This window comes from Pistacia vera, unplaced genomic scaffold, assembly GCF_008641045.1.
Source record: "Pistacia vera cultivar Batoury unplaced genomic scaffold, PisVer_v2 Contig391, whole genome shotgun sequence".
Taxonomy (NCBI): Eukaryota; Viridiplantae; Streptophyta; class Magnoliopsida; order Sapindales; family Anacardiaceae; genus Pistacia; species Pistacia vera.
Window position 1 is genome coordinate 52459 of NW_022196214.1, and position 72089 is coordinate 124547.

Genomic DNA, 72089 nt, shown 5'->3' on the forward strand with positions numbered 1-72089 from the left:
ATTTTTCAACCGAGGCTATTAGGGACAGTGGCACACAACCCCTGAACACCCTGATGGGTGTTGACCAAGGCTGCATGTTTCAACACGTGGCCATCTCCTTCTCCACGCTTGGCAGCAGGTGGATATCATGTGCAAAGCACACAACAACATCGTGCGTGCGTGCTACTTTGCACCAAGGGCAACAACAACTCGGGTGCGCGTTGCTACTACTTTGGGTCACGGCGTACCACCACACACGGTGGTGCATCTAGGGTTTCAAATCCACACCAATTTCAACAAAAATCCGTCCAATTACAACATATTTCAATAATCCTATCAACGCAAAAATATCCATTTTAATCCAATTAATCCAAATCCAAATCAATCAAATTAAAACTGAAAACAGTAATCATGAAATCACATATTTTCTAGCAATATAAGAGACTCTGATACCAGTGTTAGGATTTAATTAAAGAAATAGGCAGTGGAAAACAAAAATTTATTGATTAAAACGTAAAGCCCCAAAATCCATATATGAGAAATACATTGTTTACATGTTATGGAACATCAAAAACCCATTCAAGATTTTATATTCTTACCCACGTTGATGGCTCCACTGATTGATCGTTGAAAAATGCTCACATTTCAAGGATAGAAGTGAACCCACCATATCCACACAAAGGCAAGAATCAACACACAATCATTTTGCTAGTTTGATTTGTGATGTTTAAAGATGAAGGGAGTAAGAAAAATGAAGAGAGAAAAAAAATCCCTCAGCTTTTTCTCTTGGGTGACAATGAATGAGTTATTAGGGAAATTTGGGGAAAAGTGCCTTTTTATAGGCAGATCTTAACTTTCCTAGTTAGAGTATATTAGCAGTATATCCTTTCACTAATTAGATAATTAGTTTCTATGATTTCCGAACAAAATCACTAACCAGGTATTAGGCCATTATTATTTTATTCATCTAATAATGGTTTTTCAGTATTTAAAACATATATACACCAATATATATGTTTAAATAATGACGTTTTATTTAATTACAACATATATATGACAATATATATATTTAAATAAATCACCAATCTTACATATTAAATCCAATAGGGGATTGGATCCAGGCAAAAACCTTTCTAAAAAATTTAACTGCTCTGTAATATTTACCAAAATACCCCTTCATCAATAAATGACGAAAATGCCCTTTACTTGTTATCTTCTTTAAATTGTCTTTTATAAGTGTGTTACTCGTAGGCTCCTCATCATGTCGGTTGTGAATAATATTGTGATAACACCCTATTGATTGTCTCATTACACATAGATCAAGATTGGCCTTTAGCAAGACATCATGACCACCCAATAGTTTCGAATTTAGCATATTTGCTACCTGTCAATAATATGGTTACCTTGCAATCAAATCCTTTCATTATCTATAATTTCATCAAGGTTTGAAGCATAGAAATAATGTCAGCTTCAAGTATAAACCACCTTGACATATTCAGATTAAGTTACCTGACCAATCGACCAACTGAGCACCAACTCGATTCCACTGTGGCCACAGATTCAAGGTCGTTGTCTTTTATCGAATATCTCACCAAGATAATTTCTCCTGCACCCAGGAGTGATGAATCCTTTGTCGATCCACCATAGCCATGATGAACTTCTCAATGCAACCAATCACTACCATATTGATAACCCTATATAGGATTACGTTTGGCTAGTGTCAACTACACTAATAGTTACACATGACGCTTCGGTGATCTGAAGTCTAAGGATCATATGCACTACCATCTGTTAGAGGATGTATTCCATGGACATTAGGGTTTCCATCTATATGGAATCTTCTAATGGGCCAGTTCGATGAACTCATGAATAACAGGCATCTATGCGTTGCATTAAGTTGTCACTAAACAACCTTGACATACGAGATCTGTCACTACCTTTTGGTAGGATTGTTCAATGCTATGATAGCCTTACTATATTATTTGTGCCATAAGTCAGGCTAATACTAGGGCTACAGACGTTTTTAGAATTGTCACCATAAGTGATCATAGGGATCTCACAATCAAGACTTATCACTGCTTGATTCCTTTATCACGGTTCAACCACTTTAAGGGCATATATCAATACATACATATGAAATATGCTTTACATAATATAAACAATGCCTTTTATAGATTGAATAATCATGATCCATAGAGTCAATATACAACAATATGATTAACTCTAGGGCACCTACTGTAACATGTACTTAATGGTTTATTGAGATTATTTATGGGAAATTAGGTTTAATTTGTGCAATTTAACTTAATTATTTCATAAATATCTTTTATGAGGTCATGTGTGTGTTTTGAATATTTTCAGGTTATCAATGTAAACATGATATTCAGATAAAAAATTCTGTCGATGATGGAATGTGTGATGACAAGAAACAAACGGTTCATGATTCAGAGCTGAAATGAGGAAGTTATGGTGATTTGAAGTTAAAGTGAGAATCTTGGAAAACGCTCCAATTTTGAACATGCTTAAGTGATTTGACAATAAATTGAGTTGTAGATATTGGACCATGATGATTCATAGACCGTTAGAAAGCTGATTCAAAGGGCTACAATCCATATATTTACCACTTGGCCATATTCAAACGTTATCATGCTTAAACATCACCGTCTTTTTAAGATCACAAGTTTTGGGGCAGAATCAACTATGCCTAGGCACAGTGCCACGGAACAACTACGATTATGGAATTTTCTGCCTTAAATTTATGACATGTTTTTCCTATTTTAAGAGTTCTAAACTGAATAGGATAGGGGGAAACACAACCCTAACACATTAGTAATATAAATATAAGTTAGGGGGAAACACAACCCTAGCACCTTGTGAGGCTTTGGTAAATTCCATAGAGCGTAATGATCTTTTAAGACTTAAATCCAATTTAGAGATATCTTGGGTTAGTAATAAAGGGTTAATCTAGTAATTATTCAAGAGAAGGTTATTGGAATTCTAGGGTGTTTAGCCTATAGAAAAAACTTCATAATATTAGCAATAATTGTCAATACATAGAGTAGAAATGGTATGAAATCTATGCCTTAGGTTCAGTCAAATTTGAATTACAACCAACGTGTTTTTGTTTAATTATATTTTCTTCCATATATATATATTTTTTTAATTTGTTAATTTAGTTTATCCATTCTTTAAAGTTTCGGTTAATCAAATAGTAATAAGATAGTTTATTTTGGTAATTGGTAGCTAGTAATTCTCTAGGGTTAGACATCTGTATACTTACACTTTATTACTTGCACCATTTTGTACGTTTGCAAATATCCACATTAGCGTCCATTCGGAATTTGGAAACTCAAGTGGGGCAATTATTCGAGTAGTTGTCAGAGAGATCTCAATGTTCATTGCCAAGTAAATTTGTTGCCAATCCGAGAGAGCATGTAAAGGCAATTACTTTAAGGAGTGGTACAGTGTTGGAGCAACTCAACAAAAAGAAGAGTTGGAAGACAAATGAAGAGACAGTCACTAAACCAACCAAAGAAGAACCGAAGAAAGAGAAGGCAGTGAGAAGGAAAGTAGAGAAGTATCCTAAAATTCCAACTGAGCTTGCACGTCGCACTCTTTGGTTCCATTTCCTCAGAGATTAAGGAAGAAAAATCAGGATAAACAATTTTTTTTTTTTTTTTTTTTTTTTTTTTAATTTCTTGATGTTTTAAGAAGTTGCATAAATATTTCTTTTGTTAGATGCATTGTAGCATAGATGCCTTGAGCTTACATGCAGAGGATGCCATATGCCTACTATTGGATTTGGTGGGACACCCATAATGGCTGTATGCTTCTTTCTAGCTAGATACTCGTAAAATAATCACTAAAACTCCATTAAAAATATATATAAGAAAAAACACAATATATAGAGTAAAAAAGTATGGGCCATATTTAATTTTCTTATATACAAATATTTACAAAATGTTCTCAAAAATAGCAACTTGACAGTGTAGCCCGACCCTTCCATTGCGTGACGTTCCGAGCGACTGCAACTCACCTATTACCGCAAAACATTAAAAACAACGGAGTGGTGCACTCTGTGCTCAGAAGTAAACCACTATGCTACCCTTCTCTCTCTGTTGCTTAAAATTCCAAATTTTCTTTCCTTACATACATTCCTGATTATTCTCTATTCTTCCTGTTCTTCTCTCTGTTCTTTCTCTAATCTTTCTCTGTTTTGCTCTCTGTTTCTAAATTTTTCACTACCCATGATAATGAGCTGGTATTAGCATATTCATGATGCAAATGCACAAATGCATAAATTATGCATTTTATTTTCTATTTTCTTATTCTGTTTTCTTTTCTTTATTTATTTATTCTTTCTTTTCTATTTTTTTTTTCTTTTCTATTTTTTCTTTCTTCTTTCTTTCTTTCTTTCTTTTCTATTCTTTCTTTCTATTCTGGCCGATCGGACTCGATGAGGCATGGAGGAGCATTGGTCGTGTGAGTGAATTCTTAATTCTGGGTACAGTCCTCATCCACACACTTCTAACGGACTGTACATTTATTCTTCTGAATTCTGAGGCCGCTCACTAAAGGCGGCGTGCATGGGACTATGTCACTCACGGCTTTCCATCGTACAACCTTCTCTTCTTTTTATCTTGTTTTACCCTTCTTTAAGAAAAATTCAGATTTGAATATCTTTAATATTCTCATTCTTTCTATTTTTTTCTTTAACATATTTTAGGGCATTTTCATGCTCTTATGAATATGTATGATGTAGATGGTTTCATGCTTATAATTCTTTCTAATTTCACATATTTAAATGCAATTATGCATTATGGAATGCAAACATGTCCTTCTCTACCACTACAAACAATCCAAGGTAACACATATCATACTCATACATGCACTTCTCTTTGGCATTTCATCAAACAATTCATGTGCACAAATCAACACTATTTGGCCACTTTTATCTCTATTTTAGGCCACCAAAAATTTGGAATAAACTCCCATAATTAACACCAAATCTGCCCAAAATACACACTTCAAAATTTTCACTTCAATTCTTCCAAACTCATCTAAACATTCACAAATAACAACTAAACCAACACAACTTCTCATGGATAGGTTTAATCATATTCAACACCAAATCCATCAACAATTCTACATAACACATATATGCTAAAGAAAGTTCTCTCACAAAATAACTTAAATCATACTTAGGGTAGGATTACTTACCTTCGATATGAGCAAATTCAACCCTTTAAGATCTCTTTGATCAAACTCTTCCTCTTAATCCTATGAGCATAAACCATCAAATCAACACTTTAAACTAAAATTCACTTCTAGTGTAAGGATTTCCTATAGAAGCTTAAGATTGAAAATCCACTCAAAACACCAAAAACCTTTGAATTTCCTTTGAAGAAGAATTGAAGAATTTGAGAGAATATGGAGGTGAAAGTGGCGTGCAAATGGGTAAGGTGGCTAGGATTTCACTCTTCAATTTGATATAACATAAAAATTATCTATAGTTTCCCATTTTGCCCTTCCACTTTCTTAAAATTCCATCTAGTCCTTAGTCAATTACCATAATGCCTTCATTTTTATTGCATTCTCCATGAAATTCTATCTCTTTTCACTTCCACAATTTAACTATTTTAAGTGAAGACTATTTTACCTAATGCAAGTTTTAGACATTTTCTTCACATTTTCCTTAAAATAACCTTAGCAACAATCAACAAGGCATAAGAACATAATTAAATTACGTACCTTCATGTGGGTGTTACAGGGACCCACCAATTTGAATATTGATACGGATTACGTGTGGTAACTACCAATACCACTATCTCCGCCTTTGTATAAGAGTTTGATGAGTAGTCTTCACTTAAGACAATTATAAACAAAACACTATTCTCTCTTCCTTTTTCACGAATCAGTGAACAATCTCTCCAATCACTTCTAACAATCTGTGTGATTTGAAGAACTACTTGGGTATCTACAAGAGGATTTATGTTGTGATGTTACTTATTGCAATCGTTAATTATGTTAATGTGATTGTAATGATGATTATGTTAATATGATCTTGGGATTGAATTAGAATATTTGTTATTCTGTTTTACTAACAATTGTATCAGAGTGTGGTTTGCATTTTTTTATATTTCATGCTATTGTTAAGTATTCTGAATGTTATTTAAGTTTAGTTATGAAATTTCATTTTTCAAATCTGTAGAATTGTTTTTCCATAATATAATTAGATTATTAGATTCCTTATGAAATTATGAGAGAATGGCCTTTGAATCACAAAAAAGGAGTTAAATGGCTACGATATGGGTCTTTAAAGTTTCGGGTTCGTAACAGGTTATTTTTGGGTTGGGTACCAAGTTGCAGACAAATAGAGGTTGAAGATGACCATAATGAACCGACATGCGTTTTCTTTTCAACCCTCCATATGACATGTCATTTGCTTTATATTGTTAAACAAAAATGTGGTTGCTAAGACTTGAACCCAAGTCTCACGACTAAAGCCCAACTCCTTAACCACTGGGCTACAATTTTTTTTTTTTTTTTTTTTTTTTTTTTTTTTGTGTTAGTCATTCTTGAATAATCCATAATATTTTATCCCAGGCCCAACCCAAACAAAATCAAACGGGTCAAGTTGACCTGAGTATTCGACCTGGAATGTCAAACGGGTTAGTTAAACCCGGTCAAAGGTCAATCGGGTCATCGACTTGATCAACACCCAACCCGTATGGTTAAACAAGTTCAACAAGTTAAACCAGGTCAAGTTGACCCGATCAAAGAAGAAATGGGTCAAACCAACCCGAAGTTGAGGTGAGGTGTGGATCCGACGCGTGGCGGCGCATGATAGGTCACTACCGACACATGTCGGCGTGTGGCAGCTCCTGTCGACACGTGTCGGTGTGTGGCAACACCTTCCGGCGTGTGACACCTTTTACCGGTGTGTGGTAGCTCCTGCTAGCACGTGGAGGCGCCTAAAGGGTTCTAAAAGTGTCATTTCCTTTTCTTTAAAGAATAAAATGCATACTTGGTATGATATTGCGGGTCTAGTTTATTTATTGAGCCATAAACACATGTAAATATATTATTTGTCAAATATAGTTAACATTTATTTGATAAATGAATAGATTTTTTTTTTTTTGTTACAAAAAAATATTAAGTTATAGCCGTGCAGGGGTTGCTAGAACACCCGCTCAAAAGGAAAGGATAATGAACATGATTAGTACTCTACAAACTCACACCTTAATATTAAAAGACACAGAGGATGAGTTGGTATAACTAGTAAATCATTTCATTCATGTGAATGAAAAGATTGAGGAAATTGTCTAGTAAAGGGGATTAATTAGAGACGAGATGAAATACAATGTCCTTAGAGAGACTCTTAATTACCCTAGTCTCGTTGGTCTCCTTGATTTGGTTTGGAACAAGTTGAAAGATCAAAATCCTAAAGATGTCAATAAAGATTATAGACGTTTAATCAACAATTACATCAAGGAGTACATAGATTGGGGTGCCAGAAAGACAAGAAATTAGGAGTTCCCTTGCCTAGGATAACTTACAAGTTAGATAACGACCTTAGGATAAGGCTTATTAGATCCTTCCCAGTTTATGGAATGTGGCATTACATTTAGTTTTTTTTTTTTTTTAAACATTTGTTTGTTTTAATGTCACTACATGTTGAATTATATTTATGTAATGGAATTAATTTTATTTTTTTAATGAAAATTTGAAATTTTTTTATTCTATGTGAATTTATGTTGAATTATACTTATATGATTATGTCTTAATATTATTTTAGAATTTCAATCAATTATATCTATGATAATTGGAGATTAGAATTTTGGATGTTGATTGTTGACATAATTAACTTTTAATTCCAAATCTAATATATAGTTATTATTGATATAATTTATTAAATATATGTATGTTTTGAGAATTGAATAACATGCATTAACCAATGTGTATATTTTTTTTTAGAAATGGCATCTGCATCTAAGAATATTGTCCTTGAATTTAATAAAGGAGAAAAATTTAATAGCGAAAATTATGAGATATAGAGCATGAAAATCCAATATTTCTTGAAAGAACAGGCGACCATGAAAGAGCCTGAAGAAAGAGTCACGACTCAACATAGAAGAGACCGTGCGACTTATGACATGTGGAAGAAAAAGAATTCCACTATTCACATCACTTAGTTAAGCAACATAGACAATGATCTCATAAAAAAGTATCGGGAATATGAATTAGCAAAGGACATGTGGTCCACCCTCGCTACAAAGTTTAGAGGTACGTCAATTACCAAACTCCAGTCACTTACAATCAAGTTTGACACATATAAGAAAAGCCTGAACATACTATGAAAGTACACTTAAGGCACTTGTCAAACATGATTAGTGAGTTGAGAGGTGCAGGTCATGTCCTAATTGATGAACAACAGGTTCAAGTTGTCATAAGATCATTGCCTCAAAATTTGGAACACATGAAGATATACCTTACCCACAATGAGGGCATAAAAAATTTAGAAGATGCCACACGACATTTTGTATTGGAAGAAGATCACCTTAATGCTAGTAAGGCAAATACTGATGTGTATATGACTGGTTCCAGTTCACATGATGAGAAAGGATTTAAGCATAAATTCCAAGGTGGATCCGAAAAAAAAGGCAATGATGATAAGTCTCAAGGAAAGAAAAGAAAGTTTTATAAACACAAAAAAGGAAAGCATCTGCTAAGAAGAAAAACATGGCAAAGGTGAAATGCTATAATTGTGGAAACAAGGGACATTTTGCTTGCAATTGTAGCAAGCTGAAGAAGGTAAATTACTTGTTTGCACAAGTTCTATAAATGTTTCCAGTTCTGTTTTTCTAACTGAATATCATCCTTTGTGGACTGTAGATTCAGCAGCAACAAACCACATAGTGAAAGACAGAAGTGCTTTCGTGGAGTTTCGACGAATACCACGGGAAACAAAGTGAATATATGTAGGTAACAATTCAAAAGTGGAAGATAAAGGGATCGACACATGCAAATTGATCATGCGTGCAGGTCGAATCATATACCTACATGACGTGTTAGATGCACTCAATATTCGTTGAAATTTGATTTCCGTGTTAGAACTTATTAAATTAGGTTTTAATTTAAACTTTTCCAATACTAGTGTCCATTAATTTTTGACACAAAATACTATGGTTGTGGTTATATTTCTGATGGTGTCATTGTACTTGATATTGATTATAATTATAGTAATGCTTGTTTTTCCTTCATTACATCTTCTAATAATGATGATGTGAATGTATGACATGCAAGGCTTGGTCATATTGGCCAACAACGAATGAATATACTAGCAAGAGAAGACTTGTTAGGAACCTTAGCAAAAGTAGACTTGTCTACTTGTGAACATTGCCTGGCTGGAAAAACAACAAGAAAACCATTTGGAAAAGCGATAGGAGCTAAAGTTCCATTGTAATTAATTTATTCTGACATATCTAGTCCAATGAATGTGAGGGCTAGATATGTGGCTGTTTATTTTATCACATTTATAGATGATTTCATCCAATATGGTTATGTTTTCTTGATTTCTCAAAAATCAGAAGCTTTAGAATGCTTTAAGAAGTTTAAAAACTTAGTTGAGAATCAATTAGATAAAAAGATAAAAGTTATATGAACCGATCGAGGTCGTGAATATCTATCTAATCAGTTCAAATTTTTTTGTGATGAAATAAGAATAGAACATCAATTAACTATTCCAAGAACTCTGCAACAGAATAGTGTTGCAAAAAGAAGAAACATAACCCTACTTGAAATTGTGAGGTCTATGATGACACAAGCAAATTTGCCAATCACATTTTGAGGTGATGCCTTATTGACTGCCACATACATACTCAACCATATACCCTTCAAATCTATTTCTACGACACCATATGAGTTATGGACAAATCGGAAACCCGATTTGAGTCTCCTAAAATCATGGGGATGTGCTGTCTATGTTCATGACCCTTCCCATAAGTATGGAAAATTAGGTCCAAGGGGGAAGAAATGTATCTTCATAAGATACTCAAAACATGCAAAGGGATACGTCTTCATAAGAGAACAAGAAAGTATTAGCATCACTGAGTTTGAATAATAAGATGTCACGTTCTTAGAAACCGATTTTCCTAAGAAGAGGGAGATATATCAAGACTTGTTTCTATATGAAACACAGGACTAAGGCAATTTCGCTGTCGAAAACCAGTTGGTTATACTACATCCCAGTGGGAGTGATATAGAAGTTGATGAATCAGTTTCAGATCCTTCGTCCCACTGATGATCGACTATGATAGCTAGTTCAAGTGGGAGTAACACTAATCAATCTCCAATACGTCGATCAAATAGGAAAAAAGTTCTATGTCGACGATTTGAGATTGAAGGGGGAATTTTTCTAGTTACTCCACGAGATGAATAAGACCCAAGGAATGTAAATGAGGTTCTCAAATGCCCTTCTAAGGAAATATGGATGAAAGCAATGGAAGAGGGAATTGAGTCTATGAAATCAAACCAAGTATGGGAATTGGTTGATTTACCGAAAGGATGCAAAGCCATTGGGAACAAATGGGTTCTTAAAATCAAGCGTAGAGTTGATGATAGTATTGAAAGATACAAAACTCGCTTAGTCGTGAAGGGGTATATATAACAAGAAGGAATAGATTATAAAAAAACTTTTTTGCCTGTTATGCAGTTCACCTTAATCTGACTTATTCTAGCTATAGTTGCTAACATGGATCTTGAATTGCATCAAATGGATGTAAAGATTGCTTTTCTCAATGGAGAATTACAAGAAAAAATCTATATGGAAGAACCAATAGGTCTTATTATAGAAGGTCAAGAACATAAAGTGCGTAGACTTTTAAAGTCAATTTATGGCCTCAAGCAGTCCTCAAGATAGTGGTATATTCGATTTCATAATGCGATAATATCGTATGATTTCAAAATAATTGATAAAGATCACTGTGTATATACAAAGAGATCCAACAACAAATTTGTTATATTATCATTATATGTTGATGATATACTTATAGCTGGAAATGATAAGGGATTTGTTAATGAAATCAAAGGATGGTTATCATATCATTTTGAGATGAAAGATATGGGTGAAGTTGCATGTATCCTTAGAGTCAAGATTTAAAGAGATCGCTTAAGGAAATTAGTATCTTTTTCACAAGAAACATACATTAAGAAAATTTGTGAACGATTTCATATGCAAGATTGTAAACCCATAGACAACTCTATCGCGAAAGGCAAGACTTTGAGTCGTAAATTATGTCTGAAGGCTGCACAAGAAAAGGAATAAATGAAGAATGTTCCGTACACAAGTGTTGTTGGAAGTCTCATGTACGTCATGATGTGCACAAGACCCAACATCTGTTATGCTGTTGGGTTGGTAAGCAGATATCAGTTCGACCAAGGACAAGCACATTGGAAAGCAGTGAAGAAAATCTTAAGATATCTAACAAGAACAACTGATTACTCATTATGTTATCAAGGAAATGATTTACACTTGAAAGGCTACATCGATACTGATTGAGGAGGAGATTTAGATGAAAGGAAATCTACTTCTGAATATTTTTTTTTACTAAATGGCAGGGCCATATCTTGGAGTAATAAGAAATAATCATCTATAGCCTTATCTACAATGGAGGCTGAGTTTGTAGCATTTTCAGTTGTAGTGCAAGAAGCCATTTGGTTGAGATGGTTCATGAATCATCTGGGAATAATTAATGTTGCTATTAAACCAGTGAGAGTAAATTGTGACAGTCAAGCAGTAATAGCATACACTAACGATCCCAAGTATCATGGTAAAACGAAACACATAGATATCAAAATACAATTTTGCGCGAGATTTGGTGGCACAAAAGAAGGTGACATGAAGTACATATCTACGCATGACATGGTTGCGGATCCATTTACAAAGCCTATACCAAGAGATACATTTAATAGACATGTTAGATCTCTAGGCTTACATAGATGTTGAATGTACTCATACTTTGAGATTTCCCAAAAATGTTCACGTTTATCTTATCAATATTAATAACAATATTGTCAATGCTCAATTTTGTTTATTATGGAACACACACACACACACACACACACACACATATATATATATGTTCTGTAAATATTATATATATTTATTTGGAAAAGCACGTCGGACAGGTAGAAGATTGACATTCTCACATAGACAATTGCCTCCATCACTTTGTGGGGATGGAGATGAGACGATTTTAAGTTTATTATTTATGTGATAATAGAGAGTCAAGCTTAAAATATTTAATGTTGCCTAAAATAGAATAAAAATAATGTCATAATGAAATATAACCATAAGTGATAAATTATCAATATTTATCGCTTTATCTGTCTAATTGCCAAATTAAAGTTTTGATGAATTAAAAGTATGTAAAGTGAACTCAAGTTAGACATTAGGTATGTCTAAACTAAAATCTGTATGACATTTACAAGAAAAAAAGAGACATGCATTCCATGGGAAAGGAGGAAATGATGTAGCATGTGATTGATACCACATGTGCAAAAATATTGACCAAGAGGGTAATGAAAGTCAAAATCTCAACTTTAACATTGTGTGAGACCTTGAGATTTTAAGAACAAAATCTCATAAAGTACCCTTATTACTCTATTCCGTTTCTTAAAAACCTTATTTAATGATTGCTATCTTAGAGTCTTGCCAAAAAATTAAGATAAATTCAATCTGCTGGGACAATTCTGGAAAAGCAAATTAAATGAAAGTTGCAAGAATCGAGAAAAGAGGAAGATTACAATTTCGGATTATCACACTATAGTCATGTGTATTCATTGATCGACCAATTATGTTTTGATTTTTATGTAAGGACAAAACATAATTATGAATACAATTGATGTTTATTATAAATGCGATAGTTAGAGAAAGATGTGATAAGTAATCCATACTATATACAACTCAAGTTTCACAATTCGAGAAGTTATATATTCCTAACAGATATATGACTAATGTGCTCTTAATGTATGCATGGTCACCAACATATTTACTAAAGTATGAATCTTGTAGAAACATAGAGAGAAATAGTCCCATAATGTGTGAGTGAGAGATATTGGATATGGGTGGAACACCCATGATGTGACCCACCCAATTTGAATATTGAATATGGATTGCGTTGTGAGTTACCACTATCTCCGCCTTTGTATAAGAGTTTGATGAAAAACTCTTCACTTAAGACAACCGTACACAAAACACTATTCTCTCTTCTTTTTTCACAAATGAGTGAACAATACTCTCTAATTACATTCTAACAATCTGTGTGATTTGAAGAACTACTTGGGTATCTACAAGAGGTATGTATGCTGTGATGTTACTTATTGTAATTCGTTAATTATGTTAATGTGATTATAATTAGGGGTGTTCGGTTCCGGGTACCCTGCATTTTTTGAAGGAATCGGAACCAACGATTCCTTGAAATTTGGAATCGGAACTAGAATTGGAACTGGAACTGACGGTTTCGGTTCCTAGGTACCTAGAATCGGAACCTATAACAACGGTTTTGGTTCCAATTCTGGGTACCCTATAAAATTCATAACCCCCCAAAAGTTTTTAAAATGGCAAAAAAACCCTTAAAAACTTACAAATACCCCCCCACTTGGCACTTGTTAACAAAAATAAAATTACAAATTCAAAATTACAAACTACATTATTTTGTAAAGATGGATTCTCAAAAATCAAACCAACTTATTTTAAATGTTATGAAATATAAATATAAATGTATTCACATTACTTTTTCTGCAAAAGTTTTTATTAACCCCCCCTACTCTTTAATTTTATTTTATATTAGTCTCGGTCCCCGATTCCGATTCCAGTTCCTAACTATAGGAACTGGAACCGGAACCGCACAGTAACGGTTCCAAGAATTTGGAACCAGAACCTACCTGTTGATGGCCGGTTTTGGGTAAGAACCGGAACCAAACCCCGGGTACCCGTCGGTTTCGGTTCCAATCGGTTCTTTTGAACACCCCTAATTATAATGATGATTATGTTAATATGATTTTGGGATTGAATTAGAATATTTGTTATTCTTAGTTTACTAACACTTACCATTTAGGGGGGGTTTGGTTCAGGAATGTTAGATTACTAGGAATGTTGGATCACTGAAAAGATAGATTACCTTGGAAGATTACTGGGAATCTTTAGAAAAATGTGTTTGGTTAGTTGGTGGGTATGTTATATTAATATGTTTGGTTATGGGGAATAACTTGTGGGTATGTTATTTAAATTACCAAATTGTCCCCTTTTCAAATATTAATATAATATTATTTTTATTATTAATTTTTGAATAATTTCTTTTAACCCCTAATATTTCAGATTTAGTTAAAACACCCCCGCTTATATAAAACTTTAATTTATTATGAAATCACCCCCACCACTTGCCGCCACCGCAGACCACCGCCGAAAGTCTTTGAAAGTCCCCATCAGCAGCCGACCGTGACCAAGAGGCTTCGATATGGCCGTTTCTGGCCATATTGATGGCCGAAAACAGCCATATCAGGCCAGATTTGGACGAGATCTATCTATTCCGGCCAGAAGAATAGATCTGGCTGCTAACGGCCAGGTCCATGGTCGTTAACAGCCAGGCCAGATTTGGCCGTTTTCAGCCATCAATATGGCTGAAAACGGCCATATCGAAGCCTCCCGGAGTCTCCCACCGAGTCTCATTCTTTTTTAGGGACTCCGGTGATTTTTCGACAGCGGCCCATGGTGGTTGGCCGCTGTCGACGGTGGTGGCTGGGTGGCAGTGGTGGTGGTGGCTGGGTGACAGTGGTGGTCTGTTAATTATTTTAAATATAAGGGCATTCTTGTCCAAAATTTTTATTAAACAGGGTTAAAATTGAAATAGGATAGTAATGTAAATTTGTTTTAAAGTAGGGGTATTATTGTCCAAAATTTTTATTAATAAGGGATAAAACTGTAACAAAAAAAGATAACCCTGGTAATCTCAGAATACCTAAGAAAATGGAAGTAATCAGATTACCTCCAATATTACCAATAGTAACCACTATTGGTATTTGAAGATTACCGGTATCTTATATTACTTGACAACCAAACATGATAATTAAGTAATATAAGATGACATTACCCTAGTAATCCTATATAACCCCCAACCAAATACCCCCTTAGAGTGCTTCATACTTGCATAGAGTCTCTAGGGCTTACATATGGAGAATGCCTTGGGCTTAGCATTTAGAGTGCCTTCGGTTACATGCGGAGGATTTCATAGGCTTACCATATAGAGTGCTTTAATTGGTTTTGGTATTTCATAAAGAACTAAAAAGTGATTTTATATTAAAAAAAAAAAAAAAAAAAATCATAACTGAGGGTAATTTTGGAATTACGGTGAATGGGGAACATATAGCAGCACTCTTTAGTTAAATTTCATTATGAGAATTCTTTGTTGTTCTGAGTGTTTTTTTTTTTTTTTTTTTTTTTTTTTTTTTTTTTTTTTTTTTTTNAAAAAAAAAAAAAAAAAAAAAAAAAAAAACCAACTTTCCATAAGTAACTGTTTTGAGTGATGTTATTGGTCTCCCACCGGTGGCAGATCCAAAAAATTTTTTTAGGGTGAGCCAAAATCAAAACTAATTACGTATTAATATTTTTGTTAGGGTGGGCCAAAATCCAAAAATTATATATATTAATATTTAAAAAAAAAAATTGAGGGTGGGCAAAAGTGGGCTGGATCCGCCCCTGCCTCCCACCTTCTATCTTATTAAGAGTAATGCTACAGTCATCGATGTAGTGCACCGAATTCATGCACCGAATGACGTGACAAAATCCTGATTGTTGATTAATTTTAACTTAAAATTAATCAACGGTAAGGATTTTACCACGTTATTCAGTGCATAAATTCGGTGTATAACCTTCGGTAGCTGTATCTTTTCCGATCTTATTAAACCCCTTTTAAAACTTTTTTCTTAATTCTGGTTTTATCCTCTTATAAAATGACCAACTTAGACCAATTAAAGTTAATGACTAGAATCAACTATCAAGACATGTATTATTAGTCCCTAACTTTCATTCTAAGTCCGAAAAACTCATTTTAGATCAATATTTTGTTAATTCTTCCTTGGCCATTTATTTATTTATTTATTTTTGGTGATTGGTAAAACACTATATTTATGTTAAGATAATTAAACTGTTTTGCAACTTCAATATTTATGTTAAACTTTTCCAAAATTACATGTAGGGTTGAATGAAAAACAATATTTTAGTAGTAGTAAAAAAAAAAAAAAAAATTTAACAATATTCCAAATCAAATTAGTTACAATTATTTTCCATGATTGATAGTTGTATTATGATTGATTTAATATCAAAACAAGATCTCATGAAAAAAAAAAAGTATATGTGATTGTTATGAAATTCTATATAAAAGAAAAGGTTGATAAAATATGAGATAAATAGTTAAAATATCAATAAGAAGGGTAACTTCAGACATACACACACACATACATACAGGGACGTAGTCAGGATTCTGAGTTAGTGGGTTCAAAACATCAAAGTTGATAAATTTACAATAAAATATATACTGAAATAATAAGCATAAAAAATATATTTTTAAAAGTTATATATACCAAATTATTAATTCTACAATTGTCCTCAATGATTTTTCATATTCTGAAAACGTTGCATAATTGCTTCATTGACAATTCCATCAAATCTCTCTCTCTCTCAATATATGTAATAAGACAATCATTTAACAATTGATCTCTCATTCGATTCCGTAGTTGATTTTCACAATCTTTATAACAGAAAATGCTCTTTCAACACTTGCAGTTGCAACAGGTAATATCCATGCTAATTTCATGTCTAAAAATAACAACACAAACAAAAACACTCTCCTTTTCTACACTATACTCTAACCAATTTGCATATTCTCTAAACCAAATGAGATTAAAACGACGCATTAAATTCTCAATTACTCGCTTTTTAAAATTATGATTGTGTGGTTGGCAAGATCCTTTTTGCAAAGTATGTCTTTCTCACTTTGTCTCTATCATTAGAATGATATTCTAACATTTTAATCCTCAATCCAGGATCGGCAGAAAGACTACTCAAGTTAAGCTTAACATATGTTTGTCTTAAACTAGATTCCATAGGCTCATTGTGAACACTATCATGACGCCTTATGTTTTGTTCAATTGATGGTTCCTCATTAGAAAACTTTCTTTTGATAAAAAACTTGTCCATAACTAAAAATAAAAGAATTTTTATTATTAGAAATATAATTTATTGGCAATTACAATTAAAAAGCAACACAAATTTATCAAAATTCAACTCATAACTTAGTTTTTCAAAAAATTTCTACTGACCCAATAAAATTCAACTCATAAACCCATGAAAATTTATCAAATCTAACCCTAAATATCAAGCAACTAACCAATATATCGAAATTAAACCAAATCCCTAAAACTCTACAACTTAGGGTTTCATCAATTCTTTAAACTATATTCAAAATTAACTCAATAACTAACCACAATTTATCAAACCCAACTTAAAACAACAATTAATTAACCCATACCTCAACATAAACAAGATTAAATTAAAACTCACATCAAAATCTAGAAATTATTTCAAATTCATTTATTAAACTCAATAAAAACTCGTAACTCATGATCTTTCATCAATTAAGAAAGCTAAAAGAAAAAAATAATTTTAATTAAAAAAATAAAAATAAAATTAGTATCATTTTACCTTGTAATCCAAAAAAGTAGCATTTCTTGAGTATCAAACCAAAGGAAAAATATAATATGAGAGCAAAAGAGAGAAAATAAAGAAAAGAGAAAAGTTTAAAAAGTATTAATTAAGTAAAACCTCTCTATAGTCATAATTTTGGGACTAACTAATTTTATTGTTATAAAGAGGTTATAACTTAATGGAGGTGTAGTTACAAAAATTATTGTTTTTTATTTTTTAATTTATAATTCATGTTTTAGTAGTACAGTATTAGGATTTCAATTCATATTTTAGTAATATTAGGATTTCAATACAACGTTTCAATTACCTACTTTTGAAACAGATAAAATATCATTTCTTAGAACCAACAAAAATAAGTGTCATTGATGAAACTGTAAATATAGTTGATGCATGGTCAATTGATGTGAAACCATAGACAATTGTCAATGGTTTTAAGCGCTGCAAAATTAGGACCACTAATGTCAATGAATTGTAAGTTACAAATGAAGTGGATGAGGAGAATAAAAGAGTCACTATAGAATTGAGTGATCAGATTCGACAAATTCACTACACTAATCGAATGGATAAAAATGTCTTCTTCGATTATCCAAATGAGCAACAAATTGTGTATACTTTAAGCAAAGGAGAAATCATTGTTGCAATTAGACAAGAAGAGAAAGGAAATAATTTTAAGAATAATAGTACGGAAATACAAAAAGTCTTGTGTCATGAAGCTTTAAACATGCTTGAGAAACTAAAAATATTTTGGCTTCAACAAGAAGGTATCTATGCTAACGAGCTATTACATACTCGTAAGGTAAAAAATGTGATAACAACTCTAAAACATAAATTATTGTCCCAAACAATTATAAATAAATATTTTATTTCATTTTAAACCTTTAATTTTACATAACATATTTTTTTTTTTTGGTAATATGCAGATAATTATTATTATGTAGAGGCAACTTTCCTTAAGGCAGGAATTAGAAAAATTATAACTTATTATAATGTAGAGTTTATTCTTATTTATAACTATCCCAAATTAGGACTATAATTTTTTATGATTATGTAAAGTTTATTCCTATATAGAGTATCACTATAGAGACGTTTGACTGTAATTTATTTTGTGGGGTCAACATGAAGTTAAGTGGGATTAAAATTGTAAAATCTATAAAGTATTAATACTTTTTTGAATTTTTTGAAAAGTTCAGTGGGTTCAATTAAACCCACAAGCCATTATGCGGCTATGTGCATATATATAGAGTGGGAGCCAAATAACATCAGCTAATTGTTTTTTTTTTTTTTCTCACATTGTCAAAAAATGAATGAAAGAGTGAATACAAAGAGTCAAACTCATCATATTCACTATTCCATTCATTTTCTGCCGCATCAGTTTGTATATAATTCTTTGTAAGATTTGTTTGTATATCTAGTATTACTCTAAATATAGATATGAAATAATAAGGATATAAATCGAAAAAAGGATTTATATGAGAATATAAATCAATTAAGAAATTGGTATGAAAAATAATAGACTTAATCAGGTCTAGATACATTTAAGTTTTTAATAATTTATCTAAAATATAGATAATATTGAGTGGATTTCCAATGAATTAATTTAAATAAAGATAATTGAAATAGCAAAATAATATAGACATAGGGATGTCAAGATTCACTGGATAAAAATAAATGAATAAAACGATAATTAGGAGATTTTTATAAAAGAGTTTTGGATGAAAAATATCTCCGGAAAATAGTTTTATAATTAAAAAATAATTATAAAAACAAGATAAATGATAAAATAAAAAAAAATTCAGAATTAAATCCATTTGATTGATAAGACAAGAGATAAAAGCTGGAATAATATTTGTCTCTAGATGAAGAAATAAAATAATTTTATCAAAGAATTTAATAAATGGAAGAAATAATTTAACCGAAGTAGCCTTGAAGGCTTTTTATGCAAGTTTCATGTAATATGAAAATAAATAAAATGCTTCTTCTGAAAATTAGACATTTGAGAGGGGTTTTAGTGGATTAGAAGGCTTTGTTTGTGCTAGAGAAAAAATTGAAATAGAATTTACGAAATACGTAAGAAAACCATAAGAAGGTGCAAAAGATGAAAACTGAAAATAAAATAAAATACGAAGAATAAAATTGTAAATTTTGAAACTTTCGCTTTTTAGGTTTACAACTACATGGGAAAAATAAGAAATCTCAAAAAATCATGTACTATGAAGTGGTAACATGGCCAGGGTTATTTGAGTCATTTTCCATTGGTGGGCGGCGGTGAAGTCTGGAGTTCTACAGTAAAATGTAAAATATAATTTACAATTTCATGTTCAATATATACCGAGGGTAAAAACTAGTTTTTTATTCCGGTTGCAATTAACCAATTTGAAAACACTTTTAAACCGAAAACTGAATTGATTATACCGTTTTTTAATTTGCCCAAACCAGAATTGAAAATCGGATTTTTGATATGGTTTGAGACCGATTTTTCGATTCAGTTTGGTCTACAGACTTTTTCTCCCATCCCTACGCCGAAGATTAAAACTATAATTTTGTAGCCCAAAGCAGTAAAAGAGTGCATTATGGCTAAAATGATTCTTTGGGAGATTTTTAGGAAATTTTAAAGTATTTTTCATTCGGGATTCATGTGAAAACGAGCTTTCATACTTGTTAAACCAAAATGTCCAATTAGGTACCCTCAACTCAAGCAAGCCTAATTGAAAGAAAAAAAATAAAAATAAAGTTCAATAAGTCTCTTTGGATGCTTTAATACCTCCACACCGTAACCTACAAGAATTGTTCCATTGAAGTGGCTTGGGTCCACTGGTCATCGGGAAAAGAAAGAGAACTTACTCTTATTTATTTTAGCGTTTTGTTGTATGTCCTTTGCCTGTTGAATTTGCCAAGTCCTTGTGTTGGAATGAGTTGTCTTATGTTGTAGAAAGGTTTGTGAGAGGATATGTCCAACGCCTTGGATTAGAATGGACTTGAGATAAGATGTGTTATTCTATTATAGGTTTTGTAGAATTATATGTGCCGTCGTATAATGAACTTGATAATAGAGAATGTTATGAGCTTACTCTTGAGAGTATCATGGGTTTACATTTAAAAAAATGACATGAACTTACCTTCGAGAGTATCATGGGCTAATTTTAAAATAACAGTGTGTTTTAGTATTAGGTTTCATTGACAAAAGTAGCCATCAATAGAGGTTATAAATTAAAATATAATAAATAATTTTCAAATACTAACTAATAAAGTACAATAGTTACAATTCATGCGAAAAACCCTTATCAATAAAAAGTTGAGACTGAAAACCAAAAAATAAAAAGACTGAAATACCCCTGAGTAAAAAAAATAACGTAAATTTTCTGAATGTTTTTGAATTAAAAGTGATTAAAATATTACATATTTGTCAAAATACTTCAAACCTGTGAAATTATTTTTCTGCCCTCACATAAAGTTAGCTTTTTACACCACTAATAGTCTACTAGTACTTTTCTGAATGTTTGTAACTTTTGTAGTTTTACTAAATTTCGAAACAAATTAATTGTAGTTTGAGATTGTTGGAACTTAAAACCTCACTTTTTATGTAACTTTGAAATAATCTTTTAAAATTGATTATAGTGTGTTTGGGTAACTATAACTTTAGGGTTTGCTTGAAGTTTTTTTTTTCACTGGTTTTAGGGGGTTTTTAATTAGACTGGGTTTGAGGTGTTTAAAAACCATTACTTGCCAGATTTTTAATGGACTGGTTTTTGACTGGTTTAAAAACCCCTCAAAACAGTGTAGTGTATTTTTGAGGGGTTAAAAACACCCCAAATCGGGTTTTTGGACTGGTTTAAAAATTTTATCCAAAAAAAACACTTTCCCACTAATAATCACCAAAGCTCTTGCTGTTGTGATTTCTCCTCTCTTACGAGTGAGTGAATGGTTTTAATTTATGATATTGGCTTATATTTGTGAGTTTATTTGCTTATTTTCTTTTTTAATGATATCAAGAAGCGACGTCAACTTAAAATTAGGCATTTTGTTTCTTGGTTTCTGATAGTTCGAACAGAGTTGCTATTTGCATCGCTAATTCACAAATGAGTAAGTTTCGTTTTTCTTGTCTTCTTTATTTGTTTATTTCTATATAATTAGTTTATTGTATTAGATTCTCCTCACTTTCAGCATTTTAAGGGGTTGTATTATAGCAAGCTTTGTTGATTGTTTGCCATTTTCATTTGTAATCTTTTTGCGGTGAATTATAATCGTGAAGATTTTATGATTGTGCATCTCAAATTTTTCCTTTTTATTGTAAATTTGTAACTGATTGTGAAGGATGAATGGTGTTTTGAACATTTGTGTCCCAGGTTTTTTTGACATCCTAAAAAAAAGTCATAGAGCCTCTTCGTTTGATTATTCCTTCTCCAGCTCCTTCAATTCTCTCACACAGGCTTGTTTCTCTCTTTCTCTCTCATTTTTGTTTGGGTTTACCTGCCATGCTTACATGGGTGTTGCGTAGAAGAAGAAATCATTGGCAATTTACTTAAACAATGAGTCCTGTTTTTGTTTTCAACACAAATAGAATATGGTGTACTATGAAAAACTGCTGCTACTGAGTAAAATATTTATAGGAAGCCCAACACCCTGAAATATATATATATATATGATGGTAGCTCACGAGCTGCTCATCATGTTTGGTTGTGTTTATCAAGATAATTAAGCAAAAGAGAGAGTGTTTTAACTTTGTTTGGTTGTGTTTGTGTGAAGAAAGCAAAGTAGACAACATTGTAATTTACTGATTTGTACTTCTCTTCATTTAAATGTTTAGTTGGGGTATTTTTATGGCATCTATGTAAATTTTATATTCAAAAAACTGTCAGAACCGGTAGAAATAAACTCCCAAGTACAGGTTGAGTGTTTTAAAAACTGCTACTAAAAACCCCTCAAACCGCTACAGTGGTTTACCCTCAAAATCGTTACAATGGTCTACCCTCATAACCGCTACTATAAACTCTCAAGCAGACCCTTAAGATGTTTTGATTTTTATAATATAAAAATGTATTTGATAGATTTATTTTAGATTGTTATTGTATATGAATGACCAAAAGACATATTTTTTTTCTTAAATATTTTATATTTATTAATTTTTTTTTATAATTATTTAATAATACTAAAAAAATGCACTAAAATAAATTCTCATTTAATAAGAACTAAACCAAGAAATTCAAAACAAATTTCAGCGGTGGTGCAAAATGCCGATAGAAGTTAAGTACCAATCAATGGTGGCCAATTGAGAACACAACTATCCTATCACGTTCGACATAAGATAATATCAAATTTTGGTAGAATCATTTGGTTCCCACACAGATTTTGATTGCAGAAGTGGCAAAGATGCGGTTGCCTATGCACCATCAAAGCATCAAATTTGGTGATTGCCTCATGCCACTTGATACGAATAATTTTGCACCTACACGCCAATTGTATCTCGCATTGACTATCATTGCTCAAAAATTTAAATTTAAAAAAAAAATTATTAACTTTTTTTTAATTAATTAAGTGTTTTATTTAAATTTATTAAAATTCTCTATAGTCTACTTCACAGCAAGAACTTTTTGTTTTTTACACTATCATCCTTAGGATTATTTCCTTTCTCTTCTTGTCTAATTGCGTACTATTTTCTTTTTTGTTAAAGTATTACGATTTGTTATTTATTTGGATAATCGAGGAAGATTTATATCCATTTGATTAGTGTATAAAGATGTCGAATCTGATCCCTTAATTCTGCAATAACCTCTTTTATTCTCCTTATCCCTTTATTTGTAACTTGCAATTCATCGACACTGGGGTTCCTATTTTGTAATTCTTAAACCATTGGAATTATTTGTGGTTTCATATCATTGACCATGCATCACCTGTATTTACAGTTCCATCAATGACATTTATCTTTGTTGGTTCTAAAACACGATCTTCTATTCTTAAAAAATAGGCAATTGAAGGCTGAATTGAAATCAAATACTACTAAAATATGAATTGAAATCCTAATACTATACTACTAAACATGAATTATAAATAAGAATTAAACAATAATTTTTGTAACTACACCTCAATTAAGTTATAACCTCCTCATATATATAAATTAGTTAGTTCTCACCATTATAACCATAAAGTGGTTTTACTATATATATATAATATATATATATATATATATATATATATATAATATATTCAAATATATTGAATGATGGGAATTTCTGAATTGACAACAAAAAGAAACATCTGATAACGTGGAGCTAATCTCTAACCGTAAATTGATACAAACCCATAACCAATTTGAATAAAGAAAAGCATTGAAGTGATTTTGACCCCAAAATATCTTTATTTTTTTATTTTTTTATTTTTTATTTTAAAAGATCATTGCTTACATTTTATTTTTCTATTATATGATAAAATTAATTTCAGTCTATCTGCTCATTACTTCAATACAATTTCACGGTCTTGATAAAAAGTTAGGTGAGTTGCACCATACTTGTTCCATTTTCTTGTAATTTATTTAGACCTTATCAAAAACTTTAAAAACTTTCCTTTTCCTATAATTGTTAGAAATCTAATATTAGAAGAAAAATAACTCAGGTGAACTTTAAATATATTTTTGTCATCTTCTGCCTCTTCAAACCAGAAATTATGTCATCTTTTGACCTTTGAGAGCACATGATCATCTTCACAATTTATTATTAAACTGCCAAATTAGTTACAAGAAGACCATTATTTTTTACTTTTCAGTTTTCTCCCTCATAGTTATCAAACAAATGGAAACTCTTCATAGTCAAACAACATATATCCAATTTAGATGATTTTGTTCTACATTTTGTATATTATCCCCGAGTAACCCAAATTATAACTTTCAGTAATCAAACTTCCTTTTTCTTGAAATTTGCCTCGGAAGCACGTGCTAAAAGATTAGAAATTAACAAGTATTAATTTTAATTTCTATTTATGGAAGTATTTTTTTTTTTTTAGATTTGCTTCCATTTCTTTAAATGGTAAGATAACTTGTTTACTATTTTATATTCTTTAACAATATTCTAACAAACTATTATAAATTATGTAAATGTCACAACAGCTACCAAATTTTACACCATTTGATTATTTTCTTTTATGTTATTTCATAACAACATTTACATACAAATTAAAATATAATTGAGTTTATATCATTTATTTATTTTAGAGTAATGTTATGCGTACAAATTATGTATACAAGTTCGAAATATGGACAATACTCCACTTATAATTCAACCTTATAATTTTCTTCACAACTTCGACATAATAGTTTTAATTAATCAACTTGCAATAGATCTTGCTTCAAATTATGAACTGACTAATTGCAAGCTACCGAGTTGTGAGAGAGAATTTGTAAAATTAGATTGTAAGTAAATCTTTATTGCGAAAGATTCCTTTATGATTGCAATGTTACCAAAATGCCAGACCCCCAGAGTATGCCCTCTATAAAACGCATAGACCATATATGCTCAAAGTTCTCACCTATCATTACATTTTAGCCCCAATCAATTCTCCTCCATTGCGTCTCCATATGGACAATTCAGTAGCTTCTGTCGCCACTCAAAATGGCCGTGAAGACACCAACAAATTCTTCACCGCCCATCACAAACCCTCCAAGGTGGCTGGGCTGCCGCCATTTTTATCATCTGTAAGAACACAACCCCCATCTTTATTATCTTTTAATTCACCTCTTAAATTCATATCTTCGTTATATCGATCTATGTTTTCAACGTTTTGCATGCAGTCGTCGAGATGGCTGAGCGCTTCGCCTTCTATGGTTTGGGAGGAAACTCATGAATTACCTCACAAATGTCGCGGTAACCAATGCCACTGCCGCAAAGAATGTCAATACTTGGTCTGGAGTCTCCGCCCTCTTACCTTTGTTTGGCGCCTTCATCGCCGACTCTTACCTTGGTCGCTTCAAGACCTCCTTTTCTCTTCTGTTATCTATTCATGCGAGTTCGCGATAATCAGCTCTTTTCATTCAACACTTTTTCACGTATGGCTCTTTGAAGAAGTGCAAAACAAAGATTTACTATGCATTTTTTTTTTTTGTTTGGTACAGGGATGATTTTATTGGCCTATCATCTCCGTAATGATGACCATAATCTGTGTTTTTCATAGCGCTTTACATACTAGCAATGCTGAAGGTGGGCCAGCCTTGCGTGCAAACCTTCGCTGCCGATCAGTTTGATGACAACAACCCGGAAGAGAGAGCCGCCAAAGCCCTTTTCTTCAACTGGTGGTTCTTAGGGATAGTTCACCGGTGCCTCTGCTGCAATAGTGGTCATCATTTACATCCAGGTGATAATATTTTACAAATCTTAACATCTTTTCTTTCTTGATGGGCTTATTTTATATTTCCCATTTTGAGATTGTTTAAAATTAACTCATCGCCTTGTTCAGAAAAATGAATAAACTTCTCTCTTGATTTAAGCTTTTATTGAAATTGACAATCTCTTAAAGTTCAAGAAACTCTGATCAAACGAGAAAAAATATTCTGTTCACGTTTTATATTTTAAAACATGAGATATATATATGTGACACTTGTTAACATCAACGTTACAATGATAATAAATATTGTATTAGATATTATGAGTCTTGTGCTAGTGTTAATTACTTTCTTTTGAGGTTCTTACTAAATACCAAAAAAAAATCATTAAAAGTTCAAGAAACTCCGACCAAAACGAGGAAATTATTTCTATTACGTTTTAATTTTTAAACATGGAATCTAGGATACTTGTAACACAAAAGTTCCAGGGTAATGAATCTGTGTGTTGATTATATTATGAGTCTTGTGCTAGATGTTACTTTTTTTTTGTGGTCTTACCAAAAAATCACACACAAAATTTTCTAGTGTGATTATTGTGCATTACACTTCAACTTAAAATTGAGAGAGTTCACATGTTTTATGATGCAGGAAAATGTTGGGGGCAGCAGGGTTTGGAGTATTGGCAGGGATAGTGCAATGGCATTAATATGGTTCTTGGTTGATTAAGAAGTACAGGATCGATAAGAAGGAACGGAGGGGAGCCCGTTTACCAGGTGGTCAGGTGATTGTCGCAGCGGCACGGAGTGGCGACTGAGTGAGACGCGTGGTGGCCGTGGTGTTTGCTAGAAGATAAAGGAAAGAAGTTGAGACAATCCAGAGGAAGAAATTTGAACGTACAATCAACTTAGTTATGTAAATGTTGTGTGTCAGATCATTCATCATGGATCTAGTCCAACTATGTATTTTATTATTTATTCATAAATTCAAATCAGATCGTTTTAAACTTTGATTTGAGGGGGATTTGAATGAGAAATAACATCTTTTATTAAAATTAAATTTGAAAAAGGAGTCAACTCTTTTCTAAGTTAGTGACTGTTGGTGCGTCATCGTCATAGGGTGACTAAATTATTGTGTAACACAAAGACTTTGAAGGGTTTTTGGCTACCATACATTGAGAAAAATCCACGGAGTTAAATGCTTTGCTAGGATGATTCTCTTTCTTTTTCTCATAAGCATCAATGCTTTTAAGACTTGAAATCATGATTCTATATCTATACATTCAGCTTTTTTCAAAATAATTTATTTTTTGGACAATATAGATAATGCCTTAGGGCCACATACTTTTCCGATCACTGACAACTGATCCCTGTCTGCAAATTTTTTCTGCACAAAAACTTCATGAAGGAATTATGTCTTGTAAATATTTTGTTCAATTCATGGAAAATTTCTTCGTTCAGCCTCGAAACGGTCTATACCTATTCATCACTACATTTTTATAATCGTCAACATTCATACTACTAGGTCAAAATACCCAAAAAAACACATTCTCATTTAACTGTATTAATTTAAAGATTAATAGAAGACGGTTTTAAATTTTTAATATTAAGTTTAAGGCGCTTTTTTATTTTTTATTTTTTTATTGATAAAGTTAATTTTTCTTAACTGGTGTTCACCATGTTCAATCTCAATAAGCAGATTTTTGGAAAAGGCAATGATCATTGACGATGTCGACTGCTTGAGCAACAAAGGAACCATGGAGGCTAAGCTCACAAAACCAAGTGAACCGTAAAAATGGTAATTCGCCTCATCCCCATATGGATAAGTTGCAAATGTTTCTTTGCTGTCCAACAACAAATCCATACATTTGTGACAAGCAAGGTGGCACAGTAATAGATCACTTGGATCTCACCTTCAAATCCCCCAGCTGCTCTTCAAAGCCTCGTAGGCATCGCCATCCTCGTCACCATCCCCATTTACATCGAATTTTCGTTCCTCTAGCCTGGAAATTCACTGGACTTCCCTCCGAATAACCATGCTACAAAGAATTGGCGTAGGCTTGTTTTTATCCATACTACATGAGTGTAGCAGCAATTGTAGAGGTCAAAAGACTCAACATTGCAAAGAAAATGGCCTCATGGACTCACCCAAGCACATTGCCAATGAGTCTTTGGTGGCTAGTTCCCTCAATATATGATTTGTGGAATCTCCGATGCCTTCGCCACCGTCGGATTGCAAGAATTGTTCTATGATCAAATGCCGGAAGAAATGAGAAGCATGGGGGCTGCAGCTTGTATTTCTATAGTTGGAGTTGGGAACTTTATTAACACGGCTATCATATCAATTGTTCGGATATAGTTCAAGAAATGGTGGACATAAATGGATTGGTACAATCTTAATCGGTCACATCTTGTTATTTTATTGGACAATGGCAGGGTTGGTGCTTTGAATTTCTGTGCTTAGTGTGGATTGCCAAGGCATATGTGTACAAAAACGTTGTTGAGGATGAAGCAAAGGAGGACAAAGAATTGACAATTTCTATGATCTGCCACTGGGGAGATAATCACAGGACCATGTATAATGTACTTCGACCTGGCTATAAATCAAGCAGTTATAAAAGTTTAATATTGGAATATATGAAAGTTTTTTATATGCTGCCTATATGCACCCATTACTTTTCAAGTTACTCAACCCCTCTGGCGGCACGAGGCCTGATATCAAGAGCAGAACGAGCACCACTTACCTGGATGGTAACCCGGGGATGTTTTTGAAAAATAAATTATTTACTATTTAATAACATATACATTTTTATTATAAAAGAACTCTCAATTTAAAAAAAAAAAATAGACTTTTTAACTTTGCCACTTTGTGTTAGAGATAAATATTATCAAAATCTCAGTTTGTAAAAAAAAGATATACGTAATTTTTCCATGAATAATACTACACATATGTCATTCTTATATAACATTTCTCATACAATATATGTGGCAAGATATGATTGAGTAAAATTTAATTTTAACTTTAATTAACCAATCATATTTTACTATATAATATTGTATGAAAATAATTTATGTACTCTTATTCTTTTTCCATTACGATAAATGATTATCAAGGCAGTAAACTGATGAAATAGTGTGAGGCCTAATCTGGCCTGGTACCATAATTCCTCCACCACAGTGGCTAGAGGCGTCAACCATGGCTAGAGGCGGCTGCTCTTACAAACAATATAAATACCTTTCTTTGAGAGTTTGATGTTGCGTATGCCAAATATTCTGATCAATACCATTATGGATGGGGTCATCGGACCTACTCCGATGACGATGAGTTGAATGAGGCTGGTGTTTATTTGACGGGAATTGTATGTATAAATATTAGTTTTGTTCATTAATATCTTTGATTTGATATAAAGCTAATTAATGAAGTCAATGAGCATCATCATAATCATGATTCAATTTGCTCTTTTTTATTTATTTTTTTGAAAGTATGTTATAATAAGATTAATATTGAAAAATGAGATGCAATCTAGCTAGAGATAAAATATTTAAAGAATTAGGTGAACAATAATTATTATTATATATATTTATAAACAATATTTTCAGTACGAAATTTAGAATATGGTTTTTAATACAACTTATAATGAGATATATGTAACACGTTGAAAATTTAATATTATTGGACTATAGACACATTAGTCAATACAAGGAGTATTGGTAATGGAATATAATCCTTCAAATTCATTGACTATAATTATGTCAACCATTGTAAGGAAACTTTGGATATTGACTTTTGGTTAAACTTATATTTTAATCCTAAATTTATTGAGTTTAATATTGGAGTCTAATGATTAAAAAAATTAAATTAATAACTAAATTAAAGCATACTTGCTCTCGATTTTATTGAATGGAAAATTCCTAATAATTTATTGTTTGTTTCATCAAAGACTTAAATTTAGTTTCCAATAATTGTGGGCCACATTCGGTTAGGGGTGAGCGGGTACCCTACATTTTTCGAGGGAACCAGAGTAGCACAGTACAAGTTCCCAAAAAAAGGAACCGGAATTGGAACTGCACAGTGTAAGTTCTTATATTCAAGGAACTGGAACCTAAAATGCAGATTCCGGTTCCTTTCCCGGGTACCTTGTAAAAAATTATTACCCCCTATTAGTTTAAAAAATAACAAAAATACCTTAAAAGTTTATAAATACACCCCTAACAAATTTTGATTACTTATTCATTTGTGTCCAATGTAACTTATAAATCCTTTAATCTCTAGGCAACACTTGAATTCAATCAATTCATCACAATTCACATAAAATCCCTCAATCAAAACCAAAACACAAACAATTAATTAAACAATCATACTATAAATCTATAATTTAATATTATAATTAATCAAATTTCTAATCATTTAATTAAGTATTGTACTAATGTTTATAATGAAATATTATAATTAATTAAGTAATCATACTATAAATCTATAATATAATGTTATAATTAATTAAATTTTTAATCTTTCAATTAAGTAATGTACTAATGTAGTAAATTACTAATGTTTATAATGTAATGTTATAAATTTATAATCAATCAAGTAATCATTTAACTATGTTATGTTATAATTAATTAAGTGATTTTAATATAATTTAATGTTATAATTAATTAAGTAATTATTTAATTATAATGTAATGTTTTAATTAATTAAATTTCTGATAATTTAATTAAGTATTATACTAATGTTTATAATATAATGTTATAATTAATTAAGTAATCATTTGTTTATAACGTAATGTTATAATTAATTAATTAATTATACTGTAAATTTATAATGTAATGCTATAATTAATTAGATTTCTATTAATTTAATTAAGTATTGTGCTAATATGGGAAATTACTAATGTTTATAATATAATGTCATAATTAATTAAGTAATCATTTGTTTATAATGTAATGTTATAATTAATTAAATTTCTAATCATTTAATTAAGTATTGTATTAATGCATCAAATTATTAATGTTTATAATATAATGTCATAATTAATTAAGTAATTATTTAATTATGTGATCATACAATAATTTAATGTTATAATGAATTGAGTAATCATACTATAAATCTTTAATGTAATATTATAATTAATTAAATTTTNCAGAAGTGGCAAAAGATGCGGTTGCCTATGCAACCAATCAAAGCATCAAAATTTGGTGATTGCCTCATGCCAATCTTGATACGATAATTTTGCACCTACACGCCAATTGTATCTCGCATTGACTATCATTGCTCAAAAATTTAAATTTAAAAAAAAAATTATTAACTTTTTTTTAATTAATTAAGTGTTTATTTAAATTTATTTAAAATTCTCTATAGTCATACTTCACAGCAAGAAACTTTTTGTATTTTTACACTATCATCCTTAGGATTATTTCCTTTCTCTTCTTGTCTAATTGCAGTAATAATTTCTTTTTTGGTTAAAGTATATACGATTTGTTATTTATTTGGATAATCGAGGAAGATATTAATATCCATTTGATTAGTGTAGTAAAGATGTCGAATCTGATCCCTTAATTCTGCAATAACTCTTTTATTCTCCTTATCCACTTTATTTGTAACTTGCAATTCATCGACACTGGGGGTCCTAATTTTGTAATTCTTAAAACCATTGGTAATTATTTGTGGTTTCATATCAATTGACCATGCATCAACTGTATTTACAGTTCCATCAATGACATTTATCTTTGTTGGTTCTAAAACACGATCTTCTATTCATTTAAAAAATAGGCAATTGAAGGCTGAATTGAAATCATAATACTACTAAAATATGAATTGAAATCCTAATACTATACTACTAAAACATGAATTATAAAATAAGAAATTAAAACAATAATTTTTGTAACTACACCTCAATTAAGTTATAACCTCCTCATAGTAATAAAATTAGTTAGTCTCACCATTATANAATAACGTAAATTTTCTGAATGTTTTTGAATTAAAAGTGATTAAAATATTACATATTTGTCAAAATACTTCAAACCTGTGAAATTATTTTTCTGCCCTCACATAAAGTTAGCTTTTACACCAACTAATAGTCTACTAGTACTTTTCTGAATGTTTTGTAACTTTTGTAGTTTACTAAATTTTCGAAAACAAATTAATGTTAGTTTGAGATTGTTGGAACTTTAAACCAAATCACTTTTTATGTAACTTTGAAAATAATCAGTTTTAAAATTGATTTAGAGTGTGTTGGGTAAACTATAACTTTAGGGTTTGCTTGAAAGTTTTTTTTTCACTGGTTTTAGGGGGTTTTTAATTAGACTGGGTTTGAGGTGTTTAAAAACCATTACTTGCCAGATTTTTAATGGACTGGTTTTGACTGGTTTAAAAACCCCTCAAAACCAGTGTAGTGTATTTTTGAGGGGTTTATAAAACACCCCAAATCGGGGTGTTTTGACTGGTTTAAAAATTTTATCCCAAAAAAAACACTTTCCCACTAATAATCACCCAAAGCTCTTGCTGTTGTTGATTTCTCTCTCTTACGAAGTGAGTGAATGGTTTTAATTTATGATATTGGCTTATATTTGTGAGTTTATTTGCTTTATTTTCTTTTTTAATGATAGTCAAGAAGCGACGTCAACTTAAAATTAGGCATTTTGGTTTCTTGGTTTCTGATAGTTCGAACAGAGTTGCTATTTGCAATCGCTAATTCACAAATGAGTAAGTTTCGTTTTCTTGTCTTCTTTATTTGTTTATTTCTATATAATTAGTTTATTGTATTAGATTCTCCTCACTTTCAGCATTTTAAGGGGTTGTATTATAGACGAAGCTTTGTTGATTGTTTGCCATTTTCATTTGTTAATCTTGTTTGCGGTGAATTATAATCGTGAAGATTTTATGATTGTGCATTCTCAAATTTTTCCTTTTTATTGTAAATTTGTAACTGATTGTGAAGGATGAATGGTGTTTTGAACATTTTGTTCCCAGAGTTTTTTGACATCCTAAAAAAAAGTCATAGAGCCTCTTCGTTTGATTATTCCTTCTCCAGCTCCTTCAATTCTCTCAACAAGGCTTGTTTCTCTCTTTCTCTCTCATTTTTTGTTTGGGTTTACCATGCCATGCTTAAATGAGGTGTTGCGTAGATAGAGAAATCATTGGCAATTTAATTAAACAATGAGGTCCTGTTTTTGTTTCAACACAAATAGAATATGGTGTACTATAGAAAACTGCTACTGAGTAAAATATTTATAGGAAGCCCAACACCCTGAAATATATATATATATATGAGTGGTAGCTCACGAGCTGCTCATACATGTTTGGTTGTGTTTATCAAAGTTAATTAAGCAAAAGAGAGAGTGTTTTAACTTTGTTTGGTTGTGTTTGTGTGAAGAAAGCAAAAGATAGACAACATTGTAATTTACTGATTTGTACTTCTCTTCATTTAAATGTTTAAGTTGGGGTATTTTTATGGGCATCTATGTAAATTTATCATTTCAAAAAACTGTCAGAACCGGTAGAAAATAAACTCCCAAGTACAGGTTGAGTGTTTTAAAAACTGCTACTAAAAACCCCTCAAAACCGCTACAGTGGTTTACCCTCAAAATCGTTACAATGGTCTACCCTCATAACCGCTACTATAAAACTCTCAAGCAGACCCTTAAGGATGTTTTGATTTTTATAAATTATAAAAATGTATTTGATAGATTTAATTTTAAGATTGTTATTGTATATGTAATGACCAAAAAAGACATATTTTATTTCTTAAATATTTGTATAGTTATTAATTTTTTTTTTATAATTATTTAATAAATACTAAAAAAATGCACTAAAATAAATTCTCATTTAATAAGAACTAAACCAAGAAATTCAAAACAAAATTTCAGCTGGTGGTGCAAAATGCCGATAGAAGTTAAGTACCAATCAATGGTGGCCAATTAGAGACACAACTAATCCTATCACGTTCGACATAAGATAATAGTCAAATTTTGGTAGAATCATTGGGTTCCCACACAGATTTTGATTGCAGAAGTGGCAAAAGATGCGGTTGCCTATGCAACCAATCAAAGCATCAACAATTTGGGGATTGCTATGCCAATCTGATACGATAATTTGCACCTACACAGCCAATTGTATCTCGCATTGACTACATTGCTCAAAAATTTAAATTTAAAAAAAAAATTATTAACTTTTTTAATTAATTTTAAGTGTTTATTTAAATTATTTAAAATTTCTATAGTATACTTACAGCAAGAAACTTTTTGATTTTTACAACTATCATCCTTAGGATTATTTCCTTTTCTTCTTGTCTAATCTGGCGTAATAATTTCTTTTTGGTTTTTTTTATATTTTATAATATACATATAATTATTACTATGTGGGGGAAACTTTCCTTAAGATGAGAATTAGAAAAATTATAATTTATTACAATGTAGAGTTTATTCTTATTTATAACTATTCTCCTTATCCACTTCATTTATAACTTGCAATTCATCGACACTGGGGGTCATAATTTTGTAGTTCTTAGAACCATTGGTAATTGTCTGTGACTTCATATCAATTGACTATGCATCAACTGTATTTACAGTTTCATCAATGACACTTATCTTTGTTGGTTCCAAGACACTATCCATTTCAAAAATTGGCAATTGAAGTGCCGAATTGAAATCCTAATACTACTAAAATATGAATTGAAATCCTAATGCTATACTACTAAAACATGAATTATAAAATAAGAAATTAAAATAATAATTTTTATAACTATATCTCAATTAAGTTATGATCTCATTATAGTAATAAAATTAGTTAGTCATATCATTATGATCATGAAGTGATTTTATTATATATATTAAACGAATGATGGAGAATTGCCGAATTGACAACAAAAAAGGAACATCTGATCGAAAGTTACTAACGTGGAGCTAATCTCGAACAGTAAATTGATACAAACCCATAACCAATTTGATATAAAGAAAAGTCATTGAAGTGATTTTGACCCAACCAAATTTCTATTTTTTTTTCTTTTTGAAAAAAAAAAAAAAAAAAAAAGATCATTGCTTAGATTTTATTTTTATCTTATTTATGGTCAAATTAATTCCAGTCTATCTGTTCATTATCTTCAATACAATTGTCACGTGGTCTTGATAAAAGAGTTAGGTGAGTTGCACCATACTTGTTCCATTTTCTTGTAATTTATTTAGACCTTATCAAAAACTTATTAAAAACTTTCCTTTTCCTATAATTGTTAGAAATCTAATATTTAGAAAATAATAATAATAATAATAATAATAATAACTCAAGGGTGAACTTTAAATAAATTTTTGTCATCTTCTACCTCTTTAAAGCAGAAATTATGTCATCTTTTAGACCTTTGAAGAGCACATGATACATCTTCACAATTTATTATTAAACTGCCAAAATTAGTTACAAGAAGACCATTAATTTTTTACTTTTCAGTTTTCTCCCTCATAGTTATCAAACAAATGGAAACTCTTCATAGTCAAACAAACATATATCCAATTTAGATGATTTGTTCTACATTTTGTATATTATCCCCGAGTAACCCAAATTATAACTTTCAGTAATCAAACTTCCTTTTTCTTGAAATTTGCCTCGGAAGCACGTGCTAAAAGATTAGAAATTAACAAGTAATTAATTTTAATTTCTATTTATGGAAGTATTTTTTTTTTTTTTAGTAATTTGCTTCCATTTCTTTAAATGGTAAGATAACTTGTTTTACTATTTTAATATTCTTTAACATTAATTCTAACAAACTATTATAAATTATGTAAATGTACAACATTAGCTACCAAATTTTACACCATTTGATTATTTCTTTTATGTTATTTCATAACAACATTTTACATACAAATTATAAATATAATTGAGTTTATATCATTTATTTATTTTAGAGTAATGTTATGCGTACAAATTATGTATACAAGGTTCGAAATATTGGACAATACTCCACTTATAATTCAACCTTATAATTTTCTTTCACAACTTCGACATAATAGTTTATAATTAATCAACTTGCAATAGATCTTGCTTACTAAATTATGAACTGACTAATTGCAAGCTACCGAGTTGTGAGAGAGAATTTGTAAAATTAGATTGTAAGTAAATCTTTATTGCGAAAGATTCCTTTATGAATTGCAAGTTACCAAAATGCCCAGACCCCAAGGATATGCCCTCTATAAAACGCATAGACCAATACGCTCAAAGTTCTCAACCTATCATTACATTTTAGCCCCAATCAATTCTCCTCCATTGCGTCTCCATATGGACAATTCAGTAGCTTCTGTCGCCACTCAAAATGGCCGTGAAGACACCAACAAATTCTTCACCGCCCATCACAAACCCTCCAAGGGTGGCTGGGCTGCCGCCATTTTTATCATCTGTAAGAAACAAACACCCCATCTTTAATTATCTTTTAATTCACCTCTTAAATTCATATTCTTCGTTTATATCGATCTATGTTTTTCAACGTTTTGCATGCAGTCGTCGAGATGGCTGAGCGCTTCGCCTTCTATGGGTTGGGAGGAAATCTCATGAATTACCTCACAAATGTTCGCGGTGAACCAAATGCCACTGCCGCAAAGAATGTCAATACTTGGTCTGGAGTCTCCGCCCTCTTACCTTTGTTTGGCGCCTTCATCGCCGACTCTTACCTTGGTCGCTTCAAGACCATCCTTTTCTCTTCTGTTATCTATTTCATGGCGAGTTCGCGATAATCAGCTCTTTTCATTTCAACAGTTTTTCACTATATGGCTCTTTGAAGAAGTGAAACAAAAGATTTACTGTGCATTTTTTTTTTTTTTTTTTGGTTTGGTACAGGGGATGATTTTATTGGTCTTATCAGTCTCCGTAATTGATGACCATAAATCTGTGTTTTTCATAGCGCTTTACATACTAGCAATTGCTGAAGGTGGGCACAAGCCTTGCGTGCAAACCTTCGCTGCCGATCAGTTTGATGACAACAACCCGGAAGAGAGAGCCGCCAAAAGCTCTTTCTTCAACTGGTGGTTCTTAGGGATAGTCACCGGTGCCTCTGCTGCAATAGTGGTCATCATTTACATCCAGGTGATAATATTTTACAATCTTAACATCTTTTCTTTCTTGATGGGTTTATTTTATATTTCCCATTTTGAGATTGTTTAAAATTAAACTCATCGCCTTTGTTCAGAAAAATGAAATAAACTTCTCTCTTGATTTAAGCTTTTATTGAAATTGACAAATCTCTTAAAAGTTCAAGAAAACTCTGATCAAACGAGAAAAAATATTCTGTTCACGTTTTATATTTTAAAACATGAGATATATATATGTGACACTTGTAACATCAAACGTTACAATGATAATAAATATTGTATTAGATATTATGAGTCTTGTGCTAGATGTTAATTACTTTCTTTTGAGGTTCTTACTAAATACCAAAAAAAATCCAATTAAAAGTTCAAGAAAACTCCGACCAAAACGAGGAAATTTATTCTATTTACGTTTTATATTTTAAAACATGAGATATCTATGATACTTGTAACATCAAAAGTTACAGTGGTAATGAATCTTGTGTTAGATATTATAATTATGAGTCTTGTGCTAGATGTTACTTTTTTTTTTGTGGGTCTTACCAAAAAATCCAAACAAACAAAAGTTTCTAGTGTTGATTATTGTGCATTACACTTCAACTTAAAAATTGAGAGAGTTCACATGTTTTATGATGCAGGAAAATGTTGGGTGGGCAGCAGGGTTTGGAGTATTGGCAGGGATATTGGCAATGGCATTAATATTGTTCTTGGTTGGATTTAAGAAGTACAGGATCGATAAGAAGAGGACGGAGGGGAGCCCGTTTACCAAGGTGGTCCAGGTGATTGTCGCAGCGGCACGGAAGTGGCGACTGAGTGAGACGCGTGGTGGCCGTGGTGTTTGCTATGAAGATAATGATGGAAAGAAGTTGAGACAATCCAGAGGAAGAAATATTGAACGTACTAATCAACTTAGGTATGTAAATGTAGTGTGTCAATATCAAATCATCTTGGAGCTAGTCAACTATTTATTTTATTTATTTATTCATAAATTCAAATCAGATCGTTTTAAACTTTGATTTGAGGGGGATTTGAAATGAGATATAACATCTATTATTAAAATTAAATTGAAAAAGGAGTCAACTCTTTCTAGAGTTAGTGACTATTGGTGCGTCATGTCAATATGGTGACTAAATTATTGTGTGAACACAAAGACTTTGAAGGGTTTTTGGCTACCATACATTGAGAAAAATCCACAGGAGTTAAATGCTTTGCTAAGGAATGAGTTTCTCTTCTTTTTCTCATAAAGCATCAATGCTTTTAAGACTTGAAATCATGATTCTATATCTATACATTCAGCTTTTTTCAAATATAATTTAATTTTTGGACAATATGGGATAATGCCTTAGGGCCACATACTTTTTCGATCACATGACAAACTGATCCCTGTCTGCAAATTTTTTCTACACAAAAACTTCATGAAGGAGATTATGTCTTGTAAATATTTTGTTCAATTCATGAAAAATTTCCTCATTTTCAGCCTCGAGACGGTCTAATACCTATTTCATCACTACATTTTTCTTCAATTTTTATTAATCGTCAACAATTCATACTACTAGGTACAAAATTACCCAAAAAAACACATTCTCATTTAACTGTATTAATTTAAAGATTAATAGAAGACGGTTTTTAAATTTTTAATAATTAAGTTTAAGGCGCTTTTTTATTTTTTATTTTTTTATTGATAAAGATTAATTTTTCTTAACTGGTGTTCACCATTTCAATCTCAATAAAGCAGATTTTTGGAAAAGGCAATGATCATTGACGATGTCGACTGCTTGAGCAAACAAAGGAATCCATGGAGGCTATGCTCACAAAACCAAGTGGAACAAGTAAAATTGGTAATTCGCCTCATCCCCATATGGATAAGTTGCATAATGTTCTTTGCTGTCCAACAACAAATCCATACATTTGTGACAAAGCAAGGTGGCACAGTAAATAGATCAATTGGATCTCACCTTCAAATCCCCCCAGCTGCTCTTCAAAGCCTCGTAGGCATCGCCATCCTCGTCACCATCCCCATTTACGATCGAATTTTCGTTCCTCTAGCCTGGAAATTCACTGGACTTCCCTCCGGAATAACCATGCTACAAAGAATTGGCGTAGGCTTGTTTTTATCCATACTTAACATGAGTGTAGCAGCAATTGTAGAGGTCAAAAGACTCAACATTGCAAGAGAAAATGGCCTCATGGACTCACCCAAAGCAACATTGCCAATGAGTCTTTGGTGGCTAGTCCCTCAATATATGATTTGTGGAATCTCCGATGCCTTCGCCACCGTCGGATTGCAAGAATTGTTCTATGATCAAATGCCGGAAGAAATGAGAAGCATGGGGGCTGCAGCTTGTATTTCTATAGTTGGAGTTGGGAACTTTATTAACACGGCTATCATATCAATTGTTCAGGATATAAGTTCAAGAAATGGTGGACATAAATGGATTGGTAACAATCTTAATCGGTCACATCTTGATTATTTTTATTGGACAATGGCAGGGTTGAGTGCTTTGAATTTCTGTGCTTATGTGTGGATTGCCAAGGCATATGTGTACAAAAACGTTGTTGAGGATGAAGCAAAGGAGGACAAAGAATTGACGAATTTCTATGATCTGCCAACTGGGGAGATGAAATCACAGGACCATGTATAATGTACTTACGACCTGGCTATATATCTAGCAGTTATAAAAGTTTTAATATTGGAATATATGAAAGTTTTTTATATGCTGCTTAAATGCACCCATTACTTTTCTAAGTTACTCAACCCATCTGGCGGCACGAGGCCTGATATCATGAGCAGAACGAGCACCCGACTTACCTGGATGGTAACCCGGGTGATTTTTTGAAAAATAAAATTAACTATTTTAATACATATACATCTATTAATTATATAAAAGAACTCTCAATTTAAAAAAAAAAAATATGGACTTTTTAACTTTGCCACTTTTGGTTAGAGATAAATAATTATCAAAATCTCAGTTTGTAAAAATAAAAAGATATACGTAATTTTTCCATGAATAATACTACACATATGTCATTCTTATATAACATTTCTCATACAATATTATGTGGCAAGATATGATTGAGTAAAAATTTAATTTTAACTTTAAATTAACCAATCATATTTTACTATATAATATTGTATGAAAATAATGTATGTACATCATTATTCTTTTTCCATTACGATAAATGATTATCAAGGCAGTAAACTGATGAAATAGTGTGAGGCCTAATCTGGCCTGGTACCATAATTCCTCCAACCACAGTGGCTAGAGGCGGTCAACCAATGCTTTGGTTGCCTCTTACAAACAATATAAATATCCTTTTCTCTTGAGAGTTTGACGGTTGCGCCAAAATATTCTGATCAATACCATTATGGATGGGGTCATCGGACCTACTCCGATGACGATGAGTTGAATGAGGCTGGTGTTTATTTGACGGGAATTGTAATGTATAAATATTAGTTTGTTTCATTAATATCTTTGATTTGATATGAAAGCTAATTACTGAATGTCAATGAGCCATTCATAATCATGATTCAATTTGCTCTTTTTTATTTATTTATTTTGAAAGTATTGTTATAATAAGAATTAATTTATTGAAAAATGAGATGCAATCTAGCTAGAGATAAAAGATTTAAGAATTAGGGGAACAATAATTATTATTATATATATTTATAAACAATATTTTCAGTACGAAATTTAGAATATGGTTTTTAATACAACTTATAATGAGATAAGTAACACGTTGAAAATTTAATTATTGGACTATAGACACATTAGTCAATACAAGGAATATTGGTTGGAATATAATCCTTCAAATTCATTGACTAGAATTATGTCAACCATTGTAAGGAGACTTGGATATGACTTTTGGTTAAACTTACATTTTAATCCTAAATTTATTGAGTTTAATTTTGGAGTCAAATGATTAAAAATAAATTAATAACTAAATTTAATAAATTAAAGCATACTTGCTCTGATTTTATTGAATGGAACATTCCCTAATAATTTTGTTTGTTTCATCAAAGACTTAAATTTAGTTTCCAATAATTGTGGGCCACATTCGGTTAGGGGTGAGCGGGGTACCCTACATTTTTCGAGGGAACCAGAGTAGCACAGTACAAGTTCCCAAAAAAAGGAACCGGAATTGGAACTGCACAGTGTAAGTTCTTAATTCAAGGAACTGGAACCTAAAATGCAGATTCCGGTTCCTTTCCCGGGTACCTTGTAAAAAATTATTACCCCCTATAGTTTAAAAAATAACAAAATACCTTAAAAGTTTATAAATACACCCTAACAAATTTTGATTACTTATTCATTTGTGTCCAATGTAACTTATAATCCTTTAATCTCTAGCAACACTTGAATTCATCAATTCATCACAATTCACATAAAATCCCTCAATCAAAACCAAAACACAAACAATTAATTAAACAATCATACTAAAAATCTATAATTAATTATAATAATCAAATTCTATCATTTAATTAAGTATTGTAATAATGTTATAATGAAATATATAATTAATTAAGTAATCATACTTAAATCTATAATATAATGGTATAATAATTAATTTTTAATCTTTCAATTAAGTAATGTACATGTAGTAAATTACTAATGTTTATAATGTAATGTTATAAATTATAATCAATCAAGTAATCATTTAACTATGTTATGTTATAATTAATTAGTGATTTTAAATAATTTAATGTTATAATTAATTAAGTAATTATTTAATTATAATGTAATGTTTTAATTAATTAAATTTCTGATAATTTAATTAAGTATTATACTAATGTTTATAATATAATGTTATATTAATTAAGTATCATTTGTTTATAACGTAATGTTATAATTAATTAATTAATTATACTGTAAATTTAAAGTAATGCTATAATTAATAGATTTCTATTAATTTAATTAAGTATTGTGCTAATATGGGAAATTACTAATGTTTTATATATAATGTCAAATTAATAAGTAATCATTTGTTTATAATGTAATGTTATAATTAATTAAATTTCTAATCATTTAATTAAGTATTGTATTAAGCATAAATTATTAATGTATAATATAATGTATAATTAATTAAGTAATTATTTAATTATGTGATCATACAATAATTTAATGTTATAATGAATTGAGTAACATACTATAAATCTTAATGTAATATTATAATTAATTAAATTTTTAATCATTTAATTAAGTATTGTACTAATGTTATAATAAAATGTTAATTAATTAAGTAATCATTTGTTTATAATATAAGTGATAATTATAAAATTATACTATAAATCTATAATGTAATGTTATAATTAATTAAAATTTTAATTATTAATTAAGTATGTATTAATTACTATGTAATGTTGTAACTTATAATTAATAAATAATCATTTAACTATAATAATGATATACTTAGAACTTGATAATTGAAGTAAATAACTAAATATTATATTATTATTCAATCAAATATACTATTTTATTCAAAAATAATCTTTTAATAACATTAAAACAATTTTAATTGGTCATAATTCCAATTATACACTTAATTATCAAAACTTTAATATTAATATATTATAATATATTAAAGTTTTTTATATGGTGTAATTTATATGTAATAGTATAATTGTATTTTATTAATTAGGTATTGTAAAACTTTAACTTCTTTTTTAATTTTTTTATTATAAAATTACAATAACCCCCCATTCTTCACAGATATTTAATGCAGCTCAGGTTCCAAAATAGGGTACCCGCTGCAGGTTCCAAAACAGGGTACCCGCTACAGGTTCCAAGTCGGGTACCCACTGCAAGTTCTTTTTTCCAGGTTCTAGTTTCGATTCCGGTTCCTCCACATGTAGGAACTGGAATCGAAACCGCACAGTATCGGTTCTAAAAAAATGGAACTGGAACCTACTCGCATAGTGTCGGTTCGGTTCTATAAGCTACCTGTGCTCACCCCTAATTTGGTCTTGTGAGACTTACATTTTAAACCGACGGCCAGTATGAATAAATAATTAAAGAGAAGAGATACCTTTGGTAGTTTGGATACCTTATAAATTTATAATAACTGAAATGTTTAACTTTAATTTAATGGGATTATACAGTTTCAAACAAAAAATTAATGGGATCATTTATTAAAAATATTTTAATTACAAAAGTTAGAATATGATTTTTTTTTTTTAATAGAATTAAAAATGAGATAACAAGATTTTCCTTGAATTGTTTTTTACAATGTAATTATATTATATCATTTTTTTTAATGTAATTCTTTAAGGGTAAGAATACTAAATTTTTGTTCATGACATAATTAAATTTATAATATGAACTATCACCCTTGTAAACCCACAAAGTAGACGTTTAAATCCATATCCTTAAATAATTACAAGTTTGATTTTCTACAACATTAATCTTAATTATAATATGGGTAAATCATATTTTCATATCCATCTATAGCATAAAAAAGTCATTCTTTATTTCAGAAATTAACAATATCATTCCTTCCTTTATAAATTTTAATGTAAGTAATATTTGAATTCACAAAATTTTATCGTCCCTAATTTTTAGTTCACATATAAGGGCAAAATTAAGTTTAAACTTATTAACAATCTCATCGCTTATTTCCAGGATTCTTAATCACATAATATTCAAACGTTGTTAGTTTCTAAGATTTTCATATATCTTAATTAGACGCTAACGATATAATTCGAAAGAATTGCCTTCTCCAACGTCAATTGGAAATAATACATTCCCATTGACGTTTTCTCAGGACAATGATTCCCAACGCAAGCCGTGCATAGACCACTCGCACCAGCGCTGCAGACCAAAGGTGAACATAATATTTATTCCATCGACTACCAAAACAACAATTTAGTCTTGAACATGTAAAGTTTTAAACCACGTTTATTCACACATTAAACCTAACAAATTAAATCTGAGTTTGTCAGACTTCTAATAAATATCAATCCGAATACTTGTATAGCTTTCAAGAATAATAGTAGAAGTCAATTTAAACAAGAGCTTGAAAGCACATCCCCTACAATGAAGTGGGTGTGAAAACCATCAACTTAGCCTTGAACCTAAGAGTGCTTTGCATTTTCCAATACCTTGCTGTCTTTTATACAATTTTCTGACGAAATGAACTTCATGTTTTTCTATTCAATGTGACACAAATATGCTCCATCTTTCTACCTTTCTAAGCTTAGCAATGTTGTTGTCGTTGCAGGCATATAAATTCTCGTGAAGGTAGAAGCATTGAGATTGTGACCTTAAATTACCAGAATCACAGGCTAAAATGCTTTGTGCACACAATGTGATCCACAATTACGTCCAGAAACGAGACGTTTCGCGGTCATGCTATCAAAGAAACCTGGCAATCTATACGAAACAGCAAGGCCTGGTTTTAGATACAGATGGAGCTCGCTGGCCAAAAGCATTGTTGTGGTCCACTGCTGGAACACCTGCTGGGAATCTCCTTTGAGTTTTCCTTCATGAGATGAGGCTTAAGCTTGCTTACATCTGATAATTGAACTGGTTTCAGAAAGAATTCTTCAGCTCCTTCCTCCAAACATCTGTTAATTCTTGAAGGAATATTTTCTGATGACATTATCACAACTGGAATGTCTTTTAAAGAAGGAGATTCCTTGATTTTTCTGAGGAGATCATAGCCTGTCATTCCAGGCATGGAGTAATCTGTGATAATCAAATGGACTTTTATATCTGAATTTCTCTGATCTTCTTCGTTCAACAATCCCAAGAATTCCAAGGCTTTACACGCAGAGTCCACAGAGGTAACTGTTGAAAACAAAAACATACAAAAAGTTTGATTAATTTCTGACACTAAACTCCATGGAAAATCAAGAAAATGAAAAAGAAATTAAAGGACCAAATTGTTACCTTGATAAGAAGAAGTTTTAAGGAGTTTTTCAATCAACTTTCTGTCAATAAGGCTGTCATCAACAGCAAGAACATGAAACTGAGGTTGAGCTTCAACAGCAGCCATACCTATGATTGAAAATCAGATAGTATTGAATATATTTCTTGTATAAAATGAAGGAAGAAGAGACAGAAGATTTCGAGAGATGATGATGAAAATGAAGATAAGGGTAAGTGAGTTTTAAATGGGAAGCCATTGAGAGACAAATCTTGAAGATATCTGTACAGTTCGGAAAGCAAGATCCTGCAGATTTCATCAAGAATCTTGAGGATCTTCTAACTTGATTTTTTAGTTAGACAAGAGCCAAAGAAGTTGCCATGTCTGTTTCCAATTAATATATTATTAGACTTTTTCCTTTCTTAATTATTATTCCATTTGACCCTTTAAAGGCCGCTTCATTCAACTCAGAGGCTATTGGCTATTCCCATCAACTTGTGTCACCAAATTTCCAACTCCATCACTGTATATAACAGTTGGCCAACAAAATATTGTAAGGGACAACTTGTGGTGGATTGTAGTTTCAAACTTGGGATTTTGGGTTATTACTTTTAGGGTTTTTAATTATTTTAATCTAAAATATAAACCAAATCCGTCATCGTCTTACCAATTACCATAAGTAGGGGTGGAATTGAAAAAAAAAAATTCTTCGCTAAGACAAATAAAATTTCGATATGTACATACATAAAATGATAGTAATCGTTTTGGTACAACATTAATAAAGAAAAAAGATAAAAAGAAATTGCTTGCAATTTAAAATTAAAGTAGATTAGGAAAAAAAAAGTGAAAGTAATATTAATATTATCAATTTATGTTTAATCTTAGTAATAATATTTGGTTTTAAAGACCTCTTGTCTCAATCTTAAGATATTTATTTTCTAGTAACATGTAAAATTTATAAAGTAGAATATTCGTGAAATAAAATTTGAAAATAATGTTTATGTTATTGATTTTATGTTTAATGTTATTAATCTTATGCTCGTTGTTTTACTCAACAATGGTTTGTTATTTGTAATGTTTTCTCATCTACTATACTATAAATATTTTATTGGATGTTCTCAGTTTATTTGCATGTATCCTAGACAAGATTATAAGAAAATACCAAAAAAAAAAAAAAAAAAATTATTAAATTATTATTAGACCTTGTTCTCAATATTCCATTTTAATTGACCTTTTGATAAGTGGTCGAGGCAACTACTAAACGGGGGCATTGCCCTTTTGATTCAACTTAAGGGTACCTTAATCACATGCTTCGGAAAGACACCAAATTTTTATGGGATTGCAGAGCGAATATACAATTATTAGAAAATAATTGCCAATTTTTAAGGAATTGAAAATGCAATATATATGTGGATTCAGATTTGAAGTAATTGCTAAAAAGAGCTATTTTTTTTTTTTTTTTTTTTTTTAAGTCAAATTAAGAAACAACCTCTTTGAAATTGACTCTGTAGGCAAAACATTTTATAAATGAGTGCCAATTGACGTTTTCTCAGGACAATGATTCCCAACGCAAGCCAGCGCTGCAGACCAAAGGTGAACATAATATTTATTCCAACAATTTAGTTTTGAACATGTAAAGTTTTAAACCTAACAAATTAAATCTGCGTTTGTGAGACTTCCAATAAATATCAATCCGAATACCTGTATAGCTTTCAAGAATAATAAGAGAAGTCAATTTAAACAAGAGCTTGAAAGCACATCCCCAAGTTTGAGGAGATCCATTTCATTAATTATCCCACCTTGGAGTAAAAATAATATTAATCTGAATATGCAAATCAATTAGGTTGTTGGACTTGAAATTGTAGCTTAACCCACAAAGAAGAAATCTCCAGGAGAGATATGGTGAAGTCAGGTGCCACCTTTCTCTAGTAGGAAATCATGTGCTCTTTATTCTCCTCTCAATTAAACATGTTCTCATTGTTTATTCAATGAAATATGTTGTTTATCTTAGAGTTAATCTGGACCATTTATAAAAACTGGATTATGATTTAATTAATTGTTGAATTATTGTCAAAGGATCAATATAAGTGCAGCTGTACGTGAAGGTAGCATTACCCCGATACAATAGGTGAGTCCTTCATTGTTGTAAGAGCTAGATTTGGATTTCTGTCATTAATTTATGTGGATTGATCTCAGATACTACAAATTATCAGGTTGCAGAAATTAAAGTAGAGAGAATACTACAAACGACTAAGAGGATTGGATTTCTGTCATTCTGACATTGTATAGGATTTCTGCAACCTGATAATTTGTAGTATCTGAGATTAATCCACATAAATTAATGACAGAAATCTATGTTGTTATATAGAAGAGATTTTGGAGATCACATGTGGAACTTCCTCATATGTACTATTACAAAATTTTAGTCACAATGAAGTGGGTGTGAAAACCATCAACTTAGCCTTGAACCTATGAGTGCTTTGCATTTTCCAATACCTCGCTGTCTTTTATACAATTTTCTGACGAAATGAACTTCATGTTTTTCTATTCAATGTGACACAAATATGCTCCATCTTTCTACCTTTCTAAGCTTAGCAATGTTGTTGTCGTTGCAGGCATATAAATTCTCGTGAAGGCAGAAGCATTGAGATTGTGACCTTAAATTACCAGAATCACAGGTTAAAATGCTTTGTGCACACAATGTGATCCACAATTACGTCCAGAAACGAGACGTTTCGCGGTCATGCTATCAAAGAAACCTGGCAATCTATACGAAACAGCAAGGCCTGGTTTTAGATACAGATGGAGCTCGTGGCCAAAAGCATTGTTGTGGTCCACTGCTGGAACACCTGCTGGGAATCTCCTTTGAGTTTTCCTTCATGAGATGAGGCTTAAGCTTGCTTACATCTGATAATTGAACTGGTTTCAGAAAGAATTCTTCAGCTCCTTCCTCCAAACATCTGTTAATTGTTGAAGGAATATTTTCTGATGACATTATCACAACTGGAATGTCTTTTAAAGAAGGAGATTCCTTGATTTTTCTGAGGAGATCATAGCCTGTCATTCCAGGCATGGAGTAATCTGTGATAATCAAATGGACTTTTATATCTGAATTTCTCTGATCTTCTTCGTTCAACAATCCCAAGAANGCTGGCAAGTCGTCGGTTAATCGCGGTATCAAGTTGAATGAGATGGAGAAGTTGAAAGAGGGTAATGGCCTGGAGGCAAACCCTTCTATGGGTGCTGCTGATAATGGAAATGGTGGCTCGGAGCCGAGATTTGAAAAAAGGAAAATGGAGGAATACCATGTGGGCCTGTCATTGAATAAGGGAGTTACCATAGGGATGAATAATGGGGCATCCTGCGGGCAGCAGCAAATTGATTCTGATGAGAATTTGTGGGATGTTGAAGTGAATGGATACGATGATGTTCTCAGTTGCCGGAATCTAACCCAAAGGGAATAGCAAAGCCTGTGTAATCATAACTCATCTGCATTTACCAAAAGTCGAGATTGTGATCGCTCAAGAAGTCCTCCTCTACAAAGTGGAGAGGTTGCGAAGGGAGTGAGTTTTACAAGAAGAAGGACAGGCGGGCGAGTTCATGGTTCAAAGGAGCCCTAAAGTTCAGAGGAGGGAACCCTCAGATTCAGGTACTGGATTGGGCCCTGGAATGGATTCGAAAGTAGCCCAAGTCTGCTGCATTGAGGTGGGCCATAATTAGGTGAATGGAGAGAATTCACACCTGGGCCCAACTACTTTCTCATTGGGTCAAGTGGAGCATAATGAACCCCAGGATGGGTTGGTCTCTAAAAGGGATACAGTCCTGGGCATTCAACAGGGACCGATTTTTCCTAGGAAAAACTCAGAAGACCTAAAAAATAGCAGTCACTCCTTAGGCCCCGCTAGGCTCAATGGGCGTCCAATTGTTAATCAGGAGCCCGTTGAAGAAAACCCAAAGGAGCAGAGATGTTCTTGGGCAAATGTCACGGCTGAAAGTCAACAGAGGCAGAAAATTCCACTGAAATTTTATGCACCTAGCTTTGATGTTAATGGGATTGTGGTTGTGAGTCCACCTACATGTCTAGTTGGATCCTTCATAGAAAAGAAGCTGCCATTCCCTTTGGTGTAGAACCTAGTGATGAAGATGTGGCATTGATATGGCCTCGTAGAGGTTATGACGAATGAAAAGGGTTTCTTCTTTTTTAAATTTGGGGATGAAGCCCTCATGATGCGGTGTTTAGAGGACGGTCCTTGGATGTTCCAGAATCGCCCAATCCTTCTTCAGAGATGGCACTTGGAGATGCAACTCAACAAGGAATCTCCTCGCTTCATCCCTCTCTGGGTAAAGTTTTATGATGTGCCCATGGAATACTGGAGTCAAGACGGAATGAGTTTCATAGCAAGTGGAGTAGGAAAGCCTATGGAATGGATCGAATTACCAAGGACACTTGCATTTACGGGAAAGGACGCATTATTTTTGCTCGGATTTTGATTGAGGTTGATGCTGCAAAAAAACTCCCAGAGTGTATTAAGTGAAATTGCCGACTGAAGAGATGAATGTTGCCAATTTTTTGGAAGTTAGAATAGATTACCAGTGGTGTCCTTCGCAATGTGAAGCCTGTTGTGTATTTGGTCATTCTAATGCTTCTTGCCCGAGAAGATCGAAGACGGACCCTCCGACTAACCAGATGGAAACTACCAATACCGAACCCATTGATGACGAAGGATTTCAATTGGTGGTGCGAAAGGGTAAACGAAAACTCCAACGAGGGCGACAAGAAGGGATTCCTATCACATCTTGACCTCCTTCGCTCCCAGGTAAAAAACATAGTATAGGTGTCCAATCGAAGGAAGGAAATCAAGTTGTATAGATGGAAAACTAGTTTCATATGCTAGAATTTTAATTATATTAGAATTCTTTAATTGGATTGGTCCTACACTTTTAATATAAACTGAATGGGTAACTGCTAAGCAGTTACATGCGGTTGTGTCTCTTGGGCACTTGTCTCTTATGAAAAGACAACTGCATTTATAAAAGAGATTTTATAGGTCCCCATTTGATGCAATTAATTCGTTTTGATTCCCAAAACCATCGCTCTAGAAAATTGCAATCAGTGGAAGACTCTGTATACTGAAGTGACAGAAGCAAGAAGAATAAAACAACAATTGCTATGGCTAGAGGTTTGCAAATTACTTCCGCAATATTCCATGAGTATTTAACATGATTATAATTGATTATATTATGAACTTTTATATGAAAATTGAAATATACATGTTTTTACATTTGGTATCAGAACCATTTATTTGAATCTCTACCTATCATGAAATTGATTATTGCAAATTTGGAGAATACTGCATAAAATTGGGATTTTTCCAATTAAAACCCGTACTGTAAATCAAGCATAACTTTTATTATAAATAGAATCTGTTTTCAATTTTGGTGTCATTGGAATCCTTGTTGAAAAAGCTTTCCAACGATATATTATTTGTCAAAAATGGAGTTATGGTTACAAAGTTATGCTAGTTNGACTCGACTAATGCGGAGTCGAGTTTAAGCCAACATCAAGTATAGTTTAAGTGGCTCGACTTGATTTTCACCCTTAAATAGATTACATGCTTCACCCATTTGTTCAGGATTTAAACCATTATGTGCAAACCCAACAGCTCTTATTCATTTCATTTTCACTCCCAATAAAATTTTTAAAAACTAATAAATCCTCTTGTATAAAAATAAAAATCACAAAGAATATGTAATAAATATATTAGAATTAAAAAAAGGGTTTTACAAAAACAAAATCCAAACTTACCATGGGGGCCGGCTATTCCGTTCTCAAAATCTCAAAGATTTATAAGGATAAAATTTAAATAAATAGAAATAGAAATAGAAAATCTGAAATTTTTAAAAAATTGAGTGGGGGCCGTGGTCCCCACTCGTCATTCATTAAATCCGCCCCTGTGCCCAATCCTTCTTCAGAGATGGCACTTGGAGATGCAACTCAACAAGGAATCTCCTCACTTCATCCCTCTCTGGGTAAAGTTTTATGATGTGCCCATGGAATACTAGAGTCAAGACGGAATGAGTTTCATAGCAAGTGGAGTAGGAAAGCCTATGGAATGGATCGAATTACCAAGGACACTTGCATTTACGGGAAAGGACGCATTAGTTTTGCTCGGATTTTGATTGAGGTTGATGCTGCAAAAAAACTCCCAGAGTGTATTAAGTGAAATTGCCGACTGAAGAGATGAATGTTGCCAATTTTTTGGAAATTAGAATAGATTACCAGTGGTGTCCTTCGCAATGTGAAACCTGTTGTGTATTTGGTCATTCTAATGCTTCTTGCCCGAGAAGATCGAAGACGGACCCTCTGACTAACCAGATGGAAACTACCAATACCGAACCCATTGATGACGAAGGATTTCAATTGGTGGTGCGAAAGGGTAAACGAAAACTCCAACGAGGGCGACAAGAAGGGATTCCTATCACATCTTGACCTCCTTCGCTCCCAGGTAAAAAACATAGTATAGGTGTCCAATCGAAGGAAGGAAATCAAGTTGTATAGATGGAAAACTAGTTTCATATGCTAGAATTTTAATTATATTAGAATTCTTTAATTGGATTGGTCCTACACTTTTAATATAAACTGAATGGGTAACTGCTAAGCAGTTACATGCGGTTGTGTCTCTTGGGCACTTGTCTCTTATGAAAAGACAACTGCATTTATAAAAGAGATTTTATAGGTCCCCATTTGATGCAATTAATTCGTTTTGATTCCCAAAACCATCGCTCTAGAAAATTGCAATCAGTGGAAGACTCTGTATACTGAAGTGACAGAAGCAAGAAGAATAAAACAACAATTGCTATGGCTAGAGGTTTGCAAATTACTTCCGCAATATTCCATGAGTATTTAACATGATTATAATTGATTATATTATGAACTTTTATATGAAAATTGAAATATACATGTTTTTACATTTGGTATCAGAACCATTTATTTGAATCTCTACCTATCATGAAATTGATTATTGCAAATTTGGAGAATACTGCATAAAATTGGGATTTTTCCAATTAAAACCCGTACTGTAAATCAAGCATAACTTTTATTATAAATAGAATCTGTTTTCAATTTTGGTGTCATTGGAATCCTTGTTGAAAAAGCTTTCCAACGATATATTATTTGTCAAAAATGGAGTTATGGTTACAAAGTTATGCTAGTTTAAAGTTTCGGTTAAAAATTATCGTTTGGGTGTTTTCGATAGCCATGTATGGCACCGATTTGGGATGAAAATGTCATTTGGGATGTCATCGACATAGGTCATACGTCCACATTCAAGTTTCCCCTCTAAAATGCCAGAAAAATGGCCCGAATCGGGCTATTAAAATCTGCATAAAATGGGTCAAAAGTTGTAGAAAATGGGTTAAGAAGAACCGGCCAAATCGGGTCAAATCGACCTGGTCAAGGATAAAACGGGTCAAACTGACCCAGTCAAAGGTCAAAACGGGTCAAGCCAACTAGATAAAACCAGCCCAGAAACCCGATGGGTCAACCCGACCGGGCAGCATGGTCTACGACTCAAACTGGGTCAAGGAATCGGTCAACGAGTCAGTTGGGTCAACAAACCAGTCAACGAGTCAAACCGGATCAAATGGGTCAATCTGGGTCAACGAACCGGGTAAAAAGCTCAACCTGACCTAGTCAAACTGACCTGTGTTGACTTATGGCGCGTGTGAGCACGTGAAGGTGCTTGTGCTTGTGTCAGGCGCATGGAGGCGGTGTGTTCTGGTGCGTGCAAAAGCATGTTGCCTTTTGAAGGCACGTGCAGAAGCATGTTGCCTTCTGGAGGCGCATGGGGATACGTGGCTGTGCTTAGTTTAGTCACAGTGGAGCGTGGGAGTCGGTGATAGCGCGTATGATGGTTTTTATGTCATGTATTACTTTGTTATAGGGGTGGAAAAAAAAACCTGAAAACCGAACCGGACTAGAAAACCGGACCAAAAATCTGGTTTTTTTCGGTTTTGGTTCGATTATTTAAAAAACTGAATATCCAATTCAGTTTCGATTTTTGGTAAAATTAATTCCGGTTACCCGAAACTGGTTTTTTGAACCGAATTTTTAAAACAATTATGCATTTTTGGTTTTTGATTTTGCAATCCCTAACACCCTAACTGGCTAACTTAAACTCACTACTCACTACTCATGCCTCACGGTACTCAGACCTCACTCACCTCAGTAACTCTCAAACTCTTAGTGACTCAGTCTCTCACTCTCTCTCGGACTCTCACTGTCTCTCAGTTCTCAATTCTCTGTTCTCACGTGGTCACACCTCAACCAGTAGCCACACAAATTTCTCACGTTGCTCATGCCACCGATCTTTACTCACCGATCTTTTGCTCAACAGTCGGCAGTCACCAATCACAGTTACCATTCTTCTTCCTTCACCAAGTTGCTGGCTCACTACCGTTGCCGTGTGGGTTTTCCAGGTCCCTCACGCGTGTCTACTACGTCACCTCAGTTGCAGTCGTCGTCGTCGCTCTAGTCTCCACGTCGTCATCTGTTTCCAGTGCGTGACCTCATCTCTTTGCTTTGTATTTCTTGGTGCATTTCTTGGTGCGAACGAAAGGTCAACAACTAGCCAACCATCCTTCTCATGCCTACATTAAAATTAAAATGTTTTTAATTGATTAATTGATGAAGGAAAAATAAAAAGAGAAATAGTATTAAATATTGTTATTATTCTAATCAGTATTTCCCTTTTTCTTAATTAACAGTTGATTTAATGTTTGAGTACTTGTATTAGGTGGTGATTGAGTATATATAGGAAGAGGTGATTGGATCCACCGGTTACATCAAGAAAAAATCTTCCAGTTTTAATACAAATGGGATGTGGTTCGGATATGTTTTATATTGATAATTTTCTAATTAGGCAGTTGCTATCTTTAATGGTGAATCTGTGTTTTGGTTATATATATTGGTTCATGTGAGATTGGATTGTTCTATTGTTGTTTGCTTCAATCCAGGCAAATGCGTGATATAATTTGGTATCCGAATTCACATAAGTGAATAAAGGTTTCTAATCAGGGTTTTGACCGAATTGGGCCAAAGTGGAGATTGTGACCGAATTGGGCCGAACAAATACAACCCATCATAATTAACCGGTTAACCGAACCGAATTTTTGGTTCAGTTATAAACCGGTTTATAGTCCGGTTTCGGTTCAAAAATTTTTGAAACCAAAATTCGGTTCAGTTAAAAAAAAATTTGAAACCGAAATTTGGTTCGGTTTAAGATACAGGTTAACTGGTTTTTTCCACCTCTACTTTGTTATGCATAAATAATGTGTTATTCTTGTATTGATTTATGTTATGTTGTATTGTATACAATAATTCATGTTATAACTATTTGATATTTTATGATCGCATATATTTGATTAATTTAGAGTAGCCACAACATCTAAGTTGTGATAATATATGCATTAAGTAATAGTAATTATGATCATATTAAAGTTAATAACATCGTTTTGTAGTTAATCATATTAATATAATCATTTTACCCACATGGAATGGTATATTTTCATGATTAATTAGGGATGAAATAGAAATTATTCTTATTTCTTAATTAGCCCATAGGTATTATGAAATATTAATAATTTCTAGTTTCATCATTAAAGGATAATGAATCATAATATGCAATGTCTTCAACCACGGGGAAATTTTATGATATATCGATTCATTTATGGTTTATTATTTGTTTTACATTGGTAAACTTATAATTGTTGTTGATGGTTTGCGCCTCATAATTTATTCAGTAAGCATGTCTGTTGATATACCTACAGTTGATCAAACTTTGATGATGGTTGAGGATAAGGTTCCTTATTTAAATTATGATAACTACAAATCCTGGAGGGAGGCTGTTCTTCTTCATTTAGGGTGCATTGATCTTGACTATGCTTTTTGTAAGAAAGAGCCACCTACACCTACGGACACTAGTTCTCAGGCTGAGGTTGCTTTGTATGAATGGTGGGAGCAATCCAACCGTTTAAGCATGATGTTTGTCAAATCTCACATTGCGAGTAGTATTCGTGGGTCGATACCGGAGTATGAAAATGTCAAGGATCTGATGGATGCAATTCATGTTCAGTTTGAAATATCAAACAAGGCATTAGGTAGCACCCTAATGAGTAGATTGACATCCATGAAGCTAAGGAGTTCGTGAGCATATTATGAAAATGAGGGACATCGCTGCTCAGTTGAGATCCTTTCAGATGGTGATTAATGATGATTTCTTGGTTCATTATGTCCTGAACTCTCTCTTGTCTCATTATACTCCTTTCAAGATATCTTATAACACACAAAAGAATAAATGGTCAATCAATGAACTTCTAACCATATGTCTTCAAGAAGAGGAGATACTGCTTCAGGAAGTGAATGAAACTGCACATTTGGTGACAGGAAATGTCAAGTACACTTCAAACAAGAATAAAAAGTGGAAGGGAAAAGGCAAGCTGCATGAGGTTACGAGCAAAGGAAATAAGGACAACATCAAGTGTTTCTTCTGTAAAAAGAAGGGACACATTAAGAATGATTTTCTTAAAAGGAAGATCTGACTTGACAAGAAAGGTAACCTCACATCTCTTGTGTGTTGTGAATCTAATAAAATTTGTGTCTCACATAATGATTGGTGGACTGATTCTGGTTCTACAATCCATGTTTCTAATACCATACAGGGTTTTCTGGATCAAAGGAAACCGTTGGGAAGTGAATGCAACATCTATTTGGAAACAGGATGCCTTCACGTGTTGAAGCTATTGGAACATTTAGACTTATTTTAAGCACTAATTATATTTTGGATTTGGAACGAACCTTTTATATTCCTAGTTTTTCTAGGAATTTAATTTCAGTTTCTAAACTTGTACCTTGTGGATACTCTTTCAACTTTTATGGTAGTTCTTTTAATTTAATTAAGAACTCTGTTGGAAATGGTACTATGGTTGATGGTTTGTTTAAAATTCATTTAAGTGATGATGTTTCTTATAGTCTTATGACTTCACATGCTAGTACTGGTATTAAACGTACTATTATGAATGAAAACTCTTCTTTTTTGTGGCATAGGAGAGTAGGACACATCTCCATTGATAGGATTAAAAGGTTGGTAAATGCTAGAGTTCTTGAAACTCTTGACTTTACTGACTTTGATACTTGTGTAGACTGCATTAAGGGAAAGCAGACTAACAAATCCAAGAAGAATGCTAGGAAGAGTTCTGAACTTTTAGAGATCATACATACAAATATTTGTTGCCCTGACATGAGCTCTAGTGGTCAGAAATATTTCATCACCTTTATTGATGATCACTCACGATATATGTATCTCTATTTACTTTATCACAAGGACGAAACATTGGATGCTTTCAAAATATATAAAGCAGAAGTAGAGAAACAATGTGGAAAACAAATTAAGATCATGAAATTTGATAGAGGTGATTAATATTATGGTAGATACATTGGTATAGGACAAACACTTGGTCCATTTGCTAAATTTCTTGAAAAGCAAGGTATTGTGGCTCAATACACCTTGCCTGGCACACCATCTCAGAATAGTGTAGTAGAACGGAGAAATAGAACATTAATAGATATGGTACGGAGTATGTTGAGTAACTCCAAACTTCCTCATTCTTTGTGGATTGAAGCTCTCAAAACTGCAACATATATATTAAACCAAGTTCCAATTAAGGCGATTCCCAAAACGCCATTCGAGTTATGGAAAGGTTGGAAACCAAGTTTAAGTCATTTACGCGTCTGTGGTTGCCCAGTTGAAGTTAGAGTTTATAATTTACAAGAACGGAAGTTAGATCCTAGGACTATTAGTGCATATTTTATTGGATATGCGAAAAAATCCAAGGGATATAAGTTTTGTTGTCCGAACCATTTCAGTAGAATTATTGAATCAAGAAATGCCAAATTTCTTGAAAAATGACGTGGTCATGGGAGTGATCAAATCAGAGACTTAGTCTATGAGAAAATTAATGTTTCAGATAATGCTCCTACATCAAGTAAAAGATTGGTTGTTCATCCAAACAAGGTGAACAATGAGGAACCACTCAATCAAAGTTCACGTTTTGATGAGATTGTTTTAGAAGATCATTTTGAACAACCTCCGCTACAGGAGGAACAACTAGTTGTGCAACAGTCTCAACAAGAGACTGTTGATACAACATTAAGGAGATCTACCAGAACAAAGAAATCAACAATTCCTACTGATTATGAAGTGTATATGCTAGAGTCTGATTGTGACATAGGTGTTGAGGATGACCCATACACATTTTTGCAAGCTATGGACAGTAGTAAATCTGAGTTGTGGTATAATGCCATGATTGACGAGATGAATTCTATGGCGGATTATAAAGTTTGGGACCTTGTTGAGTTGCCTACTGGAAAGAAACCTATTGGTTGTAAATGGGTATTTAAAACCAAAAAGGGTTCATTAGGCAACATTGAGAGGTACAAGGCTAGGCTTGTTACCAAGGGGTTCACGCAAAGGAAATGGATAGATTATAAAGAAACATTTTCTCTAGNAACATGATAATTGAAATAAATAACTAAGTATTATATTATTATTCAATCAAATATAATATTCTATTCAAAAATAATTCTTTTAATCACATTAAAATACTTTTAATTGGTTTTAATTTCAATTATACACTTAATTAATCAAAACTTTAATATTAATATATTAAAGTTTTTTATATGGTGTAGTTTATATGTAATAAGTATAATTGTATATTTATTTAATTAGGTTATTGTAAAAATTTAACTTTTTCCATTTTAATTTTTTTATATGTAAAATTCCAATAGACCCCATTCTTCACAGATATTTCATTTCAGCTCAGGTTCCAAAACAGGGTACCTGCTGCAGGTTCCAAGCTGGGTACTCGTTGCAGGTTCTTTTTTCCAGGTTTCGGTTCCGGTTCCTCCATATGTAGGAACCGAAACCGGAACCACACAGTATCGGTTCCAAAAAATGGAACTGAAACCTACCCGCACAGTGTCAGTTCCAGGTAGGTTCCGGTTCTGGTTCTACCCATAGATTCTGGTTCTATCTGTAGGTTCTGGTTCTACCCGCTACCCGTGCTCACCCCTACCAAATAGAGCTTAATATGATTATTTTTGTTAGTTATATATTGTGGCAAAGTTCTTGAGTTTGGCTAGAGTCTTGCCAAGCAAAGCTCAAGATGTTAGGTTAAATGCATGCCCATTAGTGGCAGATGTAGGAATTTTGGTTAACGAGGGCACCATAAAATTTTGATAGTGAATGGTTGTTGGTGGTCTTTTTGTATTTAATGCAAAATAATAAATAACAGGAAACTTATAGTGAAATGGATATATCCGTAGTAATGCCAGAGCCTTAAGAAAGGGTGGTCTTACATCCATAGTAACACTAGAGCCTAAAAAAAGGGTAGACTTATATTTGGTAACCTGAGAATCAACTGTCTTGCCCTTTTGAGGAATAATCCCAAGAACCAACTATCTGGTTATTTGTTCAAAGCCCAAGAACCAATCGTTTAGACTTTTGAATTGAATAATATGTTTGGTTGGGAGGATAAATGGGTGGATATGTTATATAGATTACTAAATTGCCCTCCTATTTAAAATTAATATAATATTATTTTTTATTTTATTTTTTTTTAATTATTTTTTGTGACTCCCTACATTGAAATTTTGCTAAAATACCCCAACCATATAAAACTTTAATTTGTAGCAAAATCACCCCCACCCACCTGAAGCCACTGCCGGCAGCCAGCCACCATTGCCAACCACCACCGGCAGTCGATGGAATGGTGCACGATTGGTTATATATGGCCAATCGTGTGCCAGCAAAGCCATTTCTAGCCATGGATCACAAATCCATGGCCAAATCTATGGCCATTTCACGGCCAAAGATGTGGGCGTGAAACGGCTAGATATTTGGCCATGAAACTCTATAGAAATGGCTAGATCTGATTGTTTTCGGCCATGGATCATAGCAGGGGCGGATCCAACATCATTGCGAGTAGGCCCTATCCTCAGATTTTGAAAAAAAAATTGTAAATATTTGTTGATGCGTGATTTTGACACCAACGAAACGCACATGTGAAATGCTGAGCTGGCTCAGAAGACACACATGAATGCAAGAAAAAAATGAGAGTAAATGCAATGGGAACAACTTTTAAAGTGGTTTGGATGCTAAGGAAGCAAGTCCTACGTCCACTGATATTTGTATTAATGATAAAGGTCAGGTCGCGTTAGCGGACTGACTTACAAATGATTGTACAAGAGAGTGAATGCTATATATTATTGAGAGAGAGAGAGTAGCTAATCCCTTAAATGAGAGAGGAGCTCTCAATTTATAGTGGGATGGATTAAGGTTATCATTACTGAATCTGTGAGTTGGTGGGATTATCCGTGCAAATCCTTTTTTATGTCACATTGCCCACCTTCTAGAGTGATTTACGCGATTTGGTGCAGGGATTGGACACATGGGATCACCACAACTTCTGGCTGGTCTGGCACGCACCCACTATTCTGATAGAAGCATTTTGCTCATTTCCTCACGTGACTTAGCTGTGGGTGTACCCAGGCTCTGACTTTTGCACGCTGACTGGACCTTACGTCAGCCCTGCATTCTTTAGGCATAACAGAAGTCCCCTAGTTTTTAAGGTTTAAGGATTGAACCTTGGAAACTATAATTCATGCCGCGACTGGATGCTTTCGGGAAATTCTGATGCTTCCGACCTGTTTGAAAATAGGTCGAGGTAGCGCTTTTTGTGAACACGACCTCGCATGGTCATCGCTTGTTAAGGATGAGCAACCTGACTTCGTCAAGCTTTACCTATTGTACTTTCGATATGGATGCATTTAATGAAACAGCCTCTCCTCTGACAGACGTGTCCTGTGCGTAATAAGTGCCAACCAAGCACATTAAATGCGTGGTATGCTGACACGATACCCTTTATCAGAACATTAAATGCATGATATGCTGAAACGACACCCCTTATTAGAGCATTAAATACAGATTGGGGCACAATTAATGCTGAGGGAGAGAGTGCTGTCGCTTGAGTTTTTCAACGGAAAAGGATGAAGGTTTGGTTTTCTTTAATCGTGACGCTCACTCTTTCTTACTGATCTGCAACACGTGGTCGTGATCAATGGTGAGACATTTTTCCGCCCAAACGTCGTTTTGATTTCGAGAAAAACAAGCGTTGTTTCCTTTGCTATAAAAACTCAAATCCATCTCAAGGAATGTCACCACACTCGTCTTTTTCAGAGAGAGCAAGAGACTTTCGCAAGCTTGGAATCTTTGCCTTCCAAACCAGCGTGTTTCTGATATTTGAAGCAGAATGAGCCATTTTCATATTCTGAGAGGTAAGAATCATTCTCTGCTTTTATTTTCTTATTCCCCATGGTTGCTAAATGGCGTTAGTCTTCTGGTAGCTGATCGGAGACAAGACGCTCATGTCAGGTTCAAGCCATGAATGGCGGCTCGAATCATTCTGTTAGGGTTTTCTCTGGGTTTTAGGGAGTTTGTTTCCTTCCACGTCATCGTACGGAGTAGTGTACGATGGCTAAATGACCCCCCTACTTGTCACTTTTGTAGACCAGTAGAATGGACCCCTCAATGACCAGATCCGAGGAAGGAACCGGTTTGTCCACGCAGGGTGCTCCGAACGTCACTCCTGAGGTCTACTTGGTACTTACCGGGGAAGAGCTCGAGAGGGTGATAAAACAGTATGGTATCAACGTGGAAGTTTTTCGCGATAGGACCCACTCATCGCGATACCCATCAAGTGGGATGGCTGCGATCTCCGAGGAGATCTTCAAGGGTGGGGGGTTGATTCCCTTCCACCCTTTTGTTAGGTCGTTCTTGGATCACTTTGGGATCGCGCCGATGCAACTCACGTCGAACGTGTATGTGATTGTTGTTGTCATGTACATCGCGTGTCGTGAGAACGGCTGGGTGAGCTAACCGCGGTGGAGCTCGGCTGCTCTTATTACTTGAAAAAGAGCAAGGACAAGGATTCTTTTACCTGTCCAAGCGACCTACTATAACCGCAGGGATACACAGCTACCCTAGCAACGCGAGGGCCTACCAAACGAAGTTTTTCTTCTTTCATTATGATGGCCATTGCCGCTTTCAAGACCCAAGTAGGTTCTTTTTCCTTGGCGAATTCATTAAATTTGAAGTGCATTCTTTTCCTAATGACATGTTTCTTTTTGGCAGTTAACAAGTCGACCGACTTAGGGCTGCTCTTTGATCCAGACAGGATTGTAGCTTTCGGCTTCTTGCCCGAAGCTAGTCGCGACGCGAAGAAGCTTGTGACGACCGCGAATCTATGGAAATAAGGTTTCTTCAACGCAAACGCGTCCTTAGAGCCCCCATTGCGTAAGTCTTGCTAACTGGGTCTGTTCTGGTCGTGCAATGAATTACTTTTGCTAACGATACTCGCATGCAATGACCATGCCTCCGAAGGAGTCAGAGCCGCTGTGACGAAGGCAATTCAATTTTTCGCGGGCAAGGACTGCCAGGGCAACCAATGCTGCTCCTACCGATCCCTCGGCTGAATGTGCCACATCGGGCCCCTCGACGCGACCTTCTGGAACTTCTCAGCCTCAACCTCCGGAGGACGCACCAATACAACTTACGAGGGCCTCCCAGCCATCGGCTATTCGCCCGAGGCTAAAGACCACGGCTTAGTGAGCAAAGAAGAAGAGGCGGCAAATTCAGGTCGAAGAGTCAGAGACCGAATCCGAGGGTGATCAACTCGAGAGGTCGCAGTCAGACGTCGGGAGGAGGTCAGGTGAGGAACCGACGGGCAACACGACCTCTACTGAAGCCACGAAGAAGGAAACTCCAGTGCTAGACTCGCTGGGGAACCTGCCGGAGCACTTGCAGCTGATAGTCTACACTTTGCTGGAGTGCGGACTCTCGGAAGCATTCGAGGAGTTCGTAGGTTCCAACGACGTGGACCTAATGTCCACATCGCTCCAGCACTTAAGAAAGGTAAACGAACTATCCTCGGCGAGGACTTCCCTTAGTTCCTTTGGATAAACTAACTTGCTATTTTTTCTTGTTCGCAAGCCCTGCTTTCCATGCAACTTTCCCTGTAGAAGGTTCGGTTGGGAGTTACAAAGGGGGAGGTCGCACTGAAGGAAGAGAACACACAGCTCAAGCGAGGCCTGGAAGCCGCCGAAGCAGAAAGAGACCTATCCTCTAAGTCAGCGAACCGATACTTGAGCGAAAGGGACGCGGTTCTTCGAACGGTGGACTTCCAAAAAGCCAAGCTCGAGAAGCATGAGGAGGAAGTAAAGGAGCTCCAAAGAACCATAGCCAGACTCTCCAAAGAGATTGGAGAGAGGGACCAGCAGCTCAAAATGACCTCTCTGCAGGCCTTGCGAGCAGAACAAGAGAGGGATGCCTCCGAGAAGCAAAGGAAAGCTCTCGAGGCTGAACTCCAAGTAAGTCAGGGAAAAGTTGCTTCCCTGATCGAAGAGATGCAGAATCAGGCAGCGGAGATCGAGGAGAAGGTTGCAGAATAGGCGATCGAATCCATCTATGCCTTGCGGCCAAAGAATCCGCTTATTGATATGTCCGACCTCTCGGAGGACTAGCGGGAAACTCTCATGTCCATGGCGCGGCATGATGATGAAGCAGCGGTCGCCCGAAGATCCGATCAGAGAGAGGGTTGGACACCCCCCGAAGAAGCCCCCAGCTGACCAGCCTTAGGATGATGAGGTCGGTCCTCCAGGAGTCAAATCAGGGCTAACAGTTGTACCGTCTTGCCTGCTGTACTCTTCATATTAATGAAATATATTTTTCTTTTACAATTTCTATTCGCTTTATTATACATGAGTTCACATTCTAAGTGCTTATAATATTGGACCAAGTCTATGCGAACATGATAACACGTTTATACGAACAAATTACATGCGAAGATTATTACAAGCAAACAAAATAATACTTATTTACATTTACAAAGATAAAAAAATAATCTTTACAAGGAAAACTGAGTTTGGAATTACTGATAATAAGGTCGAAGGTGTTCAGCATTCCAAGCTCGCGGTACTATGGAACCATTTAGCCTTTTTAGGTGGTAAGTCCCCGGCCTTATCACTTTAGCGATGCGGTATGGGCCTTCCCAGTTTGGTCCCAACACTCCCGCCCTTGGCTCTCTAGTACCGAGGAGAACTTCCTTCAATACAAGGTCACCGACCTGGAAGCCTCTTCGTTTGACCTTAGAATCGAAGAACCTTTTGGCGCGTTGCTGATAGGCTACTATTCTTAGTGAAGCCTTGCTGCGATGTTCTTCAATAAGGTCCAGACTTGCTCGTATAAGCGCTTCATTGTCGGCTTCGCTGTACAGGTGCCTCTGAAGTGAATCGTTCCTACCTCAACAGGGATCATCGCTTCGCAACCATATGCTAGCGAAAAAGGGGTTTCTGAGGTAGAGGTTCTCGGAGTTGTCCTGTACGCCCATAGGACTTCGGGAAGGTCCTCGGCCCAATTCCCTTTGGCTGCGCCAAGTTTGGCCCTTTAGGGTGTGTTTGATGGTTTTGTTGACAACTTCAACTTGACCATTTCCTTGTGGTCTCGTGACCGAGGCAAATTTTTTATGGATGCCCAGCTCGTTGCAAAACTGTTTGAACTTCTCGTTGTCGAACTGTTTTCCATTATCTGAGATGAGGGTATGAGGAATCCCGTAGCGGCACACAATATTCTTGAAAATGAAGTCCTTGAGCTTTTTGGTAGTGATCGCGGTGAGCGGCTCAGCTTCTACCAATTTGGTGAAGTAATCTACTGTGACCATGACATATTTGACTCCCCCTTTACCGACTAGCATGGGGCCAATGAGATCGATTCCCCACATAGAAAATGGCCAGGGGCTGGTCATTGTTATCAGTTGGTGGGAAGGAGCTTGCGGTATGTTCGTGAACCGCTGGCACTTGTCACACCTCTTGACAAAGTTGTAGGTGTCTTCTTGGATTCGAGGCCAGTAGTACCCTTGACGAACAACTTTGTTGGCAAGAGATCGTGCGACGATGTGATTACCGCAGATCCCTTCATGTATTTCCCTCATGATGTAATCCGCCTCTTCGCTGGTTACAAATCGGAGGAGAGGGGCGCTAAACCTTCGCGTGTACAGCTGGTCTCCGATGAGGGTGGAACGAGCAGATCTTGTTCGCAGAACCTTTGCCTCAACCATATCATCAAGCAAAGTCCCGTCCTTGAGGCACTAGATAATAGGAGTCATCTACGGATCTGATTCTGTTACGTTCACGGCCTGTTCAATCGGGCTGATATTAGGGGCCTCGATGAATCAAACAGGAATGCTATCCAGTGCTTCTGAGTCCAACGATGAGGCTATCCTTGCCAAGGCGTCTGCCATAGAGTTGCTATCTCTGGGAATCTGAGTGATCGTGAAGTGCTTGAACGGCTCGAGTGCGGCCTTAGCTTCCTTCAAATAGCGGATCATATTTTCTTCCTTTGCTTGGTACTCTCCTAAAATCTGGTTGATGACCAGCATGGAGTCGCTGTGGATACTGATCGCGGTTGCGCCCATTTCTCTGGCCAATCGCAACCCAGCGAGCAAAGCTTCATACTCGGCCTCATTATTGGTTGTCTTAAATCCAAACCGGAGAATGTCGTGAACGCGAGCCCATTCGGGACTCAAAATAGGAAGACCTGCATCGGCCCTCTTTCTGTTCGATGATCCATTGATGTAGAGGCTCTAGGTCGACGAATTCTGAGCAGTTTCCTGAATGGCTTCGCTGGGCTGTTGCTCTGACTCACTTGGAAGATATGAAAATTTTGATATGAAGTCGGCAACAGCCTGCCTTTTGATAGTCGATCTTGGTTTGTACTTCAGATCGAACCGACTCAATTCCATGGCCCATTTAAGCAATTTACCCGATGCCTCTGGCTTCTGGAGGACCTGCCTGAACGGGTAATTAGTCATTACATGGATCGTATGGGCGTGGAAGTAAGGTCGCAACTTTCTGGAAGCGATCAATAGGGCATAGGCTAATCGTTCCATTTTTGGATACCACGTCTTGGCATCCAACAGATGTTTGCATGCATAATACACTGGCCATTGGACCTTTTCCTCTTCCCGAACTAAGGTTGCACAGACCGCGAACTGAGAGACGGACAAGTACAAGAGGAGGATCTCTTGTGGAAGAGGCTTGGACAGGAGAGGTGGCTTCCCAATGTGCTCTTTAATACTTTTGAATGCCTGTTCGCACTCGGGAGTCTACTCAAACTTTTTATTGACCTTCAGAACATTGAAGAACGGCAAATAGCGATCTGTTAACCTCGATATGAAGTGACTTAGCGCCGCTATTCGCCCATTAAGGCTCATGACCTGTTTTTTGCTGGACGGGCTTGCCATATCGAGGAGAGCTTGAATTTTCTCAGGGTTGATCTCTATTCCCCGTTGGTTAACGATGTATCCGAAGAATTTTCCCGAGGATACTTCGAACGAGCACTTGAGGGGGTTTAGCTTCATTCTGTATAGTCGGAGGATATCAAACATCTCAGCGAGATGCGCTATGTGATCTGAAGCGACATGGGATTTGACCAGCATGTCATCTACATAGACCTCCATTGACTTACTGATCTGTTCGAAGAACATCCGGTTAACCAACCGCTGGTAGGTCACACCAGTGTTTTTTAGGCCGAAGGGCATAACTTTGTAGCAGTACAGTCCCAGATCTGTAACAAAGGATGTATGCTCTTCGTCCGGCGCATACATCAGAATTTGATTATATCCCGAGTACACGTCCATAAAACTTAGCAGCTCGTGTCCTAAGGTGGCATCACGAGCTGGTCGATTCTGGGTAGGGGAAAACTATCTTTCGAGCATGCTTTATTGAGGTCGGTGAAGTCGACACAGGTTCGCCATTTGCCATTGGGCTTCTTTACCATAACCGGGTTGGCAACCCAGGTTGGGTAGAGTGCTTCCCGGATGGATCTGTTTCGAAGGAGGTTATCCACATCTAGCTTTAAGGCGGCATATCACTCCGAATCCATCGCTCTTCTTTTTTGGTGAACTGGCTTGGCTTCGCTGTCGATGTTCAATGCATGGCAGATGATATCTGGGCTGATTCCGACCATATCTACGTGCGACCAGGCGAACACATCGATATTTTCTTTGAGGAAGCTAATCAGCTCGAAGGCGAGCTGGGGGTTGAGATTGCTCCCAATCCTTAACACTTGGCTCGGTTCGCTCAGGTCGACCGACACTTCGGACAGATCCTCAATTGACCCACTGGAAGGGTTTTCCTGAATTCGAGGATCCATATTATCCTCGGCTTGACTAGCTGTGGCTCGATCCGGCTGATCACCATAGCCTATCGGGGAATGCCACGCGAGATATCCTTCCCTTTGCACACCATCTACACTACTTTTACGTAACAGTCGCGAGATACGCTCTAAGATCCGCTAACTTCCCCTATCCCCGTCGGGGTGGGGAACTTCATCTTCAGATGGTATATCGAAGTGACTGCCTTGAAGTTTCTCAGTAGAGGTCGCCCTAGGATTCCATTAAAAGCAGATGGGCAATCCACTACCAAGAATTCAGTAACCTTGGTCACTTTGTCATAGTTACCTAGCGTGACTGGAAGTAAGATCGTCCCTTTGGGGATCAGGTGGTCCCCTGTAAAACCATATAGGGGGATCGAGGCGGGCTTTAGGTCGGCCTTGTCCAAGTTCATTCTTTCAAAAGCAGTCAAGAACAGGATGTTCACAATACTTTCGTTATCCACCAACATTCTGTAAACGTTATGGCGCCCTATGAGGGGCGTGATCATAAGAGCGTCGTCGTGGGGATGATGCAAATGGGTTGCATCCTTTTCGGAGAAGGTAATTTCCTCCTCCCTAAGAACCTTTTGTGGTCACTGTATCGTGCTCATCACACTGATAGGGTCGTGATGAGCTGCGCGAGCATATCTTTCCTGGGCACCTCGCGTGCTCCCTGCGAGGTGCAGCCCTCCAAAGATCATGTTGACACTACATATGCCTTTGCGATCACGACGCTTCTTTCCTTGTTCCCCTTGACTTTTCTCTTGCGCGGGAGTAGAGTTGTTAATATATTCCTTGAAATGCCCTTTTCTTGATGAGTTCTTCGATTGCATGTTTGAGAGCTCGGCACTCATCAGTGTGATGCCTGTTATCCCGATGAAAGCGGCAATACTTTTACTATTTCTGACTGACGCGGGAGTTTTCATGGCCTCAGGCTCTCCGAGCAGGCTGGCTTCTTATGATTTGTTAAGAATAGCCGATACAGATGCATTCAGAGGCGTATATTGATCTCTGTCACGATCCCGACGAGGGACAAGAGCATAAGACTCTTTGGGCTTGTAGCGAGGTTTCTTTGCTTTTCGCTGATCATCAGTAGCCCATCTGCGATCAGTTCTCCTACTTTCCCCCCGACTAGACGTACTACCTGAGGCGCCGGGGTTGCAGCGGTGGAGTGCCGCCACTAAATTTTCAATCCGGAGGTACTTCTCCGCAAGGTTATAGAATTAGGTGAGGGAAACATCGTCCTCAGCCTGTAACTCTTTCCACAAGTCGGTTTGTGGACGAACTCCCGCTATAATGAGAGTCTAAACAGACTCTTCGAGAGTATAAGCTACCTTGTTGAGTTCTCTGTGAAATCGGTCGATGTAAGACTGGAGGGATTCGTCCCTTTCTTGCCTTATATTGCTGAGGTAGCTCAAAGGTATTGAGAACTTTCGGTTCGCTTGGAAATGCCTTAGGAACGCCGCGCTCATCTAAGGCCACGAACTGATTGATCCCGTTGGGAGCGACCTGAACCACCGTTTGGCATGAGAGGTTAAAGTCACTGCCAAACAACGACATTTTGCTAAATCTAAGACCTGGTGAAGCTCCATCAGGTCGTTGAATTCATATAAATGATCCTGCGGATCAGAATTTCCATCAAATGCCCGCATGTCGAGCATCCTGAATCTTGATGGGAGTGGAGCGGCTAGCACTTCGGGAGAAAAGGGGGACACATACGCGACCTGCCCTTGCTCGTTTTGCTGAGCTCTTAGTCGGTCTAGAACTCGCTGCAGTTCTTCAATCTAAGGCAATGGAGCCACTTGGGGATTGCTTTCACCCATGCGAGTTCGACTCTCGCGATTACGGTTGAGGAGAGTCTGGAGGTTGGATTCCTCTTCGCCTCGGTCGACGGCCTCGGCCGCTCTCGACACACGCTAGCTAGAGGTTTGTGATGGCGATGAATGATGAGGGGTATTTTCACGACCTTTGCGGTGGTCCGAACTTCCCCGCGAAGTGTGGGAACCTCCCGCACGATGACGATCAGGATCGTTTTACTGGCGGTGATAAGAATTGCCCCGCCCAGCACTTTTATGGGGGTGTACCTGCGACGTGGCATGGGACAGCTCGAGCTGCGTCCTTTCATCGAGTCTTAATGCCATTGGTATTCTGCTCGGGACGCGGTTGGTGTTCGCTGGCCCTTTGGAACCCGTAGGCCCCTTTTTTGCCACTTGCTTACCCTTTCGTCGACGCACTGCAGTGCTCGCGGCACAGGCTATCTCCCTTTACCGCGCTTTCACTTGACCTACAGGCGTTTTTGGCGATTGTACCGCCCAGCTGATTTGGGTGGCACGCCTTGGTCCAAACGGTCCAACCTTCGGTTAACCATCTGGAGAGTATTGTCGAACCTCTCTAGGTAGCTTCTAATGACAGGGTCAAGTTGTGAACTTGATGGGATATCCCCTGTGGCATTTTGCGAAACCGAAGGTATTTCGGAAGAGGTGTCCTCCTAGACTTGGGGTATCCCTTTAGCACCCTGGTTGGTTCGCTCAGGTTCAGGTTGGCGGGCCATTTGCTATTGTAGGACCAGTAAGTTAGAGATTCTCCTAATGAAGGATGAACACTAAATCAGGCCTTCCTTCTAGCGCCAAACTGTTGATGCGTGATTTTGACACCAACGAAACACATGTGTGAAATGCTGAGCTGGCTCAGAAGACACACGTGAATGCATTCTTTAGGCATAACAATATTTATAATTAATTGTTTTTATATCAAAATGGTATAAATATATATGGCCCACAATCAAAGTAATTGTTATAATAGGTTAATGTTAGACCCACCAATCATAAATATTGCGACTATGTTGGCCTAACAGTTTCATTATTATAAATATATTTATATATACAGCTAATTAATCTCCACAGCTTTTTGTATCCCTAATTTTATTTAGTGAGTGTGTCTCTTTGTCTTCATCGCTCAGTTGGAGTTAACTTTTGAAGACCCAAATAGTTCAACCTTTGAATATTCAAGGTGTCACACTATTTTCTGCTTTATTAGTTTTAGGTATATATATTATTTATTTTAATTTAGTTTATTTTAAGATTGAATCTTGTTTAACTTTTTTTTATGTTTTTTATTCTGATGAAAAAAGACACGAATCTTATGAGTTTGTNCAGGCCACTTTTCCACCTTTATTTGGTACTAGTTGTTCCTCTTCTGACAACGAGTGTTCATTACAATTGAACGGCCGTTCATATATCAAGAACGGTCATTCCTTTCTTGATCATCAGATTTCCAAAAATTCAAGAGACGTGAACAGCTTGTTTGAATGATGTCGTTCTTTCTAGATTGGCTAGGTCATATTGAAGAACGGTTGTTCTTCAATCGAGAACAGGCATTTGTATCTAACACTTTGATTTTTGCTTTAGATCTTCAAAGTGTGCCATTTTGGACAGATCCACGAATAGCCTAATGGAATGGTGCCGTTCTTGATGGAACGGCTAGGAGAGCAGTCATTTGTTGCCATGGATGGTCGTTTCGCTTTAATTCTTCAAGATTTATCAGCCTTTAAATATACTTCATATTTGTAGAATAGCTTGATGGAACGGGCGTTCATGATGGACCGGCTTGACTAGAAATTGTGCTAATTTGGGCAAAGCCATGAGCAACTAGAGGAAACGAGGTTGTTCAAGTGGAATGGTCTTAATATGAAATGGAGAGGGCGTTCCTTTAACGTAAATGGTCTTTCCTACCTGGAAATCTGTATTTTCATTTTATCGTTATGACTTGCATTATACCTTTGCAATTTGTTAGTTCTTAAAACACACTTTTGAATAGCTTTGGCACATCAAAAACATAAGGGTTCAACATATTTGTTTGACATCAATCTCTCGATTTTGTTGGAGTTCATAAGTGTAAAAGAATTTCAATGAAATGTGTTTAGTTTTGTCGCCTTTGATATATCCACCTCTAACTTGAGCAATACATGTTGTATTGTCTTCATTTGTAATTGTAGGAGTATCCGAGGTACATGGTAACTTACTAGTATTCTTGATATGATGGATGATAGATCTTAACCATATGCATTCTCGGTTGGCCTTATGAAGCGCAAAAATCTCAGAGTGATTGGAAGAAGTGGCAACCAATGTTCTTTTTTTCTAGAGTTCCATGATATTTTAGTGCCATTGTAAGTAAAAACATATTCCATGCACGAGCGAGCTTTATGGGGTTCAGAAAGGTACCCGACATCTGTATAGCCAACTAATTTCTAATCATTAATAGATTTCTTTGAATAAACTAATCTTAAGTCTTCTGTTCCACTTAGGTAATGAAAGATATGTTCGATCGCATTCCAATGTCTACAAGTTGGTGTAGAACTAAATATTGGCAATAGATTTACTATAAATGTTATGTCTGATATCGTCCTAGTTAGTAAATACGGGTACGGCAAAAAAACGGTACGGGAATTTTACGGGTATAATACGGCAAACGGTGAAAAATACGTTTATAAAAATTCGGCCATAAAATTCGGTTACGGTAAAAATACGTTACGGGTATATACGGTTTTAATACGGTGCATTGTCAATAATACGTTTTGAAAAATACGGCAATATCAATCTTAGTTTTAACACTTTTATGGACTACCTGGTTAAAATCAACATAACATTTCAAATGTAAAGTATTCAATTAACCAATAACACAAATACATAATACATAACTGATATTTAAATTATAGTCTCCAGACTCAAACATAATATTTAGTCAAGATTCAACTATATATCAACTATAGATTGATAATATTCTTAACTTTAATATTACTATGCCATAATTGTCAACATGTTCCGAGAAATGTGATTCTAGATTAATATAATCTTCCTCATTTTGAACTTAAATTGAGAGCAAATCACGGCAACCAATGAAGAGTCAAGTGGGATCGAACACAAACATCAAGAATTTTTTTAATTTTTTTTGTCGAATTCTGAGACTAAGATTTGGAAAAATACATGACGTTAAGACACATCTCACGGCTAATTTAGTGGCCCTATAACGTGGCTTCTTTCTTATCTTCTCTTTTGTTCCCACTTGTGGACTTTTTCATTCTATATATAATTAAACCCATTTCTAGCTGCTTCTACCACATCGAAACAATGGCTAATTGGGTTCTCTCTTTTTGCTTAATTGCTCTCATTTTCTCTCTCTCCGATGGTGCTCCTGCAGCTACTTCAGCTAGTACTAAATATCTTGACGGTAAGTCATTAATGATTTCAGTTTCAGCTTGAATATGTAACTGAAATGTCATTATTTATGTTGCAATATTACAATATTTTGTAGGATTACTTCCAAATGGCGACTTTGAACAAGGGCCGAAGAAATCAAACCTTAACAAAACGGTGATCATAGGCAAATACTCGCTGCCCAAATGGGAAATAGAAGGCTTAGTGGAGTACATCTCGGGGGGACCTCAGCCGGGTGGGTTTTACTTCGCGGTGCCTCGTGGTGTTCATGCGGTAAGGCTAGGCAACGAAGCTTCAATTTCTCAGAGTGTGAATGTGAAGGCCGGAGTTATTTATACACTCACATTTAGAAAGAGAACAAGAGATGAAGAAAAGCTGAAAACGTGAAGATTTGAGGAAGAAGAGCTGAAGAAGAGCTGAAGTAAGGAAGAACGAAGAAGAAGTGAAGAACTGAAGACTGAGATCTGCTTTAATTTTTAGTAAAAAAAACCCACAAAATGACGTCGTTTTGGGGGTGACCTTTTTTGTTTTTTTTTTTTCAATAATTCGCGAATAATTCGCGAGGGCTTAAAATACGCGTAT

At 34.6% G+C, this 72089-nt stretch overlaps 4 protein-coding genes and 1 pseudogene across 4 annotated transcripts; 3 read left to right on the forward strand and 2 right to left on the reverse strand.

The window, feature by feature from the left end:
• Positions 1-8365: 8365 nt before the first annotated feature.
• On the forward strand, positions 8366-28403 carry LOC116141061 (annotated as a pseudogene).
• Positions 28404-36272: 7869 nt separating this feature from the next.
• On the forward strand, positions 36273-39798 carry LOC116141070 (protein NRT1/ PTR FAMILY 5.4-like). Its single transcript, XM_031426619.1, has 5 exons — positions 36273-36423; positions 36525-36742; positions 36861-37106; positions 37747-38021; positions 38844-39798. The coding sequence occupies exons 1-5, from the start codon at positions 36306-36308 to the stop codon at positions 39748-39750; spliced, it is 1764 nt and encodes a 587-aa protein (XP_031282479.1). The 5' UTR covers positions 36273-36305; the 3' UTR covers positions 39751-39798.
• A 4607-nt stretch (positions 39799-44405) lies between these two features.
• On the reverse strand, positions 44406-45231 carry LOC116141066 (two-component response regulator ORR9-like). Its single transcript, XM_031426614.1, has 2 exons — positions 44995-45231; positions 44406-44892 (listed from the first exon to the last, which is right to left on the reverse strand). The coding sequence occupies exons 1-2, from the start codon at positions 45098-45100 to the stop codon at positions 44501-44503; spliced, it is 498 nt and encodes a 165-aa protein (XP_031282474.1). The 5' UTR covers positions 45101-45231; the 3' UTR covers positions 44406-44500.
• Positions 45232-47650: 2419 nt separating this feature from the next.
• On the reverse strand, positions 47651-48044 carry LOC116141062 (two-component response regulator ORR9-like). The gene is made up of 2 exons (XM_031426611.1): positions 47821-48044; positions 47651-47738 (listed from the first exon to the last, which is right to left on the reverse strand). The coding sequence occupies exons 1-2, from the start codon at positions 48042-48044 to the stop codon at positions 47651-47653; spliced, it is 312 nt and encodes a 103-aa protein (XP_031282471.1).
• A 23335-nt stretch (positions 48045-71379) lies between these two features.
• Positions 71380-71894, forward strand: LOC116141063. The gene is made up of 2 exons (XM_031426612.1): positions 71380-71520; positions 71605-71894. The coding sequence occupies exons 1-2, from the start codon at positions 71421-71423 to the stop codon at positions 71892-71894; spliced, it is 390 nt and encodes a 129-aa protein (XP_031282472.1). The 5' UTR covers positions 71380-71420.
• Positions 71895-72089: the final 195 nt, after the last annotated feature.

What these genes read in the sequence shown, in the direction of transcription:
- LOC116141062 (XM_031426611.1), bottom strand. Translation starts at nt 48,044, where the DNA reads ATGCCTGGAATGACAGGCTATGATCTCCTCAGAAAAATCAAGGAATCT. An exon ending in TCAAAGGAGATTCCCAGCAG is followed by an intron (nt 47,739 to 47,820) that starts GTGTTCCAGCAG and finishes TGTTTCGTATAG; the next exon opens with ATTGCCAGGTTTCTTTGATA.
- LOC116141066 (XM_031426614.1), bottom strand. Translation starts at nt 45,100, where the DNA reads ATGGCTGCTGTTGAAGCTCAACCTCAGTTTCATGTTCTTGCTGTTGAT. An exon ending in TAAAACTTCTTCTTATCAAG is followed by an intron (nt 44,893 to 44,994) that starts GTAACAATTTGG and finishes TGTTTTCAACAG; the next exon opens with TTACCTCTGTGGACTCTGCG.
- LOC116141063 (XM_031426612.1), top strand. Translation starts at nt 71,421, where the DNA reads ATGGCTAATTGGGTTCTCTCTTTTTGCTTAATTGCTCTCATTTTCTCT. An exon ending in TAGTACTAAATATCTTGACG is followed by an intron (nt 71,521 to 71,604) that starts GTAAGTCATTAA and finishes AATATTTTGTAG; the next exon opens with GATTACTTCCAAATGGCGAC.
- LOC116141070 (XM_031426619.1), top strand. Translation starts at nt 36,306, where the DNA reads ATGGACAATTCAGTAGCTTCTGTCGCCACTCAAAATGGCCGTGAAGAC. An exon ending in TGCCGCCATTTTTATCATCT is followed by an intron (nt 36,424 to 36,524) that starts GTAAGAAACAAA and finishes TTTTGCATGCAG; the next exon opens with TCGTCGAGATGGCTGAGCGC. An exon ending in TGGTCATCATTTACATCCAG is followed by an intron (nt 37,107 to 37,746) that starts GTGATAATATTT and finishes TTTATGATGCAG; the next exon opens with GAAAATGTTGGGTGGGCAGC.